At 41.0% G+C, this 72,089-nt stretch overlaps 1 protein-coding gene across 1 annotated transcript; it reads right to left on the bottom strand.

The window, feature by feature from the left end:
* Positions 1 to 48,960: 48,960 nt before the first annotated feature.
* On the bottom strand, positions 48,961 to 50,990 carry LOC147902121 (cysteine protease XCP1-like). Its single transcript, XM_087375094.1, has 5 exons — positions 50,414 to 50,990; positions 50,066 to 50,313; positions 49,812 to 49,955; positions 49,480 to 49,692; positions 48,961 to 49,282 (listed from the first exon to the last, which is right to left on the bottom strand). The coding sequence occupies exons 1-5, from the start codon at positions 50,883 to 50,885 to the stop codon at positions 49,244 to 49,246; spliced, it is 1,116 nt and encodes a 371-aa protein (XP_087231220.1). The 5' UTR covers positions 50,886 to 50,990; the 3' UTR covers positions 48,961 to 49,243.
* Positions 50,991 to 72,089: the final 21,099 nt, after the last annotated feature.

Here is a 72,089-nt window from a genome sequence, read left to right as displayed (position 1 = left end):
TCTCCATCTTCCTCTCGTATGATGTTATTATGTGCATCTTCCTCTTGGCTCACATTGTGATCTTCATCTTCTTCGCTAGATCCATTTGGATCAATTGAATCTGGCATCTCCATATTCACATCTCTATCTTCAAAAATTTGCTTACTTCGTGGTGCAACTTGGATCACGTACCACCATCTTGGATCAGAACGATCCGGATGAAAAACCATTTATATTGAAGATGGGTGCCAAATGCCATCAATTATATATATGAAATTATGCTTAAGTACATGTATCAATGGATCTTTTAAAATGAAAGCTTCCTCTTGTACGATGTCATTGTGTGCATCTTCCTCTTGGCTCATATTGTGATCTTCATCTTCTTTGCTAGATCCATTTGGATCAATTGGATCTGGCATTGGTAGTGGCATCTCCATATCCACATCTCTATCTTCAAAAATTTGCTTACTTCGTGGTGCAACTTGGATCACGTACCACCATCTTGGATCAGAACGATCCGGATGAAAAACCATTTATATTAAAGATGGGTGTCAAATGCCATCAATTATATATATGAAATTATGCTTAAGTACATGTATCAATGGATCTTTAAAAATGAAAGCTTCGATTAATTAAATCATTAGTATGCACCTGCTCATAGTGCTTGGGAAGAACAAAAGTATCATTTTCATCAATCCAAAGTTTGGTGGAGTCTATTGCAAAGAAATTGCTAGTTTCTTTTCACACTGTCGCATGGGGACCATTGTAAATAGTTCTAAACCATTTTACATCAAGAATGAAAATACTTTTACATCAAGAATGAAAATACTAAATCGTCTGAAATCAATTTCATAGATTTCGCATATGGTTCCACAATAATCCAACCATGAGGAGAGAAGATTGTTATTCGAAGCACTTGGTCGGCTATCTTGTGTGAAGTTAGCCATGACTCCATAGTCATATGTGACTCTCTTTGAATCGATGCATTCCATGCAAAAATGTCGTCCATATGACCATAATGCACTATACTTTTTGTATTGTAAAAGAGCATCATTAAAACAATGAAGATGCATCTATTTTATAGCATATATTACCACAAATAATTACTTAATTACGTCAAGAGGTAAGAAACTTACATGCATCATACATCCAGATGATAACTCTCGCTCGCACTCGTTTATTGTCTCTCCATCGCGTTTGGCTTTACGTAGAGCTAGTTGTAGCCAATCAAGTGACATGTGAGTAGGGAGAAGGGCGAGATCCCATGGATATGGTTGTGATTTCCTGTACATTACTCTGAATCTCATCCTTGCATTTATTCTTTTTGCTTTGGCCGCTTCATTTCTCTCAATCCACTTTTGCATCTCCTTGCTATTAAGGATACAAAACTTATTGAACTTCTCCATTTGCTCTTCGCTCATCTTTCTTTCAATCCCTTTTCCTTGGGGAACCTCGCCAACAATGCGATCATCATCCTTGTTATGCCATGCCAAGCTTACGACATATCGGAATCCATGGATGCAAGAAACTCTGTGATATATACCAATCACTCTTGCACAAGCCATCCCTCTACCATGCTTGCTTTTGGTCTTGCTCTTTGTCTTACAAATCCCTTCAAAGTTTGCATAAACTACTCGAGAAAAAACATCCACCGACTATGAACAGTACCTGCAATGGCCACCTCATTAACTATGTGCACAAGTAAGTGCACTTGAGTTGTCATAATGCTCGAGGAAAAGTGATTCTCAAGCAAGCATATGGCTTCGATAGATTCCACCCTAGCCTTCTTGATGCTTGACATAGAGATCTCTTTTTGAGATATCCACCTATTTCACAGCCCATGTAAGATATATTCATAATCAGTCTACAGATTATTCAGCTTAAATTGAAGAAAATGCAATCAATGCGATTTGATAGTAAGCATACCTCACAATACCACTGATCTTGAATTTATAGCATCTCTAACATCTTCTTGTAAGCACCCTTTTATTGTAATTGGGAGGATGAACTATCAAAGCAATAAAGAAGTCATGTCAATAATATAACATAATCATAATTACACTAATGCATCACGATTATCGGTACACTAATCCTACATCTTAGAATACCTGTAAGACCTTGTGCCAATCATGGGACTTAAGCCCACTAAGCTTATTGTCCTTTTAAAATGCTCCTTTCAAGCAACGCATGTACCCTATGGGTGTTTGAAAAGAGGCAATGTCCGCCTTGACTGCTGCCTCCTCTCTCATAGAGAGGATCCATCTTGCTTTTGGGAGGATAACTTTCTCGAAGCATGTACTTGGGGCCACAAATGAGACATCCTATTCATAGCATGCAAGTCTTCTTGCACTCCTCTCAAGTCTTTGGAACTAACCAAGTGTGCCCAAATAAGTGTGCCCAAATAGTAGCCCCCACATTCTTGAAGATATGTATGGGATCCAAGAGATGATTGATTTGTAACTAACCCCAATAAGGAAGCTCGTGAAAGATTGATAGCCTTTTCATACCACAAGGAGGTTCCTCTCTATTCGCCCTCCAAGCCTAAATCCAGTCACTTGCCTTTAAATATGGTGGTGGTGGATCAAGTTGACCACGCACGAGATGGTCCAGCAGCAGGTATCGAGCATGACCTTCATAAACATTTTTCCTCATATGTTTGGAGTATCGTGCAAGTGTCCTACATGTGTGCATGAATGTGTTAGTGTAAGACATGCATGCAAAATAGAGTCATAAAAGCATAATCCTATATTATACATGTAAAGACACAACCACGTACCTGCACACTCTCCATATCCTGGGTAGTCATGCATGGTCCACATCAAGATATCCCTGACCAAAATATCATTGGTATGCTTAGGAGCTCTGGAAATATCAAAGACCCGCACTCCTCTCCATAAGATCTGTAATTCCTCTATCAAAGGTGCCATGTACACGTCCATATTTTTGGCCTTGTACCTCCCTGGCACAAGTAGTGCAAGCATGAGGTGTCCCTTCTTTATTGTTAGCCATGGTGGGATATTGTGATTCACCAAGACTATGGGCCATGTTGACCAAGATATCGAGCGTAACCCAAAAGGATTCATGCCATCCATGGCAAGCCCAAGATGTAAGTTGTATGGCTCCCTCGCAAAGTCTAGCCACTAATTGTCTATGTGCTTCCAAGCTACACAATCTGTGAGAATCCTCAATGTGTCATCAGTGGACTGATGAGATGCATGCGAAGTCATCAACTCCACTATGGATTTGCATCGGAACATTGCAACTCTTGCATTTTGACCTCAGACTCTGACATCACATGTACATGTGATGTAGTGCCCCTAAAAATAGAATCCATCATGTCCCCACCATACCCTCGTCATCATCTGAGAGACTATAGTCTTGCTCAAAGTGTGGTATATGTGCACCCTCGCCACCCTCCTCATCCTATTTCAAGATTTTGTGTAAATATAAGATCTTATCTCAAGGTTTCATGTCATAATGGTATCCAATATTAACCACGAACTCAAATAGCATTGACTTACTGATGATCCATCACCGCGTGCAACACCAATGGTGGGTACTAGTTCGGGCTCCTCCCCATGCATCCGCAAGTGGCGCATGACAATACGATGTTGATGTCGTACTTCTCGCTTGCAATGAGTGCAATGACAATACAACCTCTCCGTAAGCCACCCTGTGCTCTCAAGCATTGGTGCATCATCTGATGAGCTTCCACTCATCCCTTCCATCTGCACACTTTCAAAATCACAACATGAGCTACCAGAAAATATATTAAGATCCAAAAAATAGCAACCCATGAGCTCCTTTTCTCTCTTCTAACAATAAGTGCCCTGAACTATCGCTATATAGCGACATTTGTCGTGTTCCATCGCTATGTAGCGACGCTTTTTAGATATAAACATTGCTATATAGTGACTGACCAGTGTTACTATATAGCGACGCTGGGGGCTTAAACCCGAAACCCCGTGCGATGCTTTCTTTCACATCTCTATTGTGAGAAAAAAAAAATTCTCTCCTCCCACCTTATATTCGACAACGTCGCTTTCCTCCTCTCTATTCTCCACTCCTCACCCCTACCTAGCCCCTCTCCCAACACTTGTGCTTCCTCTCCACCCTTCTCCCTCTCTGCTTGTGTGAAAGGAAGTTTTTCAAGAAGGTGAGTCTCTTTAAGCAATGTAGGTTCATTTTTTGTGAGATTTTGTTTTGTGAGTGTTGAAGCATGTTTCTCCTTGTATTGCTAAGGCTATGTGCCAATTTTCATGCTTGATTTTCAGAGCTTAAGAACAAAAAACAAGATTTGGTGAAAGAAAGAAGACTCACCTCTTCTCTTTTTGGTAGTTCTCTTCCTCCTCTTTCTCCTTGTTTGTAGGCTTATGCTTTCTCCTTGTTTGTAGGTTTATGCTTGTCTCCTCAATCCAATCCCTTTGAGAAGTTGCTTCTCTAAACTCCTCCTTCCTCTATCAAAAAAATGGTATGTTTTCTCTCTTTTGTAGGGCCAGTCCACAAAACATCGAGCGGGACTATTCCAGGTAAGAAAGTGTTTCCTCTTTTTTCCTTTTGTTATTTTTGTTATTTTTTGCATTGGCCTATAGCTAGCGCCTTAGGCACTAGCTGCAGTGATGGGCATAGGAATCCTTTCTTCCCCTCTCTTCGCTTATTCCCTCTTCTTCCCCTCTTTTCTTCTCTCTTTTCCTCTCTCTTTCCCCCCCTCTTTCCCTCATATGCTCATGCATAAGCGTAAGCATAATCTTTCTCTCTTTTTCTCTTATGCATATGTTTTTCCTTCTCTTATGCTTATGCTCTTTTCCCCTCTTCTTTTTTCCCTCTTTTCCCCTCTTCCTTCTCTTATTTTTCACTCTCTTTTTTCCTCTCTTTTTCTCCTCTTTTCATAAGCATATGTATTTGCCTATGCTTATGCTTATGCATGAGCATATGCTCATATGCTTATTCATAAGCACAAGCTTATGCTTTTTCTCTTTTTCTTTTATGCTCATATGCTCATGCATAAGCATAAGCATATGCTTTCTTTCTTTTTCTCTTATGCTTATGCTCTTTTTCCCTCTTCCTTCTCTTATGCTTATGCTCTTTTCCTCTCTTCTTTTTCCCCTCTTCCTTCTCTTCTTTTTTCCCTCTTCCTTTTTCCCTCTTTCAATCTCTTTTCCCCTCTTCTTTTTTCCCCTCTTTCAATCTCTTTTTTCCCTCTTTCAATCTCTTTTCCCCTCTTCTTTTTTCCCCTCTTTCAATCTCTTTTTCCCCTCTTTCAATCTCTTTTCCCCTCTTCCTTCTCTTATGTTTATGCTCTTTTCCCCTCTTCTTTTTTTCCTCTTTCAATCTCTTTTCCCCTCTTCCTTCTCTTCTTTTCCCCTCTTCTTTTTCCCCTCTTTCAATCTCTTTTGCCCCTCTTTCAAACATATGCTTTCTCTCTTTTTCTCTTATGCATATGTTTTTTCTTCTCCTATGCTTATGCTTATGCATGAGCATATGTCTCCTTCTCCTTCTCCTTTCCTTCTCTTCTTTTTCCCTCTCTTTTTCTCTTCTTTTCATAAGCATATGCCTATGCCTATGCCTATGCCTATGCCTATGCTTATGCTTATGCTTATGCTTATGCTTATGCATGAGCATATGCTCATATGCTAATGCATAAGCATAAGCATATGCTTTCTCTCTTTTTTCTCTTATGCATATTTGGTTCTTTTCCCCTTTTCTTTCTCTTCTTTTCTCCTCTCCTCCTCTTTTTCTTCTCTTATGCTTCTCCTTCTCTTATGCATATGCTTTCCCTCTTATGCTTTTCGCTTCTTAACTGCTCTTGTTTTTTGTTTTTTATTTTTGTGTTTATGTCTACATTTGTCCAATCCCCCCAAATTAGACATGGGATCACGTCGCTCGTTCGATGAATACCAAAACCCTTGTAGGACGAGACATCATGATCTCTATTCTCCAGAGGACTTTGATTCCACTTAGGCGACACCTCAGGGGCCTACCCCTACGACTACCCCTGGCCTGACTTCTCTTGGATGTAGCACTCTGACTACCCCTCAGGGAACTCCTTTGTTAGTAGCCCATGGCTTTATCAGGAGTCCCAACAAGTTTGTTGCATAGATAACCGATGCGAAGGCAACGAGATTCTTCTCTCTGCTATCCTAGAGGACCTCAGCAAATCCCTCTCCTACACCGACGGTTGGACCTACTGTCCAGCCATCCCCTCTAGCCCCTTTGACTAAGGGGTCATCACCTGGGCATGCCCATCATAAGGGAAGGAAGAGTAAAAGGGGTCGCTTATGTTGTGCTGACTTGAGAGATGTAGACAAGTCAGCACACTCACATCCCTACAGGTCTTCACTTGGTCCCGAGACCCAGTACTAATCAGGTTCCTTGCCCTCTCCTATAGGCTACTCCCACTGCTACTCCTTGCTCCAAAAGTGCTCACAGTAATACCACTCACTCTGACTCTGCCACTACCATGAGCCCTCCTTACTCGGTCGAGGACCTATCCTATTAAATCATGACTGTTGGAGATATAATAGAAGATAAAAAGGGTACAGCAGTGATGGCCACCATGAGATGATTGATGAGCCACCACTTTAAGAGCAGCATAGCTACTGACTAGCAGTACCAAGATGACCAAAAGAAGCAAGCAGTCATCGATGAATTGAAAGGAAAATACCCTAAATCCCCTAATTGGGAGTTCAATGAGAATTACATGCGAGAGCACATGGGTTTGATCTTGAAGCATCGTAGGTCAACCTTGTGTACTTCCATCACAAAGGGGAAGGCTAAACCTAGCTGGGCATACAAAGCTGATTTGAAGTTTTTCAAGAAGAAGAACAAGGACCATCCTGAAATGTTCGAGGGTCAGAGGAGGGTTGTGATGAGGAGATGGCTGGACTCCGTAGGTACTTTGCACTTTGGTGCAGGTGGATGGTTGGCATTTGAGGCAACTGCAGTAAGTCTACTTCTTCTCATTTAATGTATTGTTCTATTTGTTTTACTACATATTGCTTGCACTTTATCTAACTCTCGTGAATTGGGCCCACAGCAAGCTACGGTGGGTTGCCTTCCTACAAACACAAAGATGAGACGCATGTTTCGCATAGGAACAAAGCCATGGTTTATTGAGCAGGAGACACTGGGAGCGACGGTCAATTGGGCTGAGGTGGCTGCTCACACAGTATAAGTCTACTCCTACTTGTAATCCCACTTTTTAAACTATTTTATTCTTTAAGTTCCAATCTAATTTCCAATTAATATGGTTTCACTCTTAGAATCAAAGCTCGAGCATCCCATCAGCGGAGGTGAGTAGTGATGATAAGGGATTAGGCTTACACAGCTTCGACGAGGCCTAGGGATCATGTGTAGCTCATGGGGGCCAGGTATCAGGTGTAGCTCATGAGGGCCAAGGATCTCAGGCCATCAAGACGAGGACGACGATTCAGATGAGCAATAGTAGTAGTAGTAGTAGTAGTAGTAGTAGTAGTAGTAGTAGTAGTAGTAGTAGTAGTAGTAGTAGTAGTAGTAGTAGTAGTAGTAGTAGTAGTAGTAGTAGTAGTAGTAGTAGTAGTAGTAGTAGTAGTAGTAGTAGTAGTAGTAGTAGTAGTAGTAGTAGTAGTAGTAGTAGTAGTAGTAGTAGTAGTAGTAGTAGTAGTAGTAGTAGTAGTAGTAGTAGTAGTAGTAGTAGTAGTAGTAGTAGTAGTAGTAGTAGTAGTAGTAGTTTGCATACACTTTGCCATGTATATGCTTTTGTATATCGGCTCGTTTGAGCAATTTTGTATCACCCTTTTCAAAAGGGTAATTTTGTAATACACAATGTTGTATATCTTCGACATGTATATGCTTCCGTCGCTTGGTTCATTTGAGAGATTTTATATCACCCTTTTCACAAGGGAAATTTTGTAATAAAAAACATTTTTTTATAATTACTAAATAAAAAACATTAGTGGGGCAAAACAGGGCTTGTTGTGGCCCTATTTAGCCCCACTAATGTTTTTTAAAGCTTCTGTTAATCGTCGCCATATAGCGACATTTACCAGTGTCGCTATATAGCGACGTTTATTATATAGCGATGCTTATATAGTGACCATTCTTTTCTTATGCTTAATGCGACGTGAATAACGACCTTTGTGCTCGTTAAAAAAAAATTAGTGTAAAAAAGGTCAGTATTTTCATCGAAAAAGGGCCTATGCCTTGTAGTGGATGGTATATATAGTCATTGATGCATGATGTAAGACATTTAGGTCAATACAATCATCAATGATGACTGACAACTATACCAACATAAAATAGTGCTAGTATATTTGATGGTGGACACCTAGAATGATGCTCTGACTATAAAATGGCGCTCTGACTATAAGTCAAGATAATAGTTCATCTGATTGCACCAATTTTAGAAGATTTGGGCTCAAACAGGGCTTCTTAGATTAGGAATGTAAGAAACCTTTTAATCTAGGGATTAGGAGAGTAGCCAATCGGAAGGAATGTAAGAAACCTTTTAATCTAGGGATTAGGAGAGTAGCCAATCAGAAGGCTTGGACATTAAGTATGCATAGGAATCCACATAAACAAAGTCTCCCTCCTCATTGGTGGAGAAAATATGCCCCCCTCCCCTCCAGGGATGTTTTTATCGAAGGTATAGATATATAGTATTATAATATCTTGGCGAAATTTTTAATAGATTATTATTTAAAGTTTTAAAGCATTGGCGAATTCTATCTTTTTTTGGAATTTTTGTTTCAAATTTTGGTGAAATATTATTGACCATTTCAAAAAACTTTCTATTTCCATAAATATACTAAAAGCTACCTCTTTTTCCCATTTCAAAATCCAAAAGACATGAAATAGCTAACATTTAAGATACTATAAAAGTATGCAAAGCATAAAATTATTCAAGTATAATGAATATCCTTCAATCCATTGAAAAGAAAATTCTTCAAGCTACCTCTTTCTTTGAAAGAGTCCACGAACGTGACCTTAGAAGTGGTCCGAGCTACCATGTGGCACATTTGAACCTCATATGAATGGTTATCAAAAAGCTATCTCTAGCACTTAGTTTTCAGCTTTATTTCAATGCAATGCATAAGAGGGGGGGTGTGACTATGTCAATGCACAGAGTGAACTTAAAATCAAACTAAACTTAGTTCTTAGCTTTATTTCATGTAATGCATATGACAAGTCCCATAACTACTCAGGAATCCAAATCCACGACCATATCCAAGAGCACCAAATCCAGCTCCTCAGGTAGTTCCAATCCATCAATTACAAGCCGAGGAAGTAGACTCGCCATTTGAGTATGAAGCAAAGTACCCAGTGTACTATGTAGAAGGTGCAGAAGGTCTAATACCAGTTTATGCAAATCAAGTATGTCCCAACACATATCACACCAATCAAGTGTTACAATTGTGGAGAAAATCACCGGATTGCAGAGTGCCCTCATCGTGGTAGCCCAGCTACTTTCCAACCCCTCTGTAGAGATTGTGGCATAGGACATGCCTGTATGGATTGTTCCATGAAAAATAAGGCCCAGAACAAACAGAGGTTAAGCCTAATGTCCTAATCAGCATCATTGGGGTGGACCATCAAAGTCTGGGTCCAGTAAGTGTAATATCACAACCTGTAAATGTAATTACATGCCAACAGAAAGAGGCCACCAAGGACCCTAACATTCCAATCCAACCAAAGTGACTTCCAAAAAAGAAAGCACAAGTGCCTCCAACTCCGCCAAGAAATGAGCAGTCGAGCTCATCCACATCAACTCTCGAGCCTCAAATAAAAGAAGCTCCATACCTAAATGCAGAGGTGGAGAAGGCTCGTTTTTAGGCACTACAACAATGGGTACAAAAGGAACAAGCTCAATTTGAGGCTGAGAAACAAGCTCAAACCCCAATCCATGACTTGGCTCCACAAAGTATTGATACTATACTCAAGCCTTTGTTCCAACAACAGACTCCACAACATAATGTACTGCCATGTCAACTTGAAGGAACCACACTCTCTAGCATCCTGAGTTGCCCTGTGTCAATTCCCATCAAAATTCTCCTACGGATTTGTCCCAATCTCTGCGAGAGTTTCAAAGGATGGATTGAACTCACAAATCCCCCTCCACCTATGAATGACATCGAAGATATTCCTGTGTGGATGGGTGAGAGAGATGACATACACAACATTACTGTGCCTTTGATCCACAAGGCATATAATGAAGTCCAAGCCATAGTGGATGGTGGAGCAGGTGTAAATGTCCTACCAAAGGAGCTCTATGAAGAATGGGGTCTCCCACCAATGCAAAAGGCTAACTTTAACATATGCCTTGCCGATGATTCACGGGTTAAATCCTTGGGAATAGTAAATGGCATGTCCACAAAGATCGCAGGAGTCCGCTTTTCCCTTCAATTCACAATCTTGGATCTCCCCAAAAAATCTTATCAAATCTTACTAGGACGTCCTTGGTTATGGGAAGCATCAGTCCTCCATGACTGGGGAACTGATAGACTGACAATCCAGAATCGCGACACAGTAGTTAGGGTGAATGTGGGGAGAGGAGCTATAAAACCAATTGTGCCTAGAGCGTTGGATGACACATCTTCAACGACAATCTCAAGCAAATCAACTCCCTTGCAATAGCATTTGTGGCCTTCTTTTTTAAGAATAAGTTGTATTCTAAAATGAAATCTACGAGGCATATGGAATCAAGTGTTTTTGTCCTTGTTATGTACTGGTCACTAATTGAAGTGCACATTATATCGGTTACATCATCAGGGAGCATTTTCTATATTTTTTTAGGTTTCAAGACTGCGTGTTACGGCTGTAATGGTGCTATATTCATAAACTGTGTTGTTCTGGAGGCGTGGTGCAATGGTAATGAGAGTACTATGTATACTGCTTGCTATTTAACATTTGTTGGAGGTTTAAGAATGCAGCCACCATTTTTTTGATGTGATCAACATCACTGCTCTCTTCGTTTTCTTTTTTTATTATGTCATGAAATGCCTTGGTTATCATGTTGTCTACCTTTGTAAGGTATGATGTGTAGTATGCGGTTGTTGCGTATGGCTCTAATATAAATTAAGCATCAGTATTTGTAGCCCATAATGGTACTAGTAATTTGGGAAATGCATTTGTCCAAGCATTTGATGGCTTTCTTTTCAAGAACAATGTTGGTCATTTGGTTGGCCTGCTAAGATAGTATGTATTCTTCTTTGGTAAGTTGCAATTTCATTAACAATTCTTGTAAGCTTTGCAATGGACTTGGGATAGCATCATTCAACTCTTTGTATACTTTAGTAAGGGTGATATTACCATAACAAAAGTTTTGCTCTAGAGGCTATAGGATAGTAGTTTTGTCCATCAGTGGCAATGGAAAATGGAATCTGCATATTGCTCCTCTTTTTTCTACATGTACCTATATGTCTTTGACATTATGCTACCTATAATGATTCAAGGAGAAATCAATGAGATCGCAGGATATGTATTGGTCAATGAAATTTGTAACAACTTCATCTGATTCCTTGTTTTTAGTAGGGGCATTTGATAATGCCATGCTAGCATGGGCATAGCTTTTTCAATGCATTTGTTAATGCCACATAGTTACTTTCTCTGCTTGTGAATGCTATGAAGAATGTTGGGGGGCCTAGTTGGCAAATCATCACAAATAATTGTTTATGTTAACGTTGCAAGTAGTGTAGAGATCTTCTAATGCTTTCACATTCATGTTAACACACATCTGAGTTATAGCTCTACTACATAATTGTGCTTTTTGCATTCGAATCCATGCTGAACTAGCAATGAAATGAATTAATATTTTTGTTGCTTTGAAGAAAAGATTTTGAATGTGCATTGCAAAGTGCCAGTCTTCTTGCATTATCTCCCATTGCACAACTTTTTGGTAGCTTAAAATTTGAAGCATGTGCTTGTGTCTCAGCTGGCCAAAAAACAACGTTGGGTAGTTTAACTCTTCACAGTATGTCTTTGTATATACTTAAGGGTGTTTTTTTCTCATTAGGAGCATTGTTGTGACACTTGAGGCTTTGTCAAAAAATTTCATCTATGTATCCATGCACTAATGTATCTATAAATGGATTGTCAATTTCACTTCTTGCTCTGCAGTAGTTTGATTATTTGTAAGTAGTTGCCATACATCGTCATGGTTTTTATATGTCTATGCTTTGTTGAGCTAAAAATGTGGAAACCAAAGGTGCAATATTGTCACACCCTCTTGCTTATACAAGGATATTTCAATGAACTATTTCGGCATCTTCATAACCATGTTGGGGTGGACATTACCACATATATATGCGGTATGATATTCTAGTTTTATTTTTATCACAATTCCTATGGTCATGCTATCATCCAATGGAAGCATAGTTTGAACATTTTCAATGTTAGTGGTGACATTTATAATGCTGTCTTTTAAAAAATACTAGCCAAAGTGCAAGTACTGGTGTATTTGTTCGAACATTGCTCACAGTGCAACTAACCTTTCTTTAAGATTTGAAAGCATTTGCACCTCTTGGATTTGGTCATTTAGTTTCATATGCATAGATGATCTGCCAAAGTAGGAATTTCATGTTGGACGATTTATTTCTTGCACCTAAAACATATAGCATTGTCACATGCTTTTATGTGCTTCTCTAGTATGTTAATAGTTTCTAGTAGTAGCACAATATTTTTTGCTATTGCTTGTTTAGTTTGACGTCTAAATAATAGCTTGCTATAGCAACAACAAGGGTGCATGGGCATGTCCAAAATGAGTGCAGTGAATGTTTGTATATCTTTGTTGTTATTTGCTCATGGCCCCCTTTTTTTTGTGGCACAATGTAGGCAATTTATATTGAAGGTATCGAAGATGCCGAGCCAATTGAGAAACTAATCATCTGCTATTTTGTGCTTCTTTGAAATAGCTCTGTCTATTTCAGCTCATGGCGATGAAGATGTAATAAATGCAAGCAATAATATTTCTCTGTCCCTGGCTTTTTCATGATCCATGGGTGTAACAAGTAGTTGCTACTATTGCATAGTTTCTAATGAAGGTTAATTTGTAGTTCCACCAATGGTGTGCTGCCTCTTCAAGTATCTTACATGATTCACTATCTTTTGCAAAGGAATATCATAGGCACTAGATGAATTTAAATATTCTCTACCGATGTCTATTGCCCTTGCATTAGACTCTTCATCCAACATTTTTTCTATCAAGCAATTTTGCTCTAGTAACTAGACATGCCACTTGCTTCTCTTTAAGGTTTGTGTAGTAGCTATTGCATGCTCAAGTTTTGGTTTTATGCTTGGTTCAGTTGTGTGCTGGTGGATAGCTCAGCAGCCTGAGTGCCATTTGTGAATGTAGGCTTGGCTTGAATAGTGGGCTCAAAATGAGGCATGTGCGAGTTGTCGTCATCATATAAAATGTATAGTGGAAAAGTGCTAAAATGTTAATGATGCCTGATACAAATTTATTTTTTTAACAACCACCATACATAAATAGGTCTTACAAATTTATTTTTTTAACAACCACCATACATAAATAGGTCTTTGCAAGAAAAGAACAACCCATAAAATAGCAAATTCATCTGCCCAAAGACCAACTTGTGTCACCGGTTTTCTCATGCATATTAAATACTTGTCATAGCTTTGCACAAATGTAGTGACTAAAGAGTACTTGGGTAGCACGTCTGTTTCCAAGCACTATATTGCTTGTTCTTCATTACTCCAAAAATCTTCTTAAATTTAAGTTAGTGGTGGCTCTCAAGTTGCAAGTTCTTCATCAAAAGGCTATGCAAAGTACTTGGCACATTTTTAGGAAATCCCTACATCCACAGTAGTTGGGAGGGCCCTTAAAACTCACTATATAATCAATAAGTGGCATAGATTGCCTATTTGTCTCCACGCCTACCTAAAATTGAGGACACTACCTTGGCTTTGTTGTCGAGATCCCTTATTAGATAAGAGAGTTAACTTTGGTTTTAACAAGGATGACATGACAACCTTGATGATCCATTCATTGTTGTAGACATTGCCTCTCTTTGAGTTAGGTCTACTAAAATCATTCTCTCTAACTTACTTCTCTATACAGGTGTGCCCTTGAGATCTTGCTATTGTTGGAGCCTCAACCTACTCAGCTACCTACCTTAGAATCTCACTTCTATTCTACTATAGTGACTACATTGGTACTTGCAACTCCACCACCTACTCTGCTACTTCTATTCCGCTATAGTGACTACACTAGTTCTTGCAACTCCACCACATACTCCACCACTTGTGTGGCTTCCCTTCAAGTATTAAGAAATTCAACAACCTACAGTTGATGATAATGTGTGGTTGATAACCCATTGCCCCTACTTAGATGTGCGAAGTAGTAGGTTACATTCATGAGACATGCCCTTCAATAGCCTTTCAATAGGAACAGGTGAAGGCCAATGGGCTTAAGAAAGGGTTAAGAGGGTGAACAATAGACTCATGCAGAACCATTCCATTATCTTTCCTTTTAACATCTACCAAGATCAATAAGTAAACACAAATTTAGATGCCTTTTAGCACAATCAGTAGTAGCAACAATAATAATCTACTTATTTTGTGTATACTATTCTACATTCAATTGAATGGTGCAATATAATCTAAGACCCATATTTGGAATGTTTCCCATGGTTGGCATGTTTGTAATGGCATATGATTCTATGGAAGAAGTCTCCCTTCTCTCTCACAAATGTCAAAGTTCCAAAATTGAGCATGGGCATCCCTAAAGAGATAACTCCACCTTAAACCTACATGAAAAACTTTTAGAGAGATTAGCTCACCACGAAAGTGACCTCCCATAGGCTTGATAAGTACTTCAATGAGTACCATGGCTCGTTCATGTCATAGGACCACTAGTGTAATACTCCATCTACACATGGCAATATGGCTAGCCACCAATCAAAATATATTTCCAAGCTTTCAAATCCAATTGCCTACACACATATTAGGGCATTGGATGCGCCTCGTGATAGATATTGGAGCCTCTTCATACAACATCGCAGGAAAATCCTTAGTAAAAACATACCATTGGCAGCTCAATTGCTACTCCCTAGCTACTATCTGAGGTAAGATATAGTGACACTTAGTCTACCCCTATATGAGATTTACTCGTCTTGTGAATGATCTTGAAGTTAAACTCTTATAGCAATAGCATCCATTTTATTAGGCATCCATGAATCACTATTTTGTTGATTAAATAGGTGTTGTTTTGTTGCTTAACTATACCCTCCATGGATTTTGATTTTGAGCCCCTTTGATGATCCACATAGAAAATGAAGGGTCAATACCAAGAAAATAGTGTCTGAATTTTTGGACACTATAAACCATCCCAAGAGCTTCATGCTTAATATTATTGTAGTTGTGTCATCAACCTACTAGTGTCATAGACCAAGTAGTCTAGTCTATCATTTAACTAGTTGCATAACCTGATGCATCCACATGGACATGAAAATTTGCATCCCACCAGGGCTATTTAAGAATTGGTGTCTCAATTACCTATTGGTTCAATTTATAGAATGCTATAGGCAGCCTCTCGGTCCACTAAAACTTGGTATCCTTCTTGGTCATTTTGTACAATGGTGCTGCGATCTAGGCAAATTCCTTCACAACTCATCTAGATAGAAGCTTGGCCTTCTTTGTCAGCCTTTATAGCAATTACATTGCCTTTTTCATGATTATCCCTCATTCATTAATGGTCATCTAGCACATGAAAATAAAACCCCAACCTAGTTAGTATTGCAAATCGTTTGTGTTGCATATTGGCCTTGTTTGAAATCATAGATATTACCCAATATAGTAATGCCACATCTAATGAACAAGATCACAATGAAAAGAGGATTACAAAGAATAATGTTTCTCTAAAAGTAATGGGTAATACTTAGAATCCATTGAAAGGCCAATGCAATCCAAGATATTTTCCATTGAGACTAGGTTGAGTGTTTCTCTGCACATGCTAAAGTTCATGTGATGATGATGTGGAAAGTATCTTTTCATGTGTTGAGAATGTTGGTTAGCACTATCATATTTTGCTTAGCATCTACAATTACTGTAGCCTCTATCACATGCTAGGTGCCACTATCATAGGCTATTTAGTACTATTTAGTTTATTTAGTCCTATAATTTATATACTATCGTCATATGCTCTCCGATGCCTATTTATGTACTATTGTCATATGCTATCATATGCCTATTTATATACTATTATCATATGCTCTCAAATGCTAAGTTACATTTTTATGCTATGTGCCACTGTCATTTGCTATCTAGTACTATTAAGGTGCTACTATCATATGCTCTTAGATGCTAGGTATCACAATCATATTCTAGGTGCCATTGTCATATGCCATTTAGTGTTATTTAGTACTATTTTGCACTATTTAGTATCTATCAGATTGCCAAATATGTGTAAGTAGTAAAGAGTACCTTTGATGTACATAAGTACCCACATCCTTTCCTTCCTCTGCCTTCTCGTGGCTTGTTGGAAAACCTACTCAGCACACAAACTATGAATTTGACATTAGGACTAGCGAGAAAACACTTTGATGTACCTTAGTACTAACATCCCTTACTTCAAAGTGACTCCCTTCTCCCTTATGGCATGTTGGAAAAACCTTCTCAACAACAAACTTTGGAGATGATATCGACTCTAGTCTTAGTGAAAAAAACCAAACTCCCAACTAGCTTCTTATACTTCCTAATGTCAACAAGTGATAGCAAATCCTCTTAAAAAGGCTTCACGCATGCACGCACACACACATGCACATGCACACGTACACGCACACGCACATGCATGCATGCACACATACACATGCACGCACACATTTCATTCATAATTTCAAATGCTTTGAGAATATCCCAAGCATGGTGTGAAATTATTATTTTAGTTGACTTTTTCTAGAACTCAATCCCCCAAAAAAGCATGAGGTCCAAACTTATCTCAAACAAAGGAATTCCATGCCCTTTGTCATGGTTGTCCCTCATTCATTAATGGTTGAGAAACAAAGTTGAATATTTGTATTAAGAACACAATATGTTTTTGATAGAGCTTCTAACGTGCAGAGAATAAAAATGTTCGCCCCTCATTGGGAATACACAGACGGCATAATAAACTTAGTAGTAATAGTAGCTACACCCAAAAAAATACCAGTGTGAAATAGTTAGTTGTGATTATCTATGGAGATAGTGACTCATCAGTAATAGACTGAGAGGTAGAAACAGTAGCAAAAGCAACACCATGTTTAAATTGATTAAAGGGTGTACCTCCTTTATGAGTTTCAATTGGCTTTCTGTAAGAGGGACAAGCAATAGATGAGGTTGCTACTATGTAAGTTGGCTATCAGGAGAGCCCATGTAAATGGGGAATTCGAGCATCAGTGATACGGGCCTTCCGGTTGAGAAGTGGTAAAAAGATTTAAGAGTCAAGACTCATCTATTTCACTAAAGCTAATGTCTTAGTGAACTATTTGTTCGACTAAGCAAGTAAATCTATCGAAGTAAGGTTTGCAATTCCAATTGACATGTGGGTTTAATATTACTAATTTAATGTTAATTCTAGTACAATTATAGTAGCTATAGTTAAACTATGTGTATTTAGTACATGGATGGAGGCTATGCAATCAGAGTATGGCTCCATAATGAAGAACAACAGTTGGGACCTTGTGGATCGACCACCAAAAGGCAAGGTAATCGGAACCAAGTGGGTGTACAAGACCAAGTACAAGTCTGACAACACATTGGATAAGTACCAGGTCGGCTCATGGCAAAAGGATTTGCACAGGTACATTATTTTGATTATCAAGATACTTTTGCTCCCACAGCTCGATTAACCACAATTCGTAGTGTTTTGGCTTTAGCTGCCCAAGGAAATTGGCCCGTGTTTCAGATGGATGTGAAATCTGCCTTTCTGAATGGAGATCTCAAGGAGGAGATATACGTGGAACAACCACTAGGTTTTGAGATCCCCGATTCAGAAGGTAAAGTCTACAAACTGAAGAAGCCACTTTACGGGCTGAAACAGGCCCCACGAGCGTGGTACCAACGAATTGATGCCTACTTTCTGCAAATGAGTTTAGGAGGAGCCCATCTGATGCAAATTTGTATATCTTCAGAGAAGGAGGCAGGTGTATGATCATGGTCCTTAGTTATACTATATAGTAGCTATAGTGAAAGTGTATTTAGCACTAATTATAGTAGGCATAGTTAAACCTTGTGTATTTAGTTCTAATTTATTACTTTTTAGAGCTAGGTAGCACTAGCTATAGTAGCTATAGTTATTTGAAATAGCCCATATGTCCACTAGTGTTATTAGTACTAGTTATAATAGGTATAGTTATTTGAAATAGCCCACTATGTCCACTAGTGTTATTTAGTACTAGTTATAATAGATAGAGTTATTTGTTTAATTTTAAACAAAAAATTATTGAACAAGTGTTTAGTACTATTACTATATGTAATGTTCTCAATGATAATTAATAGTACTACTCAAATAATTAGTAGAACTTATAATAGCTCTACTTGTACCCTTGTGTACCCTTGTGTAGGCAAACTATTATAAACAATATTCAGTACTCTCAACCTAAAACTTGAGTACTATTATGAATGTTGTGCAATACAAAATAGTACTAAGACTTATTAATTGATTAACAATCATGATTGAAATAACCTTCAAAGCTTTTAGAAACACTACTTAGTACTATTAAACAATAGATTTCATTTTATTAAACCTAGGGCACCAACTCAATATGTATTATATTAATACCCATCATACAAAATTTAGGGTATGGAGGGACAAGGTCCATATATAATATGTATGAATTTCCTACAAAAGTTGTAAATATTCAAGGGGAAGATATGACAATCTCTAGTCCTCCCTACCACAAAGCATAAGGTTTATCCTTTAAAAAATATAAAAAATTTTATGATTTATACATATTTTTCATAATAAGTGAGACCTAAGGGGGGGGTGTATTTTAGATGAGGGGGTTTTTAAAAAAAAAAACACTAAAATATAAAAGCCCAACTTCTTTCAAATTCATATAACTTTTTCATGTGTTACCCAAATTTCGAGGTGTAAAGACATATTTGAAGCTCCTTAAGTTTACAACACAATCATGCTAATTTCACTAACTTTTAATCATGGTATTTTGTTAAATTCATCTCATACTAAAAAACTTTATAGTTATTATTACTAAAGGGAGTTGGCACCCTAGGGTACTAAATAACTTCATAGTGTCACTTCTAAGTAGTCATCTTTATAGTTATTTAAGTAGTACTAAATAGCTGCTTAGTATTAGTATTAAATAGTCATATTTAGTACTAAAAATTTGCTTAGTGCTACTTCTAAATAACCTCAGTAGTCACATTTCATAATGTTAAGCCCTATTACATTTAAAAACTAAAGGATACTTGTTGTGTTTATCATTCAAAAAAGAAATAGTATACTCACTACTCGGGCCTCCTCAATGATAGCTCTTAATAACAAAATGTGGTTTGGTATTGCACGATCTTCTAGGGAACTTTCCTGTCCCATAGGCCTAAGTGCCTCAAAGCGGGTGATGTTATGTCAAGTGTCAATGCATAAATCTTGGGCATAACATGTCCAATCATGATGGTTCTATAGTTTTTCAAACTCATGGGATCCCTTGACTTCTATAGATCAAGATAATGTTGTTAAGGGTGCAAGTATAGGGAAAACTAGTGCAAAAAGCTTTGTTGAATAGCTTTGCCAAGGTTGGGGCTAGGGTATGAAGCCCATGTGCAATGTACCCAATACATAGCCCTCATTATCTTTGGCTCATTAATATTTACGTAGCTTGAGAGTTGCATGTTTGATATCACTCGTAGTGATGAGCGACTAGGAAGGTGGGAGGTCTAGTGTAGGCGGGTGATGAATGCGATAATGTTTGCAAGAATAAATGTGCCATATGACCTAATCTATGAGAGGGGTTGTAGATGAGAAACTTCAAAAGTCCCTAGAGGTGTTTCTATAATGATAAGTACTTATTTCTAATTTTATCTCTCTTATTATGATGGAATGCATGATTATACTCTTGTTTGGTCTCCATTTCGATCAAAAGGTGTTGCATGACCTCGAGCCTAAGTTGATGGTGCAAGGCCTTACACCCATCATCATACCGGCTATTCTAGGGGACCTATCCAATTGGTGGTGGAAGGATGGATCTAGTGCTATGAGGGAAGGACTAGATAGCGACATCATTAAGGGAGCAGGTGATAAGGGTGGCTTTATCCTTTACTAGGGGTCATAATTGAGATCATTCGGCATAATAAAAGGGTGAGTGTAATAACCAGGGGCTAGTTGGTGCCCTACATAAATCTCCTAGAAAGTGGTGTAAGTAAGATGGGATTGTTAAATTACACAGTGCAGTGGAACAAAAACTGAACAAAGAATAGAGAGTACAGAACAAACTGGAGATGAGTAAAATTTTCCTTCAATACTGATGTAGTACAGATGATGGCTCCGTCCACCCATGCGCTCCCATCTCATCTGAACTGATCTAATATAATGGACTAGGGAGATCGCCTCTTTATAGCTATGAGGGCGGTAGTCAGATCAACATAGTCGGTGGAATCAACCAGTTGACCTAGTCGATGGAACCGACTAGTCGTCCATGGAATATTTAAGGAATATTCCCTATACCATCGCCTCAGGGGCTCTTGCCCCCAAACCCCCACTAGGGGGCAAGCGGCCCCCATGGGACACCCTAGTTGGGGGCCAGCTGGCCCCTAGGCCCCAACAAGAATAAGGTGCTCCCACACAATCAACTTTCTACATAGCATCAACGGTCTCATTGTTGATAGACCTCATCTAACATGCAAGTCAGGATCCATCTAGTGTCCTGGGCTCACACATGGCTTCTCCTCATATGGGGGCCTTACAACTTGAGCACCTTGGACCACTGGTGGTTACCAACAAGAGGTGGGGCATTGAGCATACCTAACAGGGATATGCTCAGTGATGGGAGTGGGATGGATAGGCTAAAGTATATGTATGCATTGTTAGTTCTAGGTCGGAGTGGGAGGATAGAGAACTATGTGACGTGAGAGGAAAAGGCAGGGGATCCCATGTGATAGTCAAATACACTGGACCCCTACTGGACCCTCCTCCATGTGGGAAACAAGTGAGCCCATTGAAAGAGGGTCCGACCCTCCAAACCATTGTAGATGATTAGATCATGCACCCTACCCATCCCTACGAAGGTATGCCCATATGAAGTGATTAGAAGTTTGTGAAGACTCGAGAGATACTTGCCTCATCTAAATCAATCTCAAGAAACATAATTGAGTCTCAATAATCAATACCTACTGATTGACAGTCTCTCAACATGTTAAAGTATCCAACAAGGTCAACTTCCTATGACTCAAAAGTCCATGATATTTGGATACAAGACAACATATGGGGTGTGTCCCCCTCCTCTTTGGGGAGGTGTTGGCCTCAAACCCTTGTACGAGGCATGTGGAGCATGGTTAATGCCAAGATGTCACATGCATTTGACATGTGTACCTTGCTGTGAATTAATCCCATATGCAAATGTGTGCCCTTAGGGGCCTTGGATATGTTGGCCCATTTGAGACCCTCCTTTCTAGCCCACTTGGGATTTTTGGAAGGAGAAGAGGCTGACGTAGGTAGGAGGTGGGGGGGATTGGGGCCCCTCGCTCCATTCAACATGATAGCCATGCAGAGGTTGCCAACATGGTATCAAAGTAGGCATTCCCTATAGGACTGTGCATGGTTTGGTGTGACTGTCACATGATGGACATGTGGCGATAGTAGACTTTCAAGCATATTATCACGATAGGATTTCATCCCTTATTTAAGGCATGTGGAGCTTGGTTAATTGGCAAGATGTTGCACACATTTGGCACATGTACCTTGGTAGGAATTAATTCCATATGCAAAAGTTTGCCCTTAGGGGCCTTGGATATATTGGCCCATGGCCTCATCTCCATCCCTCTAGGGATTTTTTGGGAGGAGAGGAGGCTAGTGCAGCTAGGAGGTAGGGGATAGGACCCCTCATACACAGTGCTCCATTCAACATGTGGAAGGCATGCATAGGTTGATAACACTCTTAGAGCTTCTAGCAAAATGTGAGGTCTCTGGGGAAAAGTAGTAGCCTACAATGAAGGTATCCCTTGATGATGTGCTCTTGATCCTAATCTAGAGGAATCTGGCATATGGGTCACATTCATCCTCATCATGAGAGATCATCGGTATAGAGCTATGACCCCGCCCGAAGCCTGTACTCCTCCTGCCTCTCTAGTCTCATATTGATAGGTTGACTCCCATGTGTACACAATGTGGTGTTAGTGGGCACTCTGGGATCTGATGAGCCTCTATGTAGAATATAGTGTCTTGTCTGCTGTATGACTCCGAGAAATTCCATGGCTTTGACCATAAGGTTCCATATTATAGTTCCAAATGGTACAGGTCATGGTCTTGGTTTCGTGAGTCTCACAGACCCTGTCTCCTTATGCAGGTGTGTCAATGGGTCCTCATTGAGGGCTAGTCAATATCCAACTTCACGTCCTAGCCCACTTCCCCTCCCTATGACTGGCATCTCATTGTTGTAGTAGGGCTTGCCTCTCTACCTATAGAGGAGTAAGACCCTCACCATATGAACTTATACCAGACATACGCTTTTGCTTGTTTACATTTCTCTTGGCATGTTAACTTCTCTTATTACAATCATGAATCTACATTTTTTGAATACTCAATGTCCTCTCTCCCTCTACCACATAACTATGCTCCTAAGATTACACTCCTATTTTATGTGTTTATGCATGTTTGAATAGTTATGAAAGTTTATGGCCCTTTTGAAGAAAATCTCATCATCTATGAATCTTTCTATGTGCTCATTTCTACACTCCTTAACATTGTCTACGCTCTTCCTTTTTTTACATAAAAGTCTATGCTCTTTTCTGAATTACACCCTTGTCTAAGAAGGTGCCCATAAAGCATATCTTATTAACTCTCACATCTACGTGAATATCTATGATTTGTCTAAGTACACCCTTTTTACATAATGAACTATCAAACCTTTCTCTCCCTAAAAGTTGGTACATGCTTGAGCAGTGTTGCAACTCCAGCTTGGGTGGTTTTGAAGTGTATCATGAGGGGATAATAGCTACTAGGGTCTTGTCTGACCCGGCATGCCCCAAGGCTAAGTTAAATTCTAGTTTAATAGATCTTGATCATTTCAAGCCAAGTGGAGACAATCAAATACTAATCAAGGACAAGGTAGTTCAGCTCTATGAGGAGTTATGTGGTACCTTCATCAAGTTTCTATTCTCACTCGGGGACAACTGCTTGACTAATATATGGAATGTAACATGCCTATTTTAATCCATGCATATGTATATATATTTTTATTATTTATTAAATTATTTGTACACATGTTTATTAATCACATGCATGATTGTTTTGTGCGAATTCTTTCTATAAGTTTTCACATTGGCTGGTGATCTTTCTCGCATCTCAATGCACTGCTCATTTATAGCTTCACAACTTTCCATGGTTTATACACTATGAATTCATGGTTTATAAACCATGAGACTACACTATTGGGGTGTCACCTTTCATCAGGGTAGTCACAATTGACACTTTGTAAAATGTGCAACTAGCCACATTCAGCTACCTACAAGACTTTTCAGTACCTTCAGACTGGGCCTTGCTAGTAGTTAGCCTTGGTGTGCTAAGAAATAATACTTGCTTTACAAGGAAAGAACGATGGAAATACCAAAATTTTGCCTTCTTAGGCAAAAGACCGATGGTCGTGATTCATGAAGCACGTTGTTTGAACAATAGATAATAATATGCATAGGGGTGCTCTAACCCATTGGGCCAATTGGTTGGCACCCTTAGGGAATAGGCATTGATCCCCATTTACAACCCACTATTAGGCTACCTAAGGTCTCTTATGTGCAAACTTTATTAGTTGTAAATTGGGCAAAACAATAAATGTTTACATCAGTGGTTTAATGGACAAAAAAGGTCACCATTAAAAACCTTAATCAAAATATGAATATAAAAGAGGCCACCTTGATAATATAAATCTTTATGTCCTAAATACAAACAATCTCAAGCAATGGTTGTACCCTAACAATTTACAATTGTCCTATGCACCATCTGAGCCATGGCTAGTATTAAGTGCTAATTATTTCATAACATTGCAACTTACAATGAATTAGATGACTACCACAAGCGCTGTGAACATTACTATAAAAAGAGAAAGGAATCGAAGCATAAAGGAATTGAAGCTTGACTTGATCATTCAAAAGGCTAAGGCGAGTCCAAGTGTACCACCAATTGCATTAACCACGGCTACCACAAGATAGGAGACCCTTAAGACTAACTCAATGCTCTCAAAGTTAAATGGGATGAGATGTCCAAAGCTATTTCAAAACTAGACACATGATACTACACCCCTATACTTCATCATTGATGAGCATCCTGAACATGTTTTGAAGCATGATGAATCATGCTTGCTTCATGCTCCAAGCATATGACCATTGTTGCATCCCATAGCCAGCATATAACACCATGGATGCTTTTATCGAAGCTATAACTTTATATTAATATAAAATCTTGGCAAAATTTAATCAACTTTATTCTTTTAGCTTCACGATTTTAATAAAAAATAGTATGATTTTATAGATTTTCTTTTGAATTTCTAAGTAAAACATGTAAATCTTGGCGAAACTTTTATAATTTTTTCTAGAGTTAAGATCGCAAGCCCACTTAGTCCTAGTTAAGCACATAGAAGATTTCTTAGTGGTTCTTGGGTTGGCAATTGTGCCCTTCTTGTTCAATATTTGCTCAACAATTCATGCTTGCATTTTGTGGAACAGAAACACTTCATACCTGCAGCCACTGAGGATGTAGCAATATGCTGAGAGTGCTCTCAACGGAAGCAAGAACGGAAGAAGGAGAGAGAGAGAGAGAGGGAGACAGAGAGCCACACAAGTTTGGTGGGTGTAGAACCACCCTAATCTTCTTTTTCATTCATATATATATGTGTTTGAGTATTGTACATAACCGGGGTTAAGGCACAGTGACCTTTAACCCCCACAACCTCCCACTTAAAGGACAATGTGCCTTTAAGGGAGAATAACCAGTGAGCATACTATCCAATGCCCATCAATACACGACAATACTCAAACCGCTGGACTAGGTAGACTCTTCGTCAGCATATCTGCAGGGTTATCATCTGTATGAACCTTGACAAGCTCTATGCGCTTGTCCTCAAGTACCTCCCTGATGAAATGGTACCTGACCTCAATGTGTTTGGTCTTTGCATGAAAGACCGGATTCCGTGCTAGCTGAATAGCACTCATGGAATCACTATGCAATGTCGGTACACCTGTATGAATCCCCAAATCTCCCACTAGCCGATCAAGCCATATAGCCTCCTTGCAACCCTCTGTGGCTGCAACATACTCAGCCTCTGTGGTAGACAAAGCAACGCACTTCTGTGTGCGAGACATCCACGACACTGCACCACCTGCAAAGGTGAACACATAACCAGAAGTGGATCTCCTACTATCCACATGCCCTGCATAGTCTGAATCTGTGTACCCAAGTACATGCATGTCTCCTTTACCAAAGCAGATGCACATCTCCTTGGTACCCTTCATGTACCTCATGATGCACTTAACTGCCTCCCAATGCCTCTTTCCTAAATTAGCCATATATCGGCTAACAACTCCCACTGCAAATGCAATGTCTGGTCTAGTAGCTATCATAGCATACATAAGACTCCCAATTGCTGATGCATAAGGAACCTTGGCCATCATGGCCTTTTCCTCATCTGATTTGGGACTATCTGTATGACTCAGTTTCACATATGGAGGCAATGGAGTACTCACTGCCTTCCCCCCCTCCATATTGAAACGTTGCAATACTTTTGTAACATACTCTTTTTGTGAAAGCCAAAGGAGTTTCCTACTCCGATCACGCGTGATGCGCATACCAAGAATATGACTTGCAAATCCCAAATCCTTCATATCAAAGGCCTCATGCAACTTGGCCTTTAATGCATCTAGTTCATAAGTATTCTTGCTAGCCAATAGCATATCATCCACATATAGTGCCAGGATTATCAGGCTACTATCCTTAGCCCTTTTAGTGTAGAGGCAGTGATCAATTTCACTCCTTCTAAAACCCTGGGACCGAATGAAAGCATCAAACTTTTAATACCATTCTCTAGGTGCTTGCTTAAGACCATAGAGACTCTTGTTCAGCTTGCAAACTAAATGCTCTTTGCCCTTTTCTTCAAAGCCTTCCGGCTGCACCATGTAAATTTCCTCATGCAAATCCCCATGCAAGAAAGCTGTCTTGACATCCATTTGCATAAGCTCCATATCCTCTACTGCCACTAGTCCAAGCATGCATCTAAGTGTGGTCATCTTCACAATCGGAGAGAATATCTCATCAAAGTCCACACCCTTCTCTTGCTTGAACCCTTTAGCAACCAAACGGGCCTTGTACCTAGGCACATCATCACCTGTGACCTTCATTTTGTAGACCCATTTACATGGCAATGCTTTCTTTCCATGTGGCAAAGAAACCAAGTCCCAAGTCTTATTCTTCATAAGTGAACTCATCTCTGATTGCATAGCATACTCCCACTTGCGTTGATCCTCACGCATCATAGCCTCTTTGTAGCAAGAAGGCTCCCCGCAATCAGTAAGCATCACATAGTCTACTCCTGGAACAAACCTATCAGGCGGTCTAGACACTCTAGATGATCTTCTCAAGGGCATTTCAGCTTGCTGTCCCACCTGCATATCAGCCACATTTGGCTCATCATTTCCACCAATAGATGATCCATCATCTACCCTTGATTGTATATCTGTGGGAGTACTTGGTGGTACCATTTCTTGCACATTTGGTGCATGGACAGCTTGCTGTCTATCGACATAGGCAGGTGGATTCACATCCTGGAAAGTGATTCTCCTCATTTCCACATCCCTCATGGGTGCCTTATGCATCTTCTTCTCATTGAAGACCACATCATGGCTGCGTATGATCTTCTTTGCTTCTGGATCCCAGAGACGATAGCCCATCTCTCCACTTTCACCATAACCCAGAAAGATGCATTTCCTAGACTTAGGATCTAGCTTCTTTCGAAGCTCTTTTGGCACATGTGCATATGCCTCACACCCAAATATATGCAAATGAGAGTAAGAGGGCTTCTTGCCACTCCATGCCTCTTCAGGAATACCACCATCCAAACTCTTGCTAGGTGATCTATTGATCACATGCACTGCAGTCTTCATTGCCTCAGCCCAAAAACCACTAGAAAGACTTGCATTGGAAAGCATGCATTGCAACCTTTCTTGAATGGTACGGTTCATCTTTTCTGCAACTGGATTTTGCTCTGGAGTACGAGGGGATGTGAGCTCCCTCTTAATCCCACGTGTATCACAGAAATGCTGAAAGTCATGAGAGAGATACTCTCCACCATTATCAGTCCGTAGGCATTTAAGCATTCTACCTGACTGATTCTCAACCAAGGCCAGCCATTTTTGAAATACCTGGAACACATCACTCTTCCGAGCTATAGCATAAGCCCACACTTTCCTAGTTGCATCATCAATGAATGTCACATAGTATTCAGCCCCGCCTAATGACCGTGTAGGCATGGGACCACAATGGTAACACTCAATGTTCCGTGCCCTGGATTTGCTACGAGACTTCCCTCTTTCTTGGGACTTCCCCCTGAACTGTGATCTGCCCCTTTGCACATTTAAGGCTGCATCCTGCTTGTTGCCATCCATAGACTTCCGTCTAATCTCCTCGGCCAACAAGCTACCCACAACATCATCAAATTTCAGTACTCCACCAGGTGCAGAGTTACTGACAGCTATACGGAAGGTATCCCATGAGGATGGCAATGAACATAAGAGAAATATTGCCTTAGTCTCCGCATCAAAATTCATTTTCTGAGCCTGAAGCTGGCTGAAAATAATATTGAATTCATTCAAATGAGAAGCAATGGAGACCCCTTCCTTCATCTGCAGCTCAAACAACCTCTTCATGAGGTAAACTTTATTAGAGGCAGTTTCCTTCTCATAAGTGACACACTGTTTCTTCCACAAATCTTCCGTAGTCTGCTCATTTATACTACTGTGAAATAAACTGACTCTGCAAGATGAAGTCTAATAGTAGACTTTGCTAATGCATCCAACTCATTCCAATCATCCTCAGACATATTTGCAGGCTTAGCTTCAATCCCTGCCAAGGGTTTAATCTGCTTCTTTTGAATAAGCACATCCCTTATTTGTTCTTTCCACAAAGAAAAGTTTGTCCCATCAAACTTTTTAATGCTGAAAAACTCCTTTTCAGACATGGAAGAGGATGCCATGATGCAAATGAAACAAAATCCCAAATGCTAGTGCATACAAGAGAGAATCACACCAAATACCAGGTGCACCCAAATGTGTATGCCACAATAGAGTGAAATATCACCAAAACTCAAAGCTCAAAGCATCTGACTCATGTGCATATACTATGCATCCATATGAGCAAATCTGGCCCAAAAGAAAATGCCAATAAGTGCCAAATGACTCAAGCATAAACACTGTCCACTGGCATATGCATCAATAATGTCTCATCCAAGAGAGCATAGCACTATCAGCGCATCACCTGCAATGTTTCAAAGCTGTCCCTCAGCATAAAATAGCATCCATGTGCAAAGCGTCCATAAAAAATAGCACCCCACAAGGCAATTTGGGCCTATCAGCGCATCCAACAAGGACCGCAATGCATCCAAATGGCCTATAAATCATCCATTGCAACCCAATGCATACCACGAATGAGCGCACACTGCTCAAACTGCAACCAGAGTGATCTGCATAAGGTATGCTCAAGAAATCATAGTCCCACGGTAATGAGCGCTACTGAAAATAGAACCTGAGATGCCTCAAAACATGGGCGCCATTGCATAATCGGAATCAGCAAGAAAATCTGCAAATATCTCTCTTCTGCCAGAACTCCAAAATCCCAACCGATGAGTGAGAAATGGGAGTCAACACTTATCCACTGCCATGTGGCATAAATCTAAGGTTTCAAAACCTTAGTATGAAAAATGCATAACAGAGAGACGAAATCGAATACACAGAGATTTATAACTCTGAAAATCCTCCACTGAATCACGCAAGAACTGATAGGTAGGGGTTTTTGGGCATCCGGAACGCAATGGGATAGACGGTTTTGGAAACCGTGGTCTCAATCACTGGGTCCAACACACAGACTGAAAAACGTTTTTTTGAAACAGAGCTATCTGTAAACTCCACCGGAGTGCAAATGATGAGCAACATAGAAGTTTTAGGACCTCCTGAGTCCACTGGAACTGACAGATCTGCAAATGGTTGCTCCAAACTTGAGTTCCAACACCCGGGCAAAAAACGCAGGAACTGACACAGAGAGCCAGAAATCCAATGAAATGATCCCGGATTCAAGAATGAAGGTGTTTCCAAGCTCCTGAAGTGAAGTGGACACCAAAAGCAAGCAATAGTTGCCTCTACAAGTCAATACGGAGTCTCTGTCATCGAACGGAACAGGGAAAAGCTCAAAAAACGACTTTTTCTTTGAAAGCTCTTAACAGGCTCTCAAAACCACTTTGCAAAGCCAAAGTGACTTTTCCAAAGGTTCCTCCAAGGTCTCTGCACACTCGGATGCAAGTAAAGTCACCCACAAAGCTTCCCACAGAGCTTCTCCTTCCTCCCACAGAGCTGCTGAGCTTCTAAGCATTCACGCACGCTTAGCTAGATCACCCGAGCTCTGATACCAGTTGAGAGTGCTCTCAACGAAAGCAAGAACGGAAGAAGGAGAGAGAGAGAGAGAGGGAGACAGAGAGCCACACAAGTTTGGTGGGTGCAGAACCACCCTAATCTTCTTTTTCATTCATATATATATGTGTTTGAGTATTGTACATAACCGGGGTTAAGGCACAGTGACCTTTAACCCCCACATATGCAAATATGCAAACTTGTAGAACTCCCTCAAGCAGACTCAAGGGATGAGTGAGAAGTCTCGTGATACAAAATGTGACTGAGCAAGAAACAATGCCTAAGATTGATGTTATTGAGCTGCAGATTACCTCCAGATTACATTGCATTTGATCTAGCTGAGACCTATATAGGTACCCACAATAGATTGAGTCTTGCAGGTACAACCAAGCATGGCGAAGGGACAGAAATCTCGTAGGATGGTCTAGTATAGACAAGTAAATGAGGCAAGTCTCCATGAGTCCATTGAGAAAACATTGTGATGAAACATCATACTTCCCTCACATTGTGAAATTGGGGTTTGCAATCTTATGTTGCATTGACAATTCCACTTGATTACTTGCCTACACAGGTTAGCCTTTGCGATGCATGCATCTCGGTGTTCAATGCCAAACAATAAACAATTGCTAAGTAGATTCACCAGCATAAGACTTGGGAGAGTTGGCCCCCAAATGTGCATAACAAAGCTACCAACTTTGCTGCTTGCGTATGCCTATCTGTTTTGTATCCCGCGTATCATAAATCAAACAAATACTCTTCCATACATCATCACTTTTGTTGACGTAATCTATCATAGCCAACTCAAAATTGCAGGCTTGGTGTAGGAGGTAGCCTATCGCATGATCCAAGATTACAAATTGAAGTGGTAGATTAACCATGACATCCCCTTGTAGTAAATGCAATTGAACCTTGGCCCAGGAGGACGACGATGTGGCCACAATATGAGGTGGCAAATCATGGGCACCCTAGTTTGAGAAGACTTTATTGGGCATTCAATCCCCACAAGAAATTGTTTTTTTCAACTCCGCCTGGAGCACCACCGTTCCCTTAAACACCCACCTGATTTCAGAGTAGGAGGATAGGAATGTAGATCGGTTTGGGAGAGAGAAATCTCAGGTGAAACATCTGTGAGTAATTTTATGGGCTTGTGACCAACCAAAGACTCTTGCTGACGACGGAATGGCATAAGTGAGCCGTAGAAGGGAACACACCCCAAGCAATCCGGGCTCCTCACCTACTGGGCTTCAGAGATTTTCTGGATTGTGGATCCTACGTTATAATGGAGTACCTGCAATTTCACTTTTTTGGTATTTCTCCTTTCTTGGTTTGTTTGTATATTACCTTTTGTTTCATTTCTTTTCCAATTGTGAGCTGTCAAGTCCCATGCGAAGAGATTATCTACTAGACCAGGAATATAAGACTTGGTTTGTGCATTTGATAGGCAAAGTGGCTTGGTGCAGGATGGTAGTTATGTTTAGGTCATCACCATTTGCTGTTTGCATCCTTTCCTAATAGTGTAACACATCTTAATGGAGTAATACAACACATATTTTATTCATTTATTGTCAACGTGAATGCATACTTCAAGGTAAAAGACTTACATGTATTGAGACAAATGAAAATTGCAATCAACTTTGGAAAGTTTGTACAAAGGGCAATACAAAAAAGTAAGCCTACCCTAGCTAGAGGAAGGGTTGCAAATAGAGGAAAGGTTGCAAACTAGAAACTCGAGAAAGTGTTTGATGATGCCAGACATTCACTCGAGTAGCCCTGGAGTCACTAAATATGGACTTTAGAGGGTATTTAAAAAGGTAGTTCTATAGACTACCAAGGGATGGCTGTGGAGCTTACATCTCATCTTTTAATGCTTGGGGGTAGTTTACCTGAACTTACAACATTTACCTTCATTGGAGCATGTGAAGCTTAATTGCCATGTGCAAAATAAACTACTAGGGGTTAGGGTGGTTAACATTTTCCAATATGTACCTCCATGAGAGCGTGTGGAGCCTAACAAGGTGAGTGATATTTAACCATCCAGAAGGCCTGCCCAAGATCAAGAAAGCAAACGAGGTGCTAAGGTGAAAGGGGACATTATTTGACTTGCTCAAGTCTAGGGGAAGTGAATATGACCATTCTATCAAAGCGCGATCTGATAAAGCTAATCCAACATCCGTGTTTTCCTTCAGAAGGCCAGCAAGCCACCAGCAAAAGCAAGATGCATAAAAATGATCCAACCTAGAAGTTCTAAACTCCTTCACTTGTTCCATGTGAACCTTGATAAGGCATCACCTAAAATGATATCAACATAATTAGTTAAAGAATACCATGTGAAGGTCCTCCCAAGCCTTGGTTTCCTTTTGAAACCGATCAACCTTTGGATGAGATCTATCTTGGAGCCTTAAAGTCACATTCCAATCACCTCCAATGATGACATTTTGACCCTCCACTTGAGAAAGAACAAATGACCAAAGCTTAGAAGGTCTTAAGAAAGTCTTGAATTGAGAATAGCACCAACTAAGAAAGAGTAAGGACCTTTAGCCACATTTACAAAAAGAGCTTCAGCATGTAGGATTAGAACAAAACCCTTGAAACAAGCGATTAGGATCAATCATATCCTTGCAATGTCATGTGTGCGCTTCACATTCTGTCTCCCCGACCAACTGAAAAGAGGTCCAAAACTCCAAAGAATTCATGGAGGAAGGGTCTTCACCATTTCAGTGTGATCCAACATCCTTATCTTTTTCATTGACAACCTAACCGATCTAAAGTGGGAAGAAGCATCCTATTCACTAGGAAAAGTAGAGGAGATGAATATTTTCGAGCAACATGGCCTCCCTTAACAATGATTGGGAAAACTATCAAATTATTCCCTTGAGCGACTAGAGGACACCCCAGGGAGAAGTATGTTTTGGATCGATCCAAGCCCCTTTCAGTCTCAGTAAAAATGAAGCAAGTGAGAGCTGATCATCCACAAAGGAGAGTCTGTGAAGGAAACCCAACCAGACAAATCGTTAGATCAATTCATTCGGTGAGAATGTTGGCTCGGGAGAGCCATCGTTCCCCTGAAACACAATGGGACAGCTTCGGACAAATTGCAGGCAATCCGGGGGACAAGGCCGACGTAAATCAAGAGCAATCCACCTCTCAATGTCTTCAAAAGAGGGGAGACGACCGGGGCAAGAACAAATACACGCCAAAGAAAGTGAGATGCAATGCATCGTCACGGAGGAAATCAAGATCAATCTCCATAACCGCATCATGCTTTCTTATTAGTAGCGTGCCCACTCAAAGTCTCTTGCCTTTTGACATTCGTCTTAATCCTGAGAGCCCAATGCGTCCTGAATCATTGACAGAAACGCAAGACTGCACCCCCACCCCTTTTCACGAAGACCACCGACCTCTTGGTGGTGCGAGAAGTTGCAACGTAGCGAGAGCTGCAGATTAGGGAAAGCTGAGGAGAAGAGGTGAGAGGGGGTTGAGATTCAGATTCACAAAGGGGTTAGAGGAGCAACAGGTCCAAGAGAGAAGACAACTGCTGGAAAGCACGATGCACGTTCAGGATGGGGGTCGGGTTGTCTTTGCGCAAGAAAAATGTGAGACTCTGATAAAAGCTAGAGAATCTGGTGTTACTTGCTTGGTGGACCTCTCGTCTGTAAACGAGCAAGCACTTCTGCTCTAGCTGGAGCAGCATATCTGCTCTGGCAGATATGAAAGAGACAAAGAGAAGGTGGAGCGACGGGTGGGCATATCGGCGGAGGGGCTGGAGGTAGAATTCGAAGAGGAGGCGGCGGTCACGGACGGGCAAGGGGTGGTGGGCGCAACGGATTTCATGGCAGTTGAGGACGAAGCAAGCGAGGGGGCAACGAGGCATTGGAAGGAGGAAGGAGGAGGGGAGTGGAAGGAGATACTTCCGGGGGGTTGGAAGGAGGAGGGGTAGGGGATGGCGAGGTGATATTGGAGAGGGAGGGGAGATGGCCGGGACAAAGCAAGGGCCCAATCAACACAGAAGCAGAAAAGCAAAATCGTCAACAGTCGACTGCCAAGGTGCCAACAAATCAGTGTTAAATACAGATAAGCTCCTCATAAACACTTGACAGTCTGACACAGCACCATAGTCAAACACTCTTCTAAATCTAGTGACAAGGTCATAAATACCAGCTGCGAGCAACCAATAGGAATTTATCGCTCCAACAAATACAAAATAATCAGGATTTTTAGCTTTGCAAAACTCGAACCTTTGCTAAGGCTACCCATAGGGCAGGCCAATTATCATCATGCTATCTTTTCCAATTATCATTTCCTTGCTTTGCAAGATGGCTTGATATATAAGTTGTAGCTCGTTACTAGAATGATACTCAACCATGGAACAATTTGAGGAGGGCTTAGATGTTCCCATGGCTATAGGATTATGGTATTCCTTTGGTAGGTATCCATATTCGGCCATCGTACATTACTTACAATGTCTCGTGTTCTATGGAGCCTTCACCCAAAGAGAGTGTCTTTGTTTGATCAAACCTCCACCCAATGAGAGTAGTCTTGTGCTATTGTCTCTTTTGTGAAGGCTGTCACTCTTAATCAGCCCTTTGGTTTCTGCCATAGGTATTCCTAGTGATGTAGTAAGGGGAGGAAGGAGCCGAACTCTTACTTCGTCCACCTAGAACATTTCGTCAAAGTCATACGACACGTGTGGACCTCACTTAGACTAGCTGAACTTGTGTCTCTATGCTAGGCATGTATGCAAGTGTTTAAAGGGGAATCATATTTAGTAACAGTGAACAGATCCACACAGCCATGTAGGCTACCACATCATCTGAGAGAGATCTACAGCATACGGCTATAGTCAACCGCCATTCTGTCATATGGGGCAATCAGCCAGGCCGGCAGCTGCTTCAACAGCCACCTCATCAGCTGCATCACGACACATGGGTGTGTTAGGCTTAGAGTAATCAGGTCAGCTAGGGGAGGGGCCAGGTCTGCTGCAATCAAACCAGATGCCAGTTGACCACCTTACCCCAAAGTGTAGCAGACATGGTAGTAAAAGAGCAGGTATTTAACAACAAGTACTCACATCAGAAAAGAGAGGAATTGTTCAGGTGAGGATACAGTTAAGAGGGAAAGGTGCAAGGGAGTATACAGTTACAGGGAATGAATGAGGTGCATCAAAATCACTGAAAACGAGCAGACAACAGCCCCCAGCAAGGGTTATTAGGAAATCAATACCCAGCTGACTACTCAGCAAGCAAGCAAGACAGCAGCACACATGTCATGGACTGCCTACATGGCAGTAGAAGCATCAGACATGGGGTAGCAACCACGGATGCTATGTCGTCGGTAGCAACAGGAAAAAGATCCACGTAGTAGCCATGCAGGCTGTGGGATAGATCTACATCATACAGCTATAGTCAACCGCCATACTAGCATGTGGGGCAATCAGCCAGGCCAACAGCCACTTCAGCAGCCACTACATCAGCTGCAACAGCTGCAAATGGGTATGTCTGGCTTGGAGTAATTAGGGTAGATAGGGAAGGGGGCTAGGTTTCCTGCAAATCAACCTAGATCCCAACTGACCGGCCTGCCGTTTTTTTTTCTTTCTGCATGCCGGATTCCCCCTTGTTCTAGTAATCAGCTCTTCACTAAGCCTCAGATAATAGGTCCCCCATTATACTCACCCCGAGTACTCCACTTCATCATCTTTTGGGAAGACTCCAGCCTTCACTACAATTGTAAACAGTTCAGTCATTTCACAATGTCCAATCTTGCTCTCCTATACGATTGCTCACGTGTATGCAAGCACTGGTGTACATTTCTCTTTCAGTAAGTTAGCTTACTTGTCTGTTACATTATCTAGAAGTGTCTCGTCATTTTCCATGAGTCCCAATCCATCCTATATATGGCATGTATTTGGATTGAAGGATTGAAGTTTCAGAAAAGATTGAAACCCAACGCTTCGGTCTTGTACATTCCTTGGAGTAAAGAGAGCTTGGCCAAGGCAGAGGGTGGGAAAGGCCATATCATATCTACGTTATTCCAATTTTTCATGAAATTGTACTTGCTTGCATGTTCATACATTTCACCAGCAACTAAAAATGTGTTCTGTACGCAATTATACATGAAAAGTTTCTGCAAATAAATCCCTGAGAGGAATATAAGACTCTCTCTCTCTCTCTCTCTCTCTCTCTCTCTCTCTCTCTCTCTCTCTCTCTCTCTCTCTTTCATCGATTGTCTCCTATTCAAACTCTTAACAAAAAACCGAGACTATGAAACTTGCAGAAGCTGATCCTACTATTCTTTATGAAATTTGCAGACAAGGCTACTAGACACACAGAAGCACATCAAGAGTTTGTTTGTGCAACAAAATCCTGTTTTCGTTAGGACTTTAAGGTTTTCCTTTCGAATTTCCAAGTGCTTAAAAGGATTGGAACACTCCAAGGTCCTCTAATCTAGGAGGATCTCTATGTGCTTGTTTGTCCCTTTGAGACTCGTGTTGAAGTGAGCATGTTGAAGTGAGCACTGGACACCACACTGACCCCACACGAAGACAACGACTATGCTATCTTCAGAGGTCAACCAATCATCAATCAGTGAGTCTTTCTTCAATCAATGAAAGTAAATATATTTCCTTTCTTTACTAGCTTAAGCTACACCGAAATTACACAACACGATTACTACAAAGGTTTTCTAGCTTGAACTCGGTGAGCCCACCTACACTAAAATTACAACACAACAAAGTTACTACAAAATGTTAAAGGTACCACAAAACGTATAAAAGAAACAAAAGCCTCTTCCTCTCTTGCATGCCCCCTACACTAAAGCCTCTTCCTCTCTTACTACAAAGGTTTTCTAGCTTGAACTCGGTGAGCCCATCTACACTAAAATTATAACACAACAAAGTTACTACAAAATGTTAAGGCTACCACAAAACGTATAAAAGAAACAAAAGCCTCTTCCTCTCTTGCATGCCCCCATCCGTCCTCTCCTCCCCCCCCCCCTCTCTCTCTCTCTCTCTCTCTCTGTGGCCTGTGCCACTAGATTAGTTCATCATCATCTCCTACCCAATCGATCTATCAGAACCTGCCTAACAATCAATCTATGAGAATACTCTGAATTCCTTGGCGAAGGATTTGAACGAAAAGCATACTTTTTTCTTCAACCAATAAACCTTACTGGCTGAGCTCTTTTGGGCATACAACTCTTCTAGCCTCCGCCATAGGCCATAAGAGGTCTTTTCTGCCTGAACATTGAACACAAGAGAATCAGTGAGAGTAAGCATGATAGCCGCCCTTGCGGACAAATCAAGCTCCTCCCACTCATCATCTGCCATCCCAGATGGCTTGACACCCTTCACCCTTATGGGCTTAGAAATCTTCTTTAGCAGAAGTACATTCAAACACTGTTCTCCCCTTCCAATTTCTTAATGTTCAGTATTGAGGATTCACTTCCCCCTGATGCCATATCAGACAAGGAAAGTGCCTGACTCCCTGTAAGTCAAAAAATGACTAAATAAAATTCTGATTTCTCAGAAAACCTGCTCTATCAAGAGCCAGGAGCACTCACAATAGTGCTGTTTTTTACTGTCAAAAAATCTGCAGCAAAATGCTACCCTCAGAGTTGCGCACATGTTCAAGATGTCCTTGATGACTCTTGGGTGTGGATCTCCGCTATCAACCAGATGCTGCGAGCAGCGTTTACCTGCAGAGGTCGACGACCTTTATAGTGAGAATAATTTTTTATTTTATGTAAGACCATTCCAGCTATAACTGGAAACCTCAAAAAGCTTGAAGGTTTTTGTAGACCTGAGCAGCGTGGTACTTTTGCAAAGCACTTTGATGCGCATTCGCAGTCGAAAACCTTATAAACTTCCGTTCCATTAAGTGTGGGAGATGGCACTGTAACCCACTTGTTGCTGATAAGCCCAATCGATCAACACCACTTGACCTTCCGCATAGGTGGCTTTGCAGTTGATCACTCGCACCTGACATTGAGCAGCTGGGGGGGGTTCAAAGCGCGCTCTTTTCAAAAACTCAGCTCTGGAGCGGCTACCATCTGCCTTGGCAGCTGCGACGTTGAAACTCATATGCTTGTGTAATAACTATTGGTTCCCTACAGCCTTGAATCTTCCTCATGAAATCTAATTTTCTGCTCATTTTTAGCTCTTGCGTATCGAGCAACCTGATTCACGGAGTGCCTTTCCTGGGAGCCCGAACCTCCACCACCTATGTGATTAAGGAGGAATTGAAAAAGGAGACGTGTATTATTCTTGCAGAGGAGGAAGATAAAAGGTAAGGGAGATACAGAATTAATATGGCCAAGGGACTCGGGAGGATTTGAGATTATGCTGACGGCCACCACTGAGACCGGGAGGCGAGCGACAGCCTTCTTTCTTTCTTATATAATGGCTCATCCATTGATTAGTTAGTGTATGACCCTCTAATTCACATAGCTAACCAAGTTACCTCAGGTCTCTCACCGCCCCACTCGTCCTCCCCTTCGCCTCGCAGTCCCTAGTAAAGAGGCGGGTGCCTTTAAAATGTCAACACCCTCCTAGAAAGACCCAATAAAGAGGCATGAAAAAGGCAAAATATGCTTAGGTGTCAAGCTCTTATGAAAAGTTAAGATAGTCTAAATGTGGCACAGTATTGGCCCGCCGATGCCTTTTGTATTAGGTATGTAGGTTTTCCACCAAGTTAATTTTTTTCTCTTTTTTTTTTTGAAAATTTATTTCCTTTCTCTATTTCCATTCCCTTACATTTTGAAAAACATAAAAAAAAACTATAGGCGCAGCCCCTTACACTATGAAAAAGATAGGGGTGCACAAGATTGGCCCCTTTACCCTACCCCTTGAGCTCCCTTTCTTTCCCTCCGCTCCTTGCCTATTTCCCTCTAATCCTGTGTTTTCCCTCCACTCCTTGCCTATCTCCCTCTGCTCCCATGTTTTTCCTCCGCTCAGCTAACCCCCCCCCACCCTCCCTTGATGTCTCCCTCTCACTCCCCTCTCTTAGTCAAATCGCAAACCACTCCCCTCTCTGAACCACGCAGTCTCGATGATTGTGGCTCCACGCGCAACATCAACCCAAAAACCACATTCATCCATCCGACGAGGCACATCCAATAACAAGGTGAACGATATTTAATCATTCATAAGGCCTACCCACGATAAAAAAAGCAAACAAAAAGGAAATGGTGTGGATGAAGACTCTAGGAGATAAAGGGGAGAGAGGGGGGGGGGGGAGAAAAGGTGGAGATGGTGTGTAAGAAGACTTGAGGAGATAAAGAAGGGGAGGGGGAGAGAGAGAGAGAGAGAGAGAGAGAGAGAGAGAGAGAGAGAGTCTGCATTCAAGTCCAATGAAGAAGAGTCAACATATTGTCCAATAGGAAAAATGCACTTTTTAAAAATTCTAAAAATGCAAAATTTCTGCTTTGCCCAATTTGAAGCGTTGCTAAGGCTACCCAAAGGGCTTGCCCAAAAAACGAGAGGCTTTTCTCAGTGCACACGCTGCAAGAATACATAGCTAGAGCGAAGTAACTCATCTGTGCACACACCAGAATGGACACTTTTTTTCAATGCTGTTAATGAAGCTCTTTAGTACAGGCAGAGAGCTCTCTGGATGACTGCAAGCCTTTTTGGCTTGCCCCCTGGGGGTAGCCTTAACAATGATGCAATTTGGGCAAAGAAGAAATTAGGCATTTTTAGAATTTTTGGAAGTGCATTTTTCCTATTGGACAATATGTTGATATGTGGCTTCTCTTCTTCATTGGACTTGGATGCACTTTAAAGTGGTCAACTCTCTCTCTCTCTCTCTCTCTCTCTCTCTCTCTCTCTCCCCCTCTTCAAGTCTTCCTACACACCATCTCCACATTTTCTCCCTCCCGCCCCCACTTCCCTGCCCCCCCCCCCTCTCTCTCTCTCTCTCTCTCTCTCTCTCTCTCTCTATCTCCCTCTCTCTCTCTCCCTCTCTCCCCTTTATCTCCTGCACTCTTCCTCCACACCATTTCCAGTGGATTCCTTTTTGTTTGCTTTTTAAAATCTTGGGCAGGCCTTATGAATGATTAAATATCATTCACCTTGTTCTATTGGCTTGCCCATCCATTTTAAAGCATTGAAGGTGCCTTCAACCCCTGTCAGCTCCAGATGCCACCTCCCTATTGGCTGGAGAGGAAATGCGTAGCTGGTGCTCAAAATTGCACCCTCCAAAATTGAGGTGCCATATTGAGCACCAGTGGCATTCCACCTATGCCTCGAGTTCTTAGCTAACCTCAAAAATTTGTCCCTGGTGCATGATTTTTGGCCTCGCGTGCACTAAGCCTAAGAGCGTAGCAGATATCTTTGCAACAAGAACAATGGTTGCCTATTCAGCTCAGTAAAGGAGTGGAATGAAAGGAGCGAATGAAAGGAGCATGGAGGGAGCGATGACAAGGGAGGGAGTGGAATGAAATAACAGGGAGCGATCACGAAGGAACCAGAAATACAAGAGACATCTAGAAATATCTACATAGGGAGCGAGTACGAAGGACCAGTCAGGGAGGAGGACATATATTTTTTTCTTTTATAAAAAAAGCAGGTTTGAATTTTTGACTGCAACAATTCAGGTGTTCAAAGATCTTTTGCAGAAGCCCCAAATTGATGTGTCCATCCCTCGCTCCTCAATCATTTTACTTCCATTCAAGGGTGCTTGCAACAAATACTAATTACGCCAGAGATTGCAAAGGTTTTAGAGGCTTGTATGGAGACAGCCAAAGGCCATCTGAGTGCCTCTTGCAAAGAGGCCCTACATCGCAGCTAGCGATGGTATGGGGATGACTTTTAAGTCTACCCTAGTCATCGTTAGGATGGTAGACTCCCTTTGCTTTACCGGGACACGCGTCGAAACACAATTTTGTTCCTGACTTCCCAAAGAGCCATGCACACAACAGATCTTAGGTATGGCCAGCATAGATGGGAAACGCGAGGCATCGCCCATGAGGATGGGTTTCCACTGTGACCCTAGGTTAGGTAGCATCCTTCCAAATGGCTTCCTGCATTTGAAACAAATGCCTCTAGTTAGTACACAATTCCACATTAGGTGGCGGGCCACCTCTATTGACTTTCCACATAATGGGCAACAAGGGTTTACTGCTGCGAACCTCTTTGCAAGTTTGCCTCCTAATGGCAGAGGAGGAGATACTTTGAATATATTTGATAGCTATGGATGGCAACCGCCGCAAAGGACCTTAGGTTAATTCTTTTAGGGCTAATAATTGGGTGGTAGGTTGGTTAAATTTGCCATGGCGATGGTTAACATTAGAAATGTGATGGTTAATTTTCAACATCTATCATTCACCTAACATTAGACCTCGGTTTGTCGTGAACACTAAGTAGTCCACCCATGCACATGGAACAAGGTTTTATACTTTTCCATGGTTGTGGCTCAATGTTCGAGAAGAAAAATATTTATTATAATTTGTATCTACACCTTTAATTTGAAACCTTGAAGGTACAAATACGTCGATGTTTTGAGAGCTTTATAGAAGAAAAAGGTTCAAAACTTGAACTATTTAGTTTGTGGAATTTCTCAAATTGTAGATAAAGGTTTTTTTACTTTTTGGAAACATTCTTTCTTTCAAACATTGTTGTGGCTGTCAGAGGACCAAGGAAAGTGAGCCGCAACCAATATTTTCAGCCATTAAAGACTTCTCGAGCAACCCAATGACTTCACGTGCCTTCTTGTTGGATGCATCATGGCCATGCAACAAAACTTTGAAATCCTTGGGTGGTTCCTTTAATGGAAATAATGATACATGCCCAACTTTATAGCTATTCTTTCCCACAACATGATGCATATTCTCTCTTGTCCCTTGCTTCCATAATCGAGCATTGCAAAAACTACAAAAGTGATTCATAGCTCCAAGTGACTGAAGAGTAGGAGCACAGAAGACCAAGTCCACTAGATATAAATATGGGTGTCGTACATCATCTCTCTTTCTTTCAAACATTGTTGTGGCTGTCAGAGGACCAAGGAAAGTGAGCCGCAACCAATATTTTCAGCCATTAAAGACTTCTTGAGCAACCCAATGACTTCACGTGCCTTCTTGTTGGATGCATCATGGCCATGCAACAAAACTTTGAAATCCTTGGGTGGTTCCTTTAATGGAAATAATGATACATGCCCAACTTTATAGCTATTCTTTCCCACAACATGATGCATATTCTCTCTTGTCCCTTGCTTCCATAATCGAGCATTGCAAAAACTACAAAAGTGATTCATAGCTCCAAGTGACTGAAGAGTAGGAGCACAAAAGACCAAGTCCACTAGATATAAATATGGGTGCCGTACATCATCTCTCAAAGGAAATCAATGCATAATAGAAAGGCACCCCTCTACATTGAAAATCACATCCATGTTGCCAACAGTGCGCTGTCTTGCAGAGCTAAACTCTAGAAGACCTAGTCAAAGCTAGTCAAACTCTTCTTATTACAATTGGAGTATTTGACTCAATTCTTTCTCTAGAAGTGCCTTGTCGCACATTGAGCGCACCATTAGGGAAAAATTCCACAACTGTCTCCACATTTTTTGTAGCTTGTCTTTTGAACATTGTTCTTTGTCTAACAAAATCACGACGTGCTCTGTGTGTTGAATGCAAAATTTTTCTCCTATGAAGATGTATTGAATGTGAAACATGTTCCACCATCCTACAAACAAACACAACTCTCTCTCTCTCTCTCTCTCTCTCTCTCTCTCTCTCTCTCTCTCTCTCTCTCTCAATATCTCTATCTATCTATCTATATGTCTATCTATCTATTTAATATACGTATACATATACATATAGTTGATTCTTTGGATAGATGGGTGAGTGCTTCTCCATTCATGTGTGAATGCGTTGTTCCTATATTTGTGTGTCTGTGCATTTATCTATAGTTATTTATTTATTTATTTGTTTACTTGTTGGTTTTATTGGACATGTGGGTGAGTGCATATTTATGTATGTGTGCATGCAGTATGTGTATGACACATGCACATGCATGCACACGTGCATGTGCATGTGCATGTGCATGCATGCATGCATGCACACACGCACATGCTTATATGTTAATTCTTTGGACAGATGAGTGAGTGCATCTCTACGTATGCGTGAATGTGGTGTTGCTATATTTACAAGTCAATGTTCACATGTGTGCACAATTGTGTCTACATGTGGCACCATATATAATGTATTTTCATGTGCATGTGCGTGTATGTGTATTTTCATGTGCATGTGTGTGTATGTGTGTTTAGATTTAATAATCCCATCAATAAATGAACCATACAATCGATTCAATATAGAATAACATAACAACATTAACTAGAAATAATTTAGATATGGAGAATAAATACAAGAAGGACTCTTAAGCTTAATTTCAAATGTAATATTACAGCCAAACCCCAATAGGGTTATAAATGATTGTTGAATCTATTAGCAGGTAGTCCAAGCTCCAAGGTCAAGGTCCACTTACTTGCCACCATCCAAATAAACCATATGTTAGAACACTATAGCTTAAATTTGGGTAGATAGGTAATACATGTTTGCCCTAGCTTGTTATCGCTTTACCTAGGAACAAGAACATTCCTCCATATTCTAGTGTATAAAAGTATAATGATTTCACAAAGAAAAGCACTAATAAATACTTCATTAGCTCAGTTTCAAAGGAAATGTACCAACAGAATAAAGTTGCATTTAAAGGAGTAAGTTAATTAAAGAAGAAATTAATTAAAAAGCTTTTATGTAAGTGTGTGTGTATGTGTGTGTGTGTCTACATTTTTACTGATCAAAATGTGTATGTATGTGTGTGTGTGTGTATTTGTGTCTGTGTTTTTCCTAATCAAAATGTGTATGTGTGTGTATTTGTGTGTGTGTTTTTATTGATCAAAATGTGTGTGTGTGTGTGTGCATGTGTATGTGTGTGTGTGTGTGTGTGTGTGTGTGTGTGTGTGTGTGTGTGTGGCCCACCCCCAACCCAAAGGGAAGACCACATGGTGGGGAATAAACCCACCATGTGGAACTTACTCCCCACCTAGAAGTAATTGCCAGAAAAATGGATCTCTATGATAAGTGTAAAAGTGATATAAAAGCACAATGCCATCAGTAGATGCATAATCCAATGGACTAAGAGAGGGATATGAGAATCTAGTCTAGAGTATTGCCATCCAACGGCAAATTTCGACACTAGAAGAGCTCCAATCAGTTTTACTTGGTGAAGAACTCAAGACACAAGTCATTCATGCAAGCAAAGGTTATTTCAATGATCAAGCATTCACATCTTTAGATAGAAGCAGAGGCATAGGCAGAGGCAGAGGTAGATCATTCCAACGAAGTGGTCATCATCAGCAACAAAGTCAGAATCAACATCTAGCAGCATCCTCAACAACATCAGCATCAGCAAAGCGAAATCATTCCAATTGAGGAAGATTCCAAGGATGAGGGAATGAATCCACCAACGTGTCAAACATTCAGTGCAATTATTGTCATAATTTTGGACACTATGAAATAGAATGTCGGCAAGAAGCAGTACGACCAAGGCGATCAATCTTGCAGCAATCGAGGGAATTTTCATGGCATAAGAAATCATCATGGTGGACATTCAAGTCACAATCATTATGCCAATGAACCTGAGAATATGTTTCTTGCAAGCAAGGATATGTAGAAGACTGAGACAGTCTATCTTGACACTCATTACAATTTGAAAGGAGAATGTAGTTATCAAGTCGATCAACCAGATCACGATCCTTGGTACATCGATAGTGGTGCATCATCTCACATGACAAAACATCAGGAATGGTGGTTCACAGAGATGAAACCATTAGAAGGTCAGAAGAATGTTATCTACACTACATATATCAGATTGAATCCAGTTCAAGGGAAAGGAATTGTCCCAATGAACAATGTCATTGGTATGAAAGGATTGGTGAAAGATGTACTCTATGTTCCGAAACTGAGAAGAACCTCTTATTAGTTGGTCAAATAACAGAACACAACTACGGAGTCATCTTTGATGGAGATGAATGCACGATGAAAGACAAATCCAGAGGATATCAGCTAGTAGGAAAAGCGATCAAGGAAGGATGCTTGTTCAGAATGCTAGCTATAGTACCATATTTGCATGCCATGTCATCTCAACCGCCACAACAGATGCCACTTTCTACAAAATGGCACAAGAGATATGAACATGTCAATTTCAAAAGCTTGATAGAACTCAAAAATCAAAATATGGCAATTGGAATTCCTAAGCTTCAGTTTCTTGGAAAAGTTTGCAAAGCATGCTGCTTCGGTAAACAAAAGTGAATCAAAATTAGCAAAAGCACCTCTCGAGCTAGATATATTCTTGATTCGATTCATACAGATGTATGGGGTTATGCCTAGACCTACAGCATTAATGGCTCACTTTACTACTCGACTTTCATTGACGACTACAACAGATATTGTTGGGTCTACTTTATGAAAGAGAAATCTGAAGTGTTTTCCAGATTTCAAGAATTCAAAGCCATGGTAGAAAACCAAACAGACAGAAAGATCAAAGTCATGAGATCAGATAGAGGAGGTGAATACATGTCTTCAGCATTCATGAACTTTTACAGAAGTCACGGCACTCGAAAACGATTCACATGTGTAAATACTGCTCAGTAGAATACAAGAGCTGAAAGGAAGAATGGTTTTTTTTTTTTTGGAGCAAAAAATATTTTTTGTATTATGTCTCAAAAGACAAGATATAACTATGTCAAGTTCCCTTTACACTTGGTTCAAACAGTAAACAAAAGAAGAAGAAAATAAATGCATATCATACATCAGTTATAGACTAAAGGTCTGTTGGTTTAACTTTAAAATCCTTGATCAAAGCCTTGCCATCTCTGTAGATAGCCCATTTGCCTTCTTTTTTTGCCGCCTCCACCTTTGCTAGTTCTGAGCTTTTGTTCCTTAGCTGATTCTTTATGAGTTTTTATGCAATCCACACATGTAGACCTTTCAACTTGTTGGATTGTCTAAGAGCTTGCGTTCTTTCAGCCCTTGACTTGAAGATGAGAATTCCTTGTGCTCCTTCTTGAGCTATCTCAAAGTTGAGATCACCCAAATCAATGCCTGGTAAAGCTTTGTTGAGTTTTTCATGGGTCTCTTCCCAAGAATCCTCTGCTACATTCCAATTGTCTGGTAGTCCCCCAATCCTAAGCTTCTTTGAGTTGAGCAACCTTTCAGCTTGCTCCTTTACTTCCTTCTGCAGTCATGCAAAGTCTAAGGAGCTCTTTACTTCTTCTTTAATCTCCCTTGAGTTTTTCTTGGATCTCTCCCTTCAACTTCATATGCATCTCTTCAATTTGTTTAGATACTAATTCATCATCTAAAACTGAAATGGGAGTTGGCTAGTTTAGCTTCAGCTCATTCACATTCATTGTCGTTTTTTTAACAATGAATGACAGAAAAGTAGAGAAGCAGCCTTCATATGCTGCAAAACTAGCATCACCTTTGCCTAACACTAGGCAAAATGTGGTCATACTTCTTCTCCAAGAGCAGATTATCTTGCTGAAGAAGAAGAACAATGAATTGAAAGAATGGTACTTTAGCAGACAGTGCTAGAGCAATGCTCAATGAGAAGCATCTTCCGAATCAGTATTGGGTAGAAGCAATAGCCACTGCAAACTACTTGCTTAATCAACTTCCGACCAAAGTGATTCAGGGTAGATTATCTTGCTTAAGAAAGTGAACAATGAATTGGAAGAATGGTACTTTAGCAGACAATGCTAGAGCAATGCTCAATGAGAAGCATCTTTCGAATCAGTATTGGACAGAAGCAATAGCCACTACAAACTACTTGCTTAATCGACTTCCAACCAAACCGATTCAGGATAGAGACCTTATGAAGCATTCACTAGACACAAGCCACACATTGGACATCTCTACATGTTTGGTTGCATAGCATATGCCCACATACAGGACAACCGTCGCAGAAAATTAAATGCGAAGTCACGCAACTGCTTCATGGTTGGCTATAGTGAAGACATCAAAGCATACAAATTATATGATCCCACCAACCAAAAGGTCATTATCTCCACAGATGTAATCTTTGATGAGGAATCAGAATGAAAAACCGCAAATACACAAGAGATGGACACACCAATTACTCAATCATCTATAGAAAAGGTTGATAAAGAAGAGCAAGAATTGCCAAAAGCATCCCAAGACAAGCCACAGCAACTCTGACGGTCTACTAGAGAAAGCAACCCACCAACCAAATTGACATATGCTCATCAGAAAGACAAAGCAATTTAGGTTGAAACCACCAACTATACCCTCATGAATACCATCATGGCTATAAAAGAGCCAGTGTATTTCGAAGATGCTGTTGACAAGCCAAAATTACAAACTACTCTATGCATAAAGAAATGGAAGCTTTGTACAAGAATAATACTTGGGAATCATGCGATCTTCCACTAGGAAAGAAGGCCATAGTAGACAAATGGGTATACAAAGTGAAGTACAATCTAAATGTAAGCATTGAAAGATACAAAGCCATACTTGTTGCAAAAGGATTTGCACAACAATATGATCTAGATTATGATGAAACTTATAATCCAATAGCAGAGATGAATTTCATACGCTTCTTGATATCACTAGCGACATCACCAAATAAAATACGTACCAGCTCAATATTAAGAATGCTTTTCTCAATGGTTACTTAGACGTGGAAGTCTACAACCAACAGGTTATGTTACTCTAGGAAGAAAGAATTAAGTATGCCATCTCAAGAAAAGTCGTAAGTCTGATTGTGACCGGAAGCAATGATAGCCTCATCAAAATGCTAAAACAAGAATATTATCTGTAGAGTTTGACATGAAAAATCCTAGACTCATGCACTATTGTCTTAGTATTGAGTTCTGGAAAGATTCAGAAAGCACCTTCATGAGTCAGCTAAAGTATGATGACAATTTTTTAAAGAAGTTTCATACAACAGATTGCAACGACTCCCATGAAACAAAGTTTATTTGAAACTTACAAAAGATTCAAAAAAGCCTACCGTCAATAACAGAGATTAGAGACAGATCATCGAATCTCTTATATATCAAACTATCACACAATCAGATATCTGTTATGCAGTAAGACACTAGCACGGTTTATGGCAAATCCAAAACAATCTCGTTGGAATGTAATCAAAAGAATCTTGAGATACATCAAAGGTACAAGCCAATTTGAAATAAAATACAGAGAAAGTCATCCAAGATTGCATGGATACTGTGACAGTGACCATGTCGGAGATTATGAGACCAGGACATAAGAAACCATGTTTAATCATGTGACCATATGTGCATAATACTAACCCAATAGAGTGCTATAAAGGAAATGGTTAAATGTCCTCATCCTAACCTTAAAAGAGTTTCCATATATTCTATAATTTCAACTAAATCTAGCGTACAGTTAGTCATTTGTGATGTGCTCTCTAGCTGTGCCCTCTCTCATCTCCACTTTCTCTCCCCTATTCATATTTTGTCAGATCTTACATTACATTTTAATCAGCCTGTAAGCTTAAAAATTTGAAATATTATTACACACAACAAGAAGAATAGAGTCATATCCAACTTGAAGTGAGAAACGAGGCTCTCTCTCTTAAACCAAAAGGGACATCCTAAAAATTAGAATTGTCTAAGGTGTAAACAATGAAATGGGCCCAGCCTCAAAGATCCGCCAGTTTGAAAGAGTGTCCAATACAATTGAATCTATTGTGCATGCTTACACAAGCACTTCACAATATTGTGTAAGGTTGATACCACAAAGGTTGAGTCATATCCTTTCCACCGCAACAAGCAGTGGAGGGAGCCATTCAGGTGCTGCTGAGCCATGGGTTCCTCTTGTTGCAAGTTCAGTAGATTATGTCTAAACGGAGGATGAGAGAGAACGTGACCTGCAGTTACAGCTGACAGACAGCCTTCTGATGCCACCACAAATCAGCTAATTTACTTTCACGGAAGGGAATGGAGACACTGCCACATGAAATGCATAGCTTTTGAAGGTTGAAAACAAAGACATGAACACAGATTATTAACACCTGCAGCATGATATTCAGTGCTTTTTTACCTTTAAAAAGTTTTCGGACCAGATACTGGAACCACACTTTCACAGTTCATGAAAAATACATAAATAGACCTTTCAGCAAGGAGATCCGTCATGAAGAGCTCCGTCAGAGTGCTTGAAAAACAAGAGCTTTGCGTAGATTCAATCAGCTTCACGGCATACAATAGATGCCAAGATATGAGAGACATCCCAACCGTCACGGCATACAATAGAAGCCACTTTGAGGTCTAATCATTGATGTCCAAAACGAATCAACCCAAAAATACGGTTCTTGAATACAGAAGCTTAAATACAAATCAAAGTTTCTGTTTTTGAGAGTAGATGCGGGGCAAGCAAAAGCCTGTACAAATGATCTGTACAACGACTACGATCAAGTGAGTTTTTGAGCCCACGATCAAGACTTCGCAACGAGGGAGTCGGTGGCCGTCGCGGTCTGCACAAAGCAAGCACCCACACAAGGTCAGAGCAAAGGTCCAGGCATCAACATGTTTACGGAACGAAAAACAGTTGCAAGAACAGAGAGCGATTCTTAGAATCACAGAACATTTGAAGAACATCAAGCATTAGTGCCGGCGAACAAGCTAACGCAGCACGATTCAGAAACGGGAAAGAAAGAATCTTTAGACTTACTTTGATTGGGTAGGAAGACATGGAGTGGATCGAACAGATCCCAAAGGGACTGCCATTGCGAATCATCCGGATGAATCCTTCATTGCCCCATGTGTCACCCCATGAGTTTTTCACAATCCAGTAATCCACACCGTCCTCGGAGCCATAGCCAACGATGAGAACACCATGGTTGACATAGTAAGGCTCGCTGGAACAAGTTCCGTTATATACACCCTGAAATCATCAACCCCCATTTGTATGATGCAGTGGCATCGCAGTTGCAGCCAAAACAAATCGATCTTAATCTCTCAAAAACTACCAAAACAACTCGATCTTACTCTCCCATTACTTACTTCCAAGTAAAGCTGGAAGTCGAAGGCAGAGCCGTCGATGGCAACACTGACTGGTTGTTTCGCTACGGCGGCCATGAGAGCTTCCTCGCTGTAAGACTCCACATCTGCGTACCCGTCGATGGTCACAGATTTCTCCGTTCCTTGCTGAAGTAACAAAGAGCAGAGCGCAGAGAGTCATATCTACATCACACAAGAGTGAGGTGCCGGAATTCGACAATGAAAAGAAAGGGATGAGAGACGGCGAGAGAGCAGACCAAGTCGGTGTCGCAGACGCCGTCCTCCCCAGTCCAGCTTGTGTAAGGGTAGCTTTCCTCCGTTGCGATGCCGCCATTCTCAATCACCCACTCGAAGGCGTCGTCCATGAGCCCTCCGTTGCAGCCCGAGCTCATGCCTCCTACGTCGCAGGTTACGAGCTCCTGCTCGGAGACGCTCACCAACGTCCCCGTGGCTATGGCGTTGGCTCCCTCGATGGCTCCCGTAGCAGAGAAAGCCCAGCAACTCCCTAACAGCAAGAACCACCCTTGAAGCGCTCAGGAAAGCAGCCACGACGAAGGAAATCAACGCTGTTGCGGGTGGAAGAAGCAGCAAATTCGATTTCTTACCACACATGCCCTGATCTTTCGCTCCCGTCACCGCTCCTTGCGCTCTCCAATCCAGAGCTTCAGGAAGATCCGCAGACCTGAGAGCAACGGGCTGCGCAGCATGATGGCTCCTCACAGCCCGGATCTTTGCAGCCTCCATGTTCAAGCCGAGGCGGCGGCTTCTTCTGAACTCCTCGTTAGTGAGATCGGCGAAGCGGGTGAGGCCAAGGCGGAAGGAAGAGCCACGGCGGTTATGGCTATCGATGTAGAAGAGGTTCTTTCGGAAGATTTCAAAGCGAAGGAGTTTTTCGGGCTGCTGTTGGGGGGAGTAATGCTTGCCATGGTGAGAGTTCCAAGAGTCGAAGAGGGAGAGGAGGCGGGAGTGGGAATGGAGGTCGAGAGGGGAGTAAGAGAGGGGGGAGGCGAGGGCGAGGGGAGAGAAGGCGAGGAGGGCAAAGAGAAGGAAGAGGTGTAACAGAGAAGAGGACGCCATTGGGAAGAAGAATGGAGGAGAAGATGAAGAAGAAACAATAAAGAGGAGAAAGTTGATTGAAGATATAAAATGTTTGGACTACTATTATTGTTGGAGTTCGGCGGTGAGCACTAAGACATAATGCAAAGATACGCAAGTAGTGCAACCAAGAACAATGGTGGAGAAAGGAAAACGAAGAAACAATGACTAGCGGAGAAAAAGATGATTGAAAGTATTAAATGTACTGCTTTTTGGCGTTGGGTCGTTAGACCCACCACATGAGCTCTAAATGTAATATAAGGGTGTTTGCCTTGCCCTTCTTAGAGGGCCTCCCCATGTCGTCACGTCCAATGCTCGAAGCACGAGCAAGGATGTTGTGTAGGCCGTTGGGGGGCGAGAGCGAGGGCGAGGAGAGCAAAGAGGAGGAGGAGGTGCAAGAGGGAGAATACCAATGTGAAGAGGTGCAACATGGAGGACACCATTGTGAAGAACAATGGAGGAGGAGAAGAGGAGAGGGAGGACGAAGAAATGATGAGAATGAGAAGGTAGAAGATAGATGAGAAGTTGAAGATAAAATGTGTTGTGATAAAGAGGGAGGACAAATTGTTGGGGTAGGTGGTCAGAGCTAGGAATCCACACCTCCATCCAATTGAATTTAAGGGTGTGAGAAGTTGTGACTCTTAGAAGTTGTTTCCGCCCGTGGAGGTGTGCGCACTCAGTGCAAGAAAATGACGTCTCCCAAGTGTAACCACGTTGGCCAAACCAATCCTTGGAGCTCCTTGGGTACTCGTCGATTCGCCACTGGTGCTTGACGTTCCTCATATCGCCACTCCATCGGAATGCGCAGGAAAAAGGCAGGTTTGCGTGTAAAAAAATATCAGTTTTCCTATTGAATGGGCTTTAGGCCTGTCCAACTGGCTTTATACTAGCCTAACAGGCTTTATGCCTATCGGTGAAGAGATTGTCATCTACTGGATCTGTAAAAAAAAAAAAAGTTTAAAAAAACCCAAAAAGTTGACATCAAAACTTTGCAGGTATCATTTGTAAAACCTTCAAGAAAAAATACCTTTAAGTTTTAAATTATAGTTTTTCTAATAAAAAAGGCCATGGCTTTGCAGTCAGTGTGAGAGCATGCAAAATAACTATAGAACCTTGGCAAAGCCTAATGGATCTTGTGAGTCCTCAAAGCGTTTCTTTTTTATTATTTCTTACTAAACAATAGATAGTGTCTAAAGACTTGTAAAACCCATAAGTTGGACTCAAGACCTATAAAACTCGTAAGTTGGACCCAAGTGCTTTCGTGCATGCATGCACCCTTGTTATTGATGTTTTAAATTGGGTGGGAAGTGAAGGTGAGCTTATGGATTTGGAATTGAAGCCTAAAACATACGAGTAGCATGACCCGTCTATGAGGGGTTAGAGACCCGCTCCGCTGGGTCTCAAGGTGGGATTTTATGATGTCTTTCATTCCAAGAAATGAACGTTCAAGACCCATTTGATCGTAGAGGCATCGCTCTATGCTCAATTTACTTGATGTTGATTGAGGTCTAAAGCATTCACACACAAAAATACCACCCCTCTCTCCATCTCCCCCTCCCCAGGCCCCTCTCTCTCTCTCTCTCTCTGTGGAAGAGAGGAGGCAAGCGAGGAGGTGATGGAGGAGGAAACAATGGGAGAGCAAGCAAAGAGGGCAATGGAGGAAACCATGGGAGTAGGTAGAGGAGGAGGAGGGGATTTAGCAAGTGGTGGGAGCTATGGTGTGAGCAGGACATAGATGGTAGGGCATGAAGAGACTGCAAGGAGAGGGGCCATGTGGCACCTCACAATTAAGGAGAGATATAGAGAATCTTTATATTCCATATTTCGGACCCATTTGGGAGGTGCTATGTGGCACTCAAAAAGTAGTGCCACAGCCCACTGCCCTTTGAGTGCCATCATGTTTGGTTTTAAACTTTCTTTCTTTATCTTCCAAGATATGGCCATCATCAGTGTGAGGACACCTTCTAGCTCAACCTTGATGAAGTCCAGTTGGACAAAAGTTTTGAAGGCTTAGCTTACAACTTAAAGCCCAAGCTTGTTGTTTTGTGCACCTCCACTTAGCTCAACCCAATGTATGTACTCGTTATGTAGGAGATGGACATGTCAGCATATGGGAATGGTTGGCGCATGATCAACTAGGTTGTAAAGAGGTTGAGGTGTTTTCTCCCTCTCACATCTTCTCAAGTGTTTCAACCACAATGTATGCATCTCTAGCATTATGTCAGCTCAAGCATCCAAACTTGGCTACTTACATTGACATAAATGTAGTTTGCTAATTCAAAGGTAGAACCATCCACTTTAGCTCGTGAATAGAGGGCAACATATTCTGCAAGTTTGGTGTCCTCCCTCACAAAAATTTGGAGACAATGTTCATAGAAGCAATAGCTATCAAATTAGGCACCCAACAACAATTAAATTTCAAAGTCAAGAAAGATCTCATATTCTCATCGGGTTTTCGCTTCTAATCATTTTTTTACATCGCAAAAAACTCATGTCAAAACTCTCCCAATACTATACGTGCATCTAAAACATGCACTTATATCGGCAATAAAAACCAAAATAACTCGCGTAACTATGCCACTAACACATGCATCAAAGTTCACCCAAATCACATATGTATACAACAAAAACCTGCATCCATTTTCTATGTATTTCTATCAACACTCACACCCATAACGTTTGCCATACTTTGCATAATTTAGTGTCATTTATTTTCAAGCAACCACTGAATGACTTACATTTACATACAAAAAGCCACCTCCACTTCTCCACACTCCATTCACATAGGCAACAAAATTGGAAACATGTGTCACCATGTCCATTAGTCAAATTTCCTATTAAGGAACCAAACGTTGGCCATTGAACAACACTCTATTTATAAAGTCTCTTGAGTTTTCTGCTTAAAACTAAACTATCACTATTATAATTTGAGTTCTGGCAACTACCAAAGAGCTCATTGAAATACTTTCTCCATGAACAGAATTTGGTAAGAGTTGAGCTGATGAAGCATGAAATAATTGCTGATAGCAGGCACGATAGAGAATTGAAGCACATTGTTACTTTATGAAACTGTAGACATTTAAAGTGCAACTCACCTACTTAAAGCTATGAAGTAGTTGAAAACAAATTTGATGATGTGAGGAGGCATGCAGCAAGGAGCCGTATTTGTGCCATGTGGAACAGCCTTTGAATGGTAGGTAGCACGTTTGAAATAAGTAAATATAGATTACATATATAATAATTAATAATATAAATTATATATAATTATATACCAAAATATGAACCCACTCAGCATGGATGAATAGTACCCCCTAGCGAGGTTTTGGGGGCAATTAATTAATTAGTTGTGTTTGGGGGAGCCGCGATACTTCGATTAAGCTAAGGCAGTAGAGGGATGGGTTGATTAATGTAAGGCAATAGGGGGGGGAGCGATTTGTGGCTTCTTTGAGAAGCCTCCCCCATCGAGAAGCTTCTCTTCCATCGAGAAGGTTCTGCCGTGAGTATATAAAGAGGGGGGGTGGATGCATGCAAGAAGGGGGGCTATGAAAGTCTCCCAAAGATAAGCAGGAAGGAAGGGGGAAGGGAGAGGAGGGAGGGAGCAAGGGAGAGGCAAAGGAAGGCGGAGAGAGAGAGAGAGGGGAGGGGAGAGAGGGGAAGGTTGAGTGGAGGGAGACTGGCAGTGATGGGGAGGGGGAGGGGAGGGGGAGGGCGATGGAGAGGAGTAGGGAGAGTGCGATGGAGAGGAGGCAGCAAGGGAGTGGAGGTGCAGAGAGTAGGTCGCGAAGGCGTGGAGAGCAAGTCATGAAGGAAGGTTAATTGGATAGAATGAGGAAGGTTAATTGAAATGAGCTTAGGTTAATTGGATGGGGGAAAGGGAGAGTGACAAATTAATTATTAGCAGGGAGTGTAGATATTAATTATTAGCATGGATGAGAAATGCGCTATTAATCATATCCTCGCTCTTGAATCTGTTATCCAACGATCCATAATTAGATTGGAAGAGCAGGTAGATCGAGGGCCTTTGTGCAGTTTCTTCCCTCACTTGGTTTAAGGACTACAGGCAAGTCGACCTATGCACCATGTTGTAGCTCTATATACATATTTAGTCACCTGTTGTTGCTACGCTGGGAAAAATCTCTGCTTTTTATTGGGAATGCCATGTGGCTAAACTGTAAAGAAACAGAGCAAGTCTAGGGTGACGCGTCATGCAAGCTCTCCCAACTTGGGCGATTTGCTTCTAAGGTTGGGCACACAACTGTAGGACCTTTTTATGGTCGTGGGGAGATTCTTCAAGCAGGCTATGTGTCAAAAACAATGAGCACACATGCAAAAACTTCCTCTTCTTGACCCTCAGTAGCACTCGCTGCCAAAGCCCAAACCCCTTGCTCAGTCGTTTCTCGCATTAGTCCACGACCTTTTGATCTCCCACCTTCTCGTAATGGAACCATTCCCATTCTTTCCCACTGCATTTAACCTTTTCCTCACCTTTCTTAATATTCAGGTCCTCATGACTTGAGTATTTGCTTATAATCAATTCATCCCTATAGGTGCAAGTGACCACAATGCTATCCTGAAAGTTATGCTCGAATGGAGAGATGCAGTCTCCCAACAGCTTTGGCATAGATGGTGCAGAAATTGCAAGGAGACCCAAAACAACTGAAGTTTAGAAATGGGCAGGATCGTGCCTCCTATATATATAAATATATAAACACACACAGACACACACACACACTCTCTCTCTTTGTCTCTCTCTCTCACACACACATAGCATATTGTATAATTTACATAATATAATACATTATAAAATATATAAAATAATGTATAATTTATAATATATTATCTCTCTCTCTCTCTATATATATATATATGTTTGTATATAATGTTATACTATATAATATATAATATATTATGAAATATATTAAATATTATTTAACTCTCTCTCTCTCTCTCTATATATATATGTATATTATAATTTTTTATTTATTATGTATTTTTATTTGTATCAAATAATTAAGAAAAATATGTATTTATCTATTCATATGTAATAAATACTAATATATATATATATATATATATATAATTTTTAAATCTCTGTCTGTCTGTCTCTCTCTCTCTCTTTGCCCGTGGCCGTCGGGAACTCATAGTTGCCGCCATGTGCCGACTCACAGTCTGCTGCCCGACTCTTAGCTGCACGGTTGCAGTCTTCGCCATGTGGCGGGCCAACAGAGTTGTGGGACCCAAGTGGCGAGCCAACTGATGCGTCGGCGCACGCCATGTGGCACTAACAGTGTAGACATACTCTCACCACATTGTCAGATGCCTGTGCAGACTGTAGCTTGCGTGGCGACACGTGTCGCCATGCAGTCCGAGCTGTCGCCTCTTACTTGCACTGTTGCTGCCCGTTGTCGCCACATGGACCGACGCAATGCTTGCATTTACTCCCCCACCCTCCAGGCATTTACTTCCCTCATCCCTCGGCCACGTGTCCATCTCTTCCCCCTATGCAGAGCTCTCCTCTTGTCACATGGACTGTGGCCCTTGCCACATGGCGTTTTTCTCTCCTCTTTGTTTTTGTGAACTCCCTTCTCCTCTTTCCCAACCTCCAAATCTCTATCACGTTGGCAGGTATTTGTCTCCTTAATAATATATAGTAAGAATTTGATGAAGCGTTATTCTCTCCTCTTTGTTTTTCGAACTCCGTTCTCGTGTCTCCTTAATATATAGTAAGAATTTGATGTCTTTGTTTTTTCTTACTCCCTTCTCCTCTTTCCCAACCTCCGAATCTCTTCCACGTTGGAAGGTATTTGTCTCCTTAATATATAGTAAGAATTTGATGAAATTTTTGATGAAGGCTCTAAGAGCTGGTCCCCATGCAACGGAGAAACAATCAAAATCATCTTGACTAGAGGTTCTCCTCAGTGTGAGGTTGTCCTCATTGTCAAAGCTCCGAAATTGGAAAGAAGGCCTTAGGCAGTGCATCGGAGTGTGATTTCTCCGGCTGCCTGGCTCCATCGAAAGCTCCACCGTAGATCAGCCGAGTGGGGAGAGCAGGTCCATGGGACTAGCTCTAAAGGTGTTCGGCAAGGTGAGGATATCCTGGAGGCCACCTTTAGGGGTGGCGGAAAGCTGACGGAAACCTGACCACAGGTGACAGCACACATATTCTCGTGAATCGTCGTGCTCTGCTTTTAATGGCGGAAAAAAAGAGAGTCGAATCTTCACAGTCGCCTCGGGTGCCCTGCCCCTCACGCAAAGTTCCCGTAACCTCAAAGATTGAAGAGCGCGCTACATGAGACTCGTGAGAGATGAAAACACTGAACGATTGCCGGAGTTGTGATGAAATCGGAGTTTTTTAGGAGAGATGAAAAGAGAAGCATATGGGCTCCTCCTGGGAATCATCGAATCTGAAATACCACCACTGTAGATTGCTCATTGCTTGTAGGCTTTTCCAGTAGCGTCCCGCAGCATGGCGACACTTCGTCCACTCTGGAATGGGCTTCCCATTTCCTCGTGAACGCTGTGGGAATCAGCGGGACGAAGAAATCCTCCATTCTCAACCTGCGCACTTCGCAGCCGTCGGCAGTTTTAATGGGTCAATGAAAGAAAAACCTTTTTCGTGAGATTACGCTTTTTGGCCTGCCTTTATAGTGAGGGTTCAACTTTCAACTTTCAACTTTCAGAAACCAATAAGGTGAATAATATTCAGGAGGCCTGCCTTAGGCGCTTTGTATTGTTTTTCCCTTTTAAGTTAAATGTCTTGGTTGAGTGCACTGTAAACGATGGAATGGTATGACCAGTGCATGTAATTGCAACTGTTGTCAAAGTCAAGTTCTTGTGTTGCTGCATCACCGAGCAGGTCGCTGATTGTTTTGTGTTTCATGATGTTTGCTGGCTCATCTATTGCGTGCAATACTCTCCTCATTCGCATGGGAGGACTTGGGAAGTTGAAACAACAAGTCTGTCCTTGTTTTTGGGATGTTTTCCTGTGTTTGTGCCTGCTCAAATTTCAATGTCAGAGGACAACACATCCTTGCAGTAAGAAGTACCATCTCCCAACCAACAATTTTCCTCAAAAGGCAACTAAAAGACATATACACCAACAACTTCAACCCATCCTTAACAAAACAGCGGGGAGCAAACACCGTTATACAATTTGCTTTGAACCCCCATGGTGTAGCCTCTTATTGCACATCATACAGTACAAATATTAATCTAGTTTATGTCAGCACAGAGGATTAGGTAGCTGACATATTCACAAAGGCATTGGGTGCAGAGAAGCTGCACAAGTTCAGAGACCTGCTTGGTGTGCAGGAATTGGGATTGAGATCGAGGGGGAGTGTTGAGATATCGAGTTCCACTCGTGATATGCTAGGGTGACCATTGTGCATTTATGTCATCGACTTGTTAGCTGTAGATGCAGTTGGTACACCGCCCATGAATTATAGCTAGATGACAACTATCTTTATGTACTCTAGTTAGTGGCTTAGTTAGTATGCCACCTTAGTTAGCAAAGTTTGGTTTAAGACCCACATATAGGGTTCACCTATTCTTTTGTACTTAGAGTTCTTTTGGCTTTCACAACTAAGAAGAGAAAAATTGTTTTCAGCCTCCACCTTTGTGTATATTCCCCCATTGTGTATGTGAGAAAGCTGCAAGTGAGACTCCTTCCTTCACTCCCACTCTCTTTACAAAATTTAGGTGCATTAAGGTGGATTTAGACTTATAGCATGTGCACATGATATCTACGTAGGCAATAGCACCGTCTAGTAGTGGCATAGATGTTGACTCATCACATGTGACTGTAGTGCCTGTTGCTCCTATCATGGTATGTTCCACTTATTTATTTTCATGCTTCATATTTAACTCTCGGTGCATTAAGGTGGGATTTAGACTTATAGCATATGCATACGATATCTACCTAGGCATTAGTACCTTCTAAGGATGTTCATGAGTTGATGCACACTGTTGAGAGATTGTGGGTAGAGTTGAGTGAGACATAGGATCAGTTGCAGCCAACACAGCCAAGGGGCCAGTAAATGCGAGGCCACACGTGTCTCACTCTCAAATGATGCCACAAAGCTTAAGAAAGTTGGGAGTAAATGTTGGAGAAGGTTGGAGGAGGCTTGGCTTTGACACGGCAACACAAACGGTAGAGGCACAGACGTAGAAATCACACTTGGCGGCACAACATCAAGGAGCATGCAATTGCATTGACATGATGGATTGCGCGCGAGGTGGGCGAGGTTGTGTACGAGGCTGATAGGGCAAGATTGCAGAGGCAACGTGTTTAGAGGACTGCAGACCAGTGTAGTGCCACATGGCTTGGGGACAAGGGAAATGCAAGCATGCCATGTGGCTAGAGGAGCGAGGGGTGCAGGTTAGAGAGAGGAGATGGGACACACACACACACACACCGAGTGTTATATATTTCATATATTGTATAATATATTATCTTATATTATATAATATATAATATAAATTATATTATATTATACAAAATCACACACACACACACACACGTGCGCACGCATGCACACACACACACACACACACACACATATATATATAGAGTGAGAGAGAGAGAGAGAGAGAGAGAGAGAAGCATTTGTGCTTCTAAGGCGAGATTAGTTATGGTGTCTTGACATATAAGCTTAATGATCATGTCTATGGCTCGAAGATGATTGAGAAAAAGGCGTGGCTTGTAGGAGCATTGAATATAAAAGCTCGTGAGATAGAAAAATATCTTTATTCTTTCATCCTCTGACATGTTTATAGTATTTGTGAATAATTTATTGAGTATTTTAGCATTTTCCCATATTTTTGACTCACCAAAAAAGAAGAAATTGTGAATTTCTTATAGGGCTTCAAAATGAGCTTCATTTTTTCCTAATGATGGGGAGAATCGCATTGGTAATGGTAATAATCTCCACAATTCCATGGGAATAGTAACAACTCAACAACTCCATGGGGATAATGGAATAGGTGCCATTCGACTCCATAACCTTATATGGATTTGTGGGGAATGATAGTGCCATTCTGCCCTAGGGATATGTAGATTGGAACCTTTAGAAATCTCCATAACCCCGTATGGAAACTGTGTGCCATTCTTCACAAAATCAAATGAGGTTTCGGGGAATGGCACTTGTGTCTTCTTCCCATGGGGTTGTGCAAATCCAAAATCATGGCTTTACAAGGGGCAAGTAAGAGTTTGACAAATAGGTTCACTTTCCCTACAACAAGCCCCATCAAAAGATCACATTGAAAAACTAATAAGCATTGGATTTGCTCACGTGTTTGCATCCCTTGGAGGATGTCTCTCCTTGATCCAAAAACCACAATTCAAATTTAACCCAATAATATATATCATGATGATATGAAAGCACTATATGTTAACATTAAATTATGAGAAATACCTTACATTACACTAGTGAGATTTGAGGTATGTCTCTTATCAACTACTTGCGTTCAAAATAAATTTAAAATGATGAAGTTATTGCTCAAAGCTCAATCTATAGAGCATCCACTGAGGAAAAAAACACCTTTTTTTTAATTGCACAAAAAAAACTATCATGCCTTCATGCATGAGTTGACTTGAAATCATTTCATAAATTCATTGTTATGATAACGAATCACACATGATGACTTAGTACTCTGGGCCTAAAGCACTCTCCTCCAATTGCTACCTTTCTTTTTTTCATCTAGTTATACGATCTCGTAGTATCGTGGGCCTAAGGGACTCTCCTCTAATTGCTACCCTTCTTTTTCACATCTAGTCATGAGTTTGTCCAAGCTTATGACTCAAGGCCATTCTTCACTTTAGAAAAGTAATACAGACAATTCTACATAAAGTAAAGATCTACATCTAGAGCAAGTAATAACATAATTAGTTTAGCTTATGAAAGTTGCACATGGCACACCAAGTGATATTAGGAACTACTTTCCATTATAATGGCTCCCTTTTGGTTAATTCCAGTCTCTAGTTGCATTCCTCATGTTTCTAATTTGGGAGAGTGATGTTCCAAAGGATGCCCAATTTTAAGAGATTTCCTGCCAATAAAAGTATCCGACGATTGTGGGTTACTTTGAGCTTATAATTTAATATTTTAAAAATCCTCCTTTAAGTATCTTTTCCAATTCTCATTATATCCCCCTTTTCAAGAAATATTCAGAACTAACTGAAGAAAGGGAGGTCATTCCAAGAAAGCTTATCCCTCTTGCCTCTCTCTCTCTCTCTCTCTCTCTCTCTCTCACACACACACACACACACACACACACACACATAGACACACACATTTTCAAAACCCCCCCCTCTGTAGTAATTTCCTATGCACTCATCCCCACCCTCCCTCTCTCTCTCTCTCTCTCTCTCTCTCTCTCTCTCTCCTATCATGCATTCTTAGCCCCATCTCCCTTTGTAGCTCATTGCGATAATAAGCCCCTATCCCCACCCCATTTTTGGATCCCCCTTCCTCCCTTTCTCATTTATGTTCAAGTTTATGTTAGATCATTACAACTAAGGGGTGGGAGTGCCATTCTCCCCATGGAGTTATTGAGATTGTTACCACTTCCAATCTCCATAACCCTTGGAACTAGTGCCAATCTCCATTACCCCATGGGGAGAAAGGCACTCAAGAGATTGTGGGGTATGGAAACTATTCTATTCCCCCCATAGGATTATGGAGATTGGAACTAGTGCCATTCTCCCTGTGGGGTTCTTGAGATTGTTAGTGGTGCCAATCAACACAACCCCATCAGGACAATGGCACTGATGCCATTCTCTGCAACCTCAAATGAAGGCGTGGAGATTAGCACTAGTGCCATTCAACCACAAACTCATATGAGGTCATGGATATTGGCAACAGTGCCCTTCTCCATATGGGGTCGTGGAAATTGGTAGTAGTGCCAAACTCCACAACACCAAGGGAGAATGGAAATGGTTGGCATTATCCACAACCTCATGTGGAGGATGGCACTATACTATTCTCCACAAACTCACATAAGGTTGTGGATAATGGCACCAGTGTGCCATTCCCCTTGTGGGATTATGGATCCCTTATGAAGATTGGTACCATGGCTAATTTCCACCACCTTACATGGACAATGGCACTAGTGCCAATCACCACAATCCCCTGGGGAGAATGGAATTCATGAAGTTGTGGAGAATGGCACTAGTACCATTCTCCCCATGGGATTATAGAGACTAGCAAAGTCTAAATGCAAATTTCTATCACCCCACATGGAGAATGGCATTGGTGCCAATCTGCACAATCTCAACTCATAGAATGGAATTCTCCTCATGGAGTTATGGAGTTTGGTACCATTTCCAAGGGACTTGGCACTTTGTGAGTTTTTTTTTTGCGAGTTTTGCAAGTTTTTAACCTTACAAATGTATAGCTAGTGGCTAGCTATACATTCAGTATAAAATTTAAGTTACTCTTGCTCATTCTTCAGCTTAACAAATGGCAAGATTTCATTAATTTTTTTTGTGATTCTTGCATTAATTATTTCCAAACCATAGCATCACATGTCAAACCTCAATACACTTGCAAAGTCAATCATGATCAAAAGTTTCTTCAATGGAGCTTTTCAATGATTGGAACCCATAAGCAATGGTTCCCAGACAATTGGCAATCATAAGCAATTGGTTGGTGATTCCAAATGATTTGCAGACGATTGGTAGTAGTGATTCCCAATTCTGTGAGCAATTCTGTGAGATGAAGAGGAAGATGATTGAGAGCTAAATCGGGTGTGTTGTCCTCCCTGTAAAGAAATTGCAGGTGATTTTTTCTTTTTTGAAAAGCAAATATGGTCATGGCCTTTGCCTATGTACGTGGATCTCCTAGTGGATTGCCAATAGCATCTACATGATAATACTTTTGGAGGATAACTTAATGCTATGACTCTTGAAAACCCATTGTGGGTTATGTATTTTCATAAGCTTGATGAATTTCTTGAATTGCTTCATATACGATTTTGCTTGGGCTTCTATCCCTCCTAATCTCTTTGGTACGTGTTGAAAATAATGATCTCTCTCTCTCTCTCTCTCTCTCTCTCTCCTTGGGGATAACATGAGGGAGAAGCCCCAAAAGGATAAATCCTTAGCTTCCTTTGAGGTGATAAAGGATTCAACCTCAAAAGCAACTAAACATGCAAGCATGAAGACCAAGGTGCTAAACATGGAAGAGTTAGCCATCAATCTAAACAAGTTGAGCCAATAATGGAAGATAGAACCATGAAAAGAGGCTCCTAGAAACCCCCATCTATGTCCATGAAGAGACAAAATATGGTGTGGAGTATGCAAATGGAAATCATCACACTAAGGAGTGCCCTCATCTTAGGGCAAGGCCGACACTCAACTGTGCCCATTGTGTTCGTTGGGGAAATCATGGCACATTCCATTGTCATTATCCTAGGGTGATTCCTCAATCCATGTATCAACAAAGGCTGTAGCTAACATTGCTTGCACTACCCAATGTGTCCAATGAGGCACAATTGGCAATAAAAGGAGCCACATTAGGGCTCAAAATATTCCATTACCACCACCAGTACTAGGACCTCAACCACCACCACCACCACCACCACCATGAATTACTCCCTTGAATCAAGTATTGGTGGAAGAGCTACCTAGTGAGTGGAAAGACCCCAAACCTACCTTTAGTGGAAACGACTATCCCCTATATAAAGACAATGCAAATCGTTCCAACATTATAAGTCACTACATCATACAAAATGACCAATACGTTCTGATCCACCAAACAACACCGATTTCCCAAAGAATGGGAGATAGGAACAACTTGACCAAGGCACAACCCATTCAATGCCATATGTGTCAAGGGACACACCTAGCCAATGAGCGTCCATATAAGGAGTAATCTAATCATCTGATCACATGTGCACCAGTGTCTAATACACCACCACCATTGTGCATTGGGTGTGGTGTGGGCCATCTTTTTAATGATGGCACAATGAGAAGGCCATCTAGATCCACAAGCCTTAACTTGTTAAGTGTTATGAGAGGACAAGTTTCATCAGTATCGTTGAACGTAATCACAAGGTTGCAAGATAAAGCCCTTAATAAAGGAATTTGCAAACAAGCCAAAAGGGACAAAGCTAGCACATCACAGCCTAGGGATTAGCACGAGTAAGCAACAAGGGTGCAATGAAGATTGGGAAGGGACACAATAAGGTCATCATGCAAGATGGGTCGGATGAAGACACAGCCTCCCTAGCAACATCATCTTCCTTTGGTGTACCTTCTCAATGATAGCAACAAAAAAAATCTGCATGAGGCAAATGAGGAAATGGTAAGGGCCCAAGCCACAATACCTAAGGGTCACAATGAATATTCCAAGCCATGGGTGGAGAACAATGTCTCACCGAGGTGCAAAAATTGGTACGCAAGTGCTAAGAGGAATGTGAGCAAAGGCTCACAGCAACCAAGAGTGCTGATACGATTTATCCAAGACATGAGATAACCACTCAAACCTCAAAAGCCTTGCAAATAACTAACAGGGTAGATGAAGAAGGCATGTGATGCCCTTCAACAGAGGGATCCACCCTAATGCAGGGGATGTTTAAGAAGACCCCACACTACAACACTTAAAAGAGGATGATGTTAGGTCCTTTTATGGATTTTGAGGAGCCAAAATTAATCAGATTGGAGCCAACAATGGGGCCACAAGACATTGCTAGTTTAGCCTCATTTTTTTCCACAGAGGTAAAGATGCCTATTATGACATTGCTCTGAGGCAACCCAACCCTTTGGAGAGACCTTTGTGATTGGATGATTGGGCAGATAGTGACACCCAAGTCCACTAATCTTGAGAATGTTGAATCTCCCAATCAAGCACAAGATCTTTTGAGAGTGCTAGTCAAACAAATTGGGCCAATGCTTTGAGAGTGAGGACACAAACACATTGTTACCCATCTCCTTCCATGATTAGAAAGCTAATCAATCTTAGATGGAGGAGCAGGTGTTAGCATCATCATGAAACAATGTTGGGAAAAGTAGGTAATAAGTCCCAACCAAAAGAGTGCTTCCTTGGTAGTTAAATTAGCTGATGGAGGCACAACTCATCCCATAGGAGTACTCAAAGACATTAAAATTAAAACCTTTGGTCTCACATATCGAGTGTGCCTTATTGTAATGGATTTCCAAAACAACCTTGGGTGTGAGGCTATACTAGGGAGACCTTTCTTGCATATTGCAAGATTGGTCCATGATTGGCACATCAACAACATTTATCTAAGAAAAGATGAGCAAGTCGTGAGGGTTGATCTCCAAACATGGAAGGATCGCCCTATGTTCAAAAATCTATTTGTAGCTTTGTAGCTGAAGCTGATACCACCAATAGGTATGTGCCGGTAAAGATGGTTAAAGCATATGAGAAAGAGGACAATGAGAAGAGTCTCTATGAATCTTGGTGTGCTCATTTACCCAAACTTGAAGATTCAATAAAATGGATGCATAGAGTGGTGGCAATAGATCTACTAATTGCTGAGGGAACTCAAACAATGCACCTTGATGATGAACAACTTAACTCCATTACACCTTTTTACAACATAAGAGTGATAGTACCCAATGAAATGGACTAGGAAATCGATAACTCGATTGTTAATAAGGAGATAGGTATTATCCCATCTCAACTTTGAGTGGAGATGCACTCAGCAGGTGCAACATGTCGAATACATGTATGGTCATGGTAGATAGTTGAGCGAGACACAAGCTCATCTCCTCGGAGACATTAAAGCATCTTGGACAGGTAATCCTTGATGTATGTGATTCTAAAATTAAATCCATAAGAGGAACCCCAATTAATGTTGTTCGTTCCTTAATGTTGAATGTTTCCATGGATGATTACCTTATGCGTTGAAAGGTTTTTGTAACTCCTAGGTTTTTTTAATATCCAAGCATCTCTAACTAGGCTTACTTGGCATAGAACCACAAAATATAACATCCAGCCCACTGAATGGTTTTGAATGATGTGCTTAATTGATCTACGTCTCACATCAATTAGGTTCATTAAGCTTTGGCCAATTAGGGATGCTTCATTGAACACAACTCGTCTTAGGTTTTTGTATTGTGCACTGAGATTGTCGAGGTTTTCTCCTACGAGGTTTGTTACGGAGTGCGTCACAAGGGGTAGGTGCAAGGTTGAGTCGATGGTTGTTTCACCTACATGAAATCTGGCCCTACTCGTATATGCCATCGATAATAGATTCGGAAGGTCATAGTGGTGGAGCAGGCCCTAGACTATGGTTTGCAAGGTGAATGTTTTGCCAATGCTAGTGCCTTCTGTAAGGAAGAGGTGAATGGCTTCCATGGGCTGCAATATCTTTCATAGCATTATGTCATCGTGTAAAAGTCATTGTTACACATTTAGTTTTTGTATTGTGTCATGAAAATCCTTGTTTGGCATTAGCTTGTACGTTCTGTGCAGACAATAATTGTGCATTGGTTGGCTTCTGGGCTGCACTATGTCTACTCCAATGACTTAGCTATAATGGCTAGTCATTGTAGATGAATTGGTTGCTTCGAATGAGTGGTTGTTGCTAGTCATTAGCAGTATTATCTTAGTTAATTTGTCTCTATTTGTGCTAATGGTCACTATGTGTTCATGGTATATGCTTGCCCACATTTTGTCTATTGCTATGATTATGTTGTTAGATCCTTGAAAGGGTACGTAAAGAAGGCAATTCTCATGGTAGAATCATGTTGGGCTGTTATGCTGGTTGAAGTGCACAAACCATATGAATTGTTCTTTCCTTGCTTTGACTTGTCTCCCTTTAATTGTCTTGTATTTGCTTGCATATTCAGCTAGGCAAATGCTTTTCTTTTTAACAGTAGTGTTCTATTCTCCTAGAAGTTAGTTTTTATAAAGGTAAATTGCCTCGAGCAACTTGTCAATGGCAAAGATAACATGATTTAAGCTTCTTGCTAGGAGATTAATTCTTCTATGTTTATCAATGCTTTCCAATCTTTTGCAGACACTCAAGCATGCTTAGACTATTTTTGGTACTATAGGTGAAGGCTTCTTTTAGCACCTTTGTTGTTGTTATGTTTGTCTTTGTCTTATATGACATGCAATATGTTGCTACACCGTGGGGGTTCAAGATGAATTGTATATCATTGTTTGCATCCCATAACACTGCAAGCCGAGGGTTGAAGTTGTTTGTGTATATGTCTTTTGGCTCTCTTTTCATTAGGATCATTTTTTAATTGAGCTTTGAATTTCTTCAATGTAGACCTCCTTGGGCATGTCCAAAAGTGCCAAACATTCATCGAAGGAAATAGGTGTGTCACGTTCCAAGATTTCCAATGTTGTGTCAATTATCTTTGCTAGTTATTTGTTGTCTATGCTATTAGGGTCTTTTATTTCTTCTGAAGGAGGAAAAATGTATGTTTTTTGGGATGGGGGCTTGGGGAACCCATACCTGCATCTTCTATTTAAAATTAAAAAAAACCTTTGTGATGGTGATGCATTTGGGTAGTATGCAAAGTGCCATCAAGAATACTTTCATCTACGAAAATTATGGTGTCGATGAAGAAAGTTATGTCAGTCATGGATATCGTCCAATCTTTAGAGCACCCTTGATCCATGTTAATCGGTGGTCATGCTAACTGTCATGATGTTGGGACTCTATGAACAAAGAAGAAGTCTAGGACCTCACCGAGAAATCTCTTGTTTCTTTTCAACTCACTCTTGATTGCTTGGAATCTATGAACAGAATAGCATGCCGTTGTGGTTGGGTTTGAGCAAAAAAGGTGATGCGTGTGTAGTGATTCATCACTATCTTCTTGTTGGCATATATGTGGATTTAGCTTTTCTAAGCATTAGAGAAGGCTTGGCTAGCACATCTCATCGTAGGTTAAGGTTGCAAAGAAATTTGGAGGGTTAAGCTATCGTATCATCACAAATATATTTTTCTTTAATTTGTCTTTGTAGTCTGGCAATGTGCGTAGCTCCTCAAAGTCCTTGTAGCCTATTATTGAGCTTAGCATTTGTTTGATATTTGTATTCTAGTAGACATCTTTTGCTCATAGGTGTTTTCCCTATAAAACTGAGCTTTTCATAGGCGTATCAAAGTAGATGTCAATACCTTCAAGGCTAGTATCTTCATTGTTTTAAAGAACATATTTTCTATGTTCTGATCAAATCATCTATCTTCATGTAGTAGCTCCCACTTTGTAAGAGTTGGTAATTGTCATTGCATAGTTCATGGTATGCCCTCCGCTCACCAAAGAATAGGTTCAAGAAGCACATTTCCTTGAAGTAGGAGTCTTAAAAAGACTTAGAGGATGATTTCCTTTGCATGGCATAATATGCACAATAGAGATGTTGTAGTCAATGACTTGTTGGGAAGCATCAAGCCCGTGCAGTAGTGTCTGTGTCCAATGCATCATCAAAATCTAGATCGTGTGTGATAGTGCTAGGTGTAGGATCTTCTAGCAGCATTGCATGCATTGAAGTAATGTGGTTGACCCAATCATGGTTGAAGACTACCTTCTTTTGCATCATGTATAGAGGTGTTTGGATGAGTTCTTGAAGCACTTTCATTGTTAGCAAGGGCCGCACTAGAGCACTCATGTAATAGGGTTTGTATTCTAATCTGTATTGAATGCCCACCAACAAGCATGCATCATCACTCAAGAAGCATGGTAACACTTGCTGTGATCTTTCCACACTCACCATCACATTTATCACACCTCCTCGTAGACCATACTGTACCTCATACCTAATTGGTGCAAATTTGATATCCTTGAGGACACTAGGCGTGCTTTGATTGCATTTAGCTTTGAGATGTTTTTGGTGCCATTGTTGAATTTGATTGTTAAGCCTGCAAATAGCTCCGATAATTTGCTGGCATTCAAACACTTCGTGCATTTTTGGTAGATTTTTATATTGTGTTTGGGGTTGATGGCCAATGAGATCATGATTAATGCAATGGTTCATGCAATAGTAACTGCAATGGTTCATGCAATAGTAACTACTACTTGTAGTTGTCTCTTGAAGAAGATAATCTTCTTATAAGAAGTGCAAGCATTAGAAGGGGTGTTACTGACAAGGTTGAAATTCTTCAAACTCCCTTGCTGCCGACATGCTATTATTCCTGATGTGCGGTGTATGTCCTGGCTTTGATTGAGATGTGCTTTCCCCCTTGGCATGCATCCTATAAATCTTTGAACGTATTTGCTTCTCTATCATGATTATTATCGGGAAAAGCCTCTTAAATTCTGCAACAATGTCCTTGCTACCATGAAGTTTTTGGTATACCAACAAGGCATCTAACACAATACTTTCCTCCTATAGCCATCAGCCTTGCTTATGATGATGGCACATAGTTGGTGTTGTAGGGAAAGCAAAGCAACCATCGTCATGTATGTCGAATAGCAAGATAGCTTTAGGACTACTCGATTTGGATATTAAATTTTAGGTTGTGCTTCCAACTTTCCTAAGCTTTATATAGTTTATTATATCCAAGTCCCAAGCAAAAAAATCTGCAACAACACCAAGAATGTAATTCAGGAGTATCTTGGAACCGGATGCTATGTCTATGAAATTCAATATTGTCTCCACTTGATACTTTTACAATTATTGCAAATAGATTCAAATTTAATAATGTTCAACTTTGATATTTGCAGAGTTGCAAATTCTACAAATAGTGAATGAGCAAGTGGTAAGATAACCTCACAACAAATTGGAAAGATATGTCGTGCTAGCTAGAAAATTATCTTCTTTCTATATCTTAGCTCAGAAACTTGTCTAGAAAAAGCCTCCATAAGGCACTGCTTCAATTCAATAGCATGGATGATTTTTTCCTATTAGCTTCGTTAAGAGGCAAAACCTTTATATTGGTGTTGAAAGTCTGTATACGCTTGTTGAGAAACCGTGCTCAACATCATGTGATCATATGTGCATAGCACTAACCGAATAGAGTGCTATAAAGGAAAGGGTTAGATGCCCTAACCCTAACCCTAACCATAAAAGGGTTCGTATATATTGTACCATTTCTGCTAAATCTAGTGTATAGTTAGCCAGTTGTGGGGTGCTCTCTAGTTGTTCCCTCTTTCCTCATCTCCACTCTTCTCCTCTCCCCTCTTCACATTTTGTCATGGTATCAGAGCTCCCTTTCCTTTTGCTGAGGCATTGTGATCTGTATGAGAGAGTGTGATTTATAGAGAGATTGAGCTTCATGCTTTCATTTCGTTGATGAAAGATTTCTGTTCATTGGAAGATATTTTCATCTGGCATACTTCCATTCATTGAGAGGGAGAGTTATTCATTCCATTCCGTCCATTGAGACGGGGAGTTACTCATTCCATTCAATTCATTATGAGATTGTGTTCTCTTCATCTTTTGAATTGTGAGAGAGAGTCTCTTTGGTGTTTTGTGTGACAAGATTTCTATCTCCATCCTTTAGAGCTTAGAAGGCAAGTGTTCTGAGAGAGAGATGGAGATTATCCTTTTGTACTGATAGCCTTGCAACGAATAGTAGCAGGCAGCTACTTCTTCAATGGCTCCAACAGTCCTCTAGAATCGAGCAGCCATCAAGCTTCAATGACTCAAGTCTCCAAGTCTCCCGGCTACTGACTCCATTTCTATAGAGGTGGCTCTACATCTTGTATGCAACCTTGCAACACACTCTACAAAGGCTCCTCCTCATCCCCACAATCTGCAGTGCCTTGTGAATGATCTCAACCAATGTGCTCAGTAGCTCTCCTCACCTACGATCTCAACAAATGCGCTCATCAGCTCTCCTCCGAATGACATAGATGACCGGGTAGCCGCTTCTTCAACATCGACTAATCTCCAAATGAGTCGACTCCATTCGGTTAAGCCTCATGATTGCTTCAACTACATAATTCAACAACATCTCACATCAGCTCATGGCTACTCTTTGCATAGCAAAAGGCTCCATGACTAGAATGTAAATGGTTGTTAGCCCCTCTACACCACCTCCAAAAACAACCCTGCTATCTCTATGACCAATGACCCAAACTCTGCCTACAGCAGCAGCCATCCACTGGTGAGAGAGCTCTCCTAGCTCCTGGCTCTTGCTACCAATGAGCCAACAAAGCATCACCAACAGATGTCTATGATCCAATGAAGCTTCACTGGACAGGCCCTCTCCAGCCAACTTGCACGTAAAGCTCAAATGAGCCACTACCAAAAGCAAAGGCTCACGGCCTACTCTAGCACATGGGTTGCACCTCCAAGCGATCTCTAGCACACGAGCTAGCAACAGACGACAACGAGCCATGAGCAACTCATGATTCTATCAATAGAATCTCATAGATTCTAATGGAATCTTTATAGACTTCATCAATCCTCCTAGCAACATGTGGCAACAATCCTATCCTCAGGGTCACCACAACCTTTGGACTTGGTCAAAATAGAGCCATGTTGCACCCTATTTTGCCATGTCAACAAACCAAGTTCTAGCTGCTACCAAGTCACCATCGACTATCCTTGTAACATGTGGCAACAATCCTATCCTCAGGGTCACTACAACCTTTGGGCTTGGTTAAAATAGTGCCATATGGCACCCTATCCTACCACGTCAGCAAATTCCAGCTGCCAAGTCACCATCGACTGTCCAAGTCATCTAACACATGGCAATGCCACATCATCTATTATCTACGCGTGCCAATCGCTTACCACATCAGCATCCATGTCATCACTGCCAAGTCAATAGGGCCATGGTTTGCGATAAGTCAAAAGGCTAATGGTACAGATGCAGAACGCCTGGCACAAAGAGACTTGGCTATCAGGGATCGTCCAAGGAGGAAGTCTAGAGATAGTGACAGTTAGAGCATGTCCGATTTAAATAGTTTTAGTCTAGAATCTATAGGACATAGAGTCACATTGAAGCGAGTCAAATGCTCGATCGTCGTCGCTTACTCTTGTTACAAAGAGAAACTATAGATGTTCGGCATGCCTACGGCTTCATATATTGTAGCCCACAAAAATGAATAAACCGACTCTATACATTCATGCAATAGACTAGTTGTAATGCCAATGCCCTGACTAGAGATGCACAATTGAAGAACTGAGCCTCTTTGTAGATTTCGATGACAATCTACAGCATCAGCCTTCAAACCCGATCTTTGAAATAGAAAAAGTTTCGACTAGGATTTGCTTAGAAAGAAAACAACTGAAGACAAGATGAACAATGCTCTTATGG

Source organism: Dipteris shenzhenensis, chromosome 5 (genome assembly GCF_047967505.1).
Source record: "Dipteris shenzhenensis isolate YYH24624 ecotype China chromosome 5, Dip_SZ_1.0, whole genome shotgun sequence".
NCBI lineage: Eukaryota > Viridiplantae > Streptophyta > Polypodiopsida > Gleicheniales > Dipteridaceae > Dipteris > Dipteris shenzhenensis.
This window is presented reverse-complemented; position numbering and strand designations above follow the sequence as displayed.

Bases quoted from the DNA above. Each gene is read 5' to 3' on its own strand.
- LOC147902121 (XM_087375094.1), bottom strand. From the start codon at position 50,885: ATGGCGTCCTCTTCTCTGTTACACCTCTTCCTTCTCTTTGCCCTCCTC. The intron at 50,314-50,413 runs GTAAGAAATCGA...TCTTGCTGTTAG, and splicing joins GAAAGATCAGGGCATGTGTG to GGAGTTGCTGGGCTTTCTCT. The intron at 49,956-50,065 runs GTCTGCTCTCTC...TTGTTACTTCAG, and splicing joins GCGTCTGCGACACCGACTTG to CAAGGAACGGAGAAATCTGT.